Source organism: Nicotiana tabacum, chromosome 7 (genome assembly GCF_000715075.1).
Source record: "Nicotiana tabacum cultivar K326 chromosome 7, ASM71507v2, whole genome shotgun sequence".
Taxonomy (NCBI): Eukaryota; Viridiplantae; Streptophyta; class Magnoliopsida; order Solanales; family Solanaceae; genus Nicotiana; species Nicotiana tabacum.
The window spans coordinates 177,652,538-177,721,692 of NC_134086.1; the positions used below are offsets into that span (position 1 = coordinate 177,652,538).

The window sequence follows — 69,155 nt, forward strand, 5'->3', positions numbered from 1 at the left end:
CTTCACCTGGATTTTCTTCACAAAAGCCACAAACACCTCAAAGGTTTCATCTTTAGTTTTAAGAAACAGAGTCCATGTAAATCTGGAGTAGTCATCTACTATCACAAAAATGTATCTTTTTTCTCCCCTGCTTTACACTCTCATAGGGTCACATAAATCCATATACAGAAGATCGAGTAGCTTTGAGGTGCTTAAATCCTTTTTAGACTTAAAAGAGGACTTCACATGCTTTCCTCTAGCACAGACATCACAAACTTTCTGTACTTTGAACTTTGACATGGGCATACCATGAACCAGGTCCTTCTGAATTAGTTTGTTCAGAAGAGAGAAGCTTGCGTGACCCAATCTTCTATGCCAGAGTTCAGCATCATCATCAACAGCTTTCAGATAACTCAGATCACCACTTTGTAAGGACTCAAAATCAGCAACATAGATGTTTTTGTATCTCTTGGCCATAATCACCACTTCACCAATTACCAGATTAGTAACTGTACATATCTTGGACAAGAACTCCACCTTGTTTCGTTTATCACAGATCTGAGAGACACTCAAGAGACTGTACTTAAGACCATTGACATAGTACACATCCTCAATAGAGTGAGTGAGTGATTTCTCGACTTTTCCAACTCCAAGAATGTATCCCTTTTTCCCCATTGCCAAAGGAAACACTCTCTCCTTGCATGGCTTTTAGTGAAAGAAAGTCCATGGTGTTCCCCATCATGTGCTTTGAACATCCACTATCCATGAACTATTGTTGACTGCTTCCTTTCACTGTTCCCTGCACAAGGAGATCAAAAGTTAGTTTTAGGAACCCCAAGAAAGTTTGAGTCCCTTGTAGTAGGCAAGAGGATGAATAAAAGCTTTCTTAGTCCATGTAGGTAATATGCATTTTTTGTGGGTAGAACCTGGTCCCTTTTTAGGAGTTACATTTTCAGCAAACACTTTGTTTTTCTGAATGCACTGGACCTTGGCTTGGCAATTTCCTTGAAATGCCCATTGTTCCCACAGTGGGTACACAGCCAGTTATCTGGTACAGTAACATACTTGCTATGGGGGTTGTAAGGGGTTTTCTCCCTTTGGAACCCTATTCTCTGTCTGTTTCCACCATTATTAACGTACATGCCAGTGATAGCTTCTGATGACCAGGTCTACTTTAGGGACTTTTCAAGATCATTTTTTACTCTTTCCAGTTCAGTTTAGAGATGTTTGTTTTTTCAGTTTTAACACACGACCTAGTTCTCACAGCCTTTAACTCATTTTCAAGACTAATGTGTTCCTCACTGGCTATCTCTTTTCCTTTTCCACTATTTTGGCGTTTGGACTCAGTTCCTAGTCCCTCTATTGTTTCCCTCAGATCTGCAACTACTACCAAGAGATTATCTCTTTCTTCCTCAATCTCAGTCACTCTTTTTCCTTACTGAATTTCTCAATAGTTTTCTTATGGTCAACAACTACAACCACTAAGTCATCTCTTTCATGCTCTATGTTGGCAATTTTTTTGGTTAAAACATTTTTTTCTTTCTCCAACTCGGAAATGGTTTCCTTCAGATCAACTACACACACTACCAGATCATCTCTGGTTTGTTCATCTTCCCCTAGTTCTAAGGTCAAGGCATCCTTATCCTCCACAAGATTATGATAGGCATCAATCAATACATTAACTAAAGATATAAGTTTCTTAGGAAAGTAGGATTTCAGATTTCTCTTAACATCCCTGAAGTTTACCTCATTGTTGTCATCGTCTTTATCATCATCTGATTGGGCCATCAATGCGAATATTGAATCATATTCATTTTCCTCACTTTCAACTGCCACCATGGAGCTGTCACCTGCATCAGTTTCATCTTCAGACTCACTAGAGGAGTCTCCCCATGTTGCAAGAGCCTGTTTTACCACATTGTCAACAAATCTCTTCCTTTTGAACTTGTTAGGAACCGGGTTCCTCTTAGCTGCTTTCCAGGGGTTGTTCTTGGAGAACTCTTTCTTCAGGAGAGGACAGTCTTTGATGAAGTGCCCAGGCTTTCCACACTTATGGCAGAGATCATAGTTCTTTGGTTTGCTAGAGCTGCCCCTTTTTAGCATTCCTCTATTTCTTCTGACCATCTTCTGAAATCTTTTGGTTAAGTAAGCCATGTCACTATCCTCTTCACTTGAGTCATTGCTATCAGCTTTGAGTACCGGGTTCTTTTCTTTCTTTGGTTCTCTTCTTTCAGTGTCTATCTTCCTCTTCATCTCGCAGGTATTCAGATTTCCAACCAGCTCGTCTATGGTTAGCTCCTGCAGGTTCTTTGCTTCAGTAATAACATTCACCTTACTTTCCCAAGAACTAGGCAGGATATTGAGAATTTTCCTCACTAGCTTGTTCCTAGGAATGGTTTCACTAAGTGAGTGTAACTCATTTATGATGGAGGTGAATCTTGTGTGCATATCTTGAATTGATTCATTGTCCTTCATCCTAAAGAGTTCATACTTGGTAGTGAGCACATCAATCTTAAATTGTTTTACTTGAGTGGTTCCCTCATGAGCTGTTTGCAAAGCTTCCCATATCTCCGTAGCAGTTTCACAAGCAGAGATTCTATTGTATTCATCAGGTCCTATTTCACATACCAAAATCTTCTTGGCACGAAAATTCTTCTCCACTGCTTTCCTATCTACGTCGGTGTATTCTTTTCTGGTTTTTGGCATTGAGAATGGAAGTTCTTCAAGTACCTTTGTTGGGATGTAAGGACCATCACATATGACATCCCATAACTCAGAATCCTCAACCATGATAAAATCATGCATTCTTGTATTCCACCATCCATAGTATTGCCCATTGAACCTGGGTGGTTTGTATGTAGATTGACCTTCTTCAAAATTTGGTGGAGCAGCCATATGGATCCTTCCTAGGTGTTACCCTGGTAGGAGGAACCCGCTCTGATACCAATTGTTAGTTTATATGAGTCCACCAAACTATAGAGTACCTGGTCCTCTATGAGTTTTTACTGAGAATGCTAATGAAACAGTAAGTAAATGAGAAGCGGGATTTTTACGTGGAAAAATTCTAACTCAAGGGGACAAAAACCATGACTTACACTTGTAGGGATTCAACTTCACTAACTTGTAAATACGCTATTACAAGACACTTTGTAATGACTCCATTACAAAAACTTCAACTCAACTAACTTGTGATACTCTTACCACAAGTCACTTTGTCACTCACTAGTTACAAAGACTTTAACTTATGACTAACTCTAGTTACAACACAAACTCAGAAAGTTTATGGTTTTACAAAGGGGTTCCTAAGCAACGCTTTTAGCTAAGCAATTTAGGAATTACAATAAGAACAATCACAAAGTTACAACTCAACTAAAGACAACAAAATACTAGATTTAGGAACTGGTCCATAGTAGCGTTTAACTTTGTTCTTCAAGCTCTTGAGAATTAAGTTCACTGTTTTGCAGAAGGCTTGAATGCTTGAAGTAAAATTCTCAAGTGTTCAAGTGATGTTTTTGATATAATGCTCTTGTTAATACACCTTGATGACATCACTTGAATGATGTAAGCACTTGGTTGGTCAAAGGACAAGTGACCGCTGAAAATAATGCAGTGCAGGCAGAAATAGTGCAGGCAGTCGCATCGCTTTCTAGCTGTACCCAATTGACTTCGTATTGCTATGAGGGAACCACAAGGGTATCAGGTCCTTTTTTGGTTCTCTATCTCCTGAAGCTATAACAGTTCACATTTAGCTGGAGACCGTTGATTTGCAATGTAGACCAAGTGTGTCAGGTTCCTTATCTGGTTCTTGACAGTAAGTTTGTTAGATCATCAAAACATAAGACAAAGACATTGAAAACCCATCACTATGTATCTATAATTAGTAATAAAGACGTCTTTTTATGTTGAAGTGAAGCCAAAGAAGGTGCAATATATTTATAGAGGTCATGGACTAAGCAATATAAACAGAAGGCTAGCTTGTTCAGAATTAGCTGGATTGTGAAACTTCTGGGGGTAATAGTGTTCCTAATCTTTCTACATTTTTTCCTTGTCATTAATCTATAAGGGATAAATCTTAGTTGCAATACCAATATTATTATATGGGTGTAAATGTTGACATCTCCCCAAGATAGGTGATACAAAATTAAACTTGTCCATAAATGATCTTACCCGGTAAAAGGTGCAAGTAGCACAAAAAGAATAAAATAAGAGAAGATTGTTAGAGAAAGTCCAAATAAAATTATATTTATAATGAAATGTCATTTACGATCAAACTTGCTTATTAAGATTACATGTATTCATAATTGCTGGTATAATTAAAATTGAGACGAATTTTTTGATTGCAAAAATACATCCTTAGTTATATATATTTTCTTATGTGGCTAGGAAAAAATAAATTTAGAGATTCATCATTCATGCATTCCAAGTTAATACTTTGATATGTAATGAATTATATCAGAAGCCAAGTTTTTTTTTTCTCTTTTTATTTTATCACACGTGCGTCTGTTCCTTTCAATATAGTAGGAACAATATAAGTTCTGTTGTAAATAGTGTATGGATGTATTTTCACGATGTAAATAGCATGAAGATAGATTTTCCTACAACATATCTATCTTTACACTATGCAAGATAGATTTAAAAGTTACCTTTTCTTGCCTATAAAAGCATGACAATTTATATTGGTAAAGAACACACCAAGAAAGAGAAAAAAAGAGTTCTGCTACATCTGTTCTTAATCTTGCTTTTCTTATTGTTATTTTATTTTGTTAAATTGCTTTATTTCATAATACGTTATAAGCACGATTACCACCTTCATTTTCACAGTCACATTCTAGTTGTGTTCGATTCTCCTTAAGGTATATCACTGTATATTCTTTTGGTTTATGGTAATAGATATGCACCAGTATGCTATTTATTAAAAGATTCATATATTGTTAAGCATTTATTTTAGTTGATCATGTTACTGAAGTTCTCTTACCTTTCTTATTGTTAAAGAAAATATAAGATATACATCTTAAGCGCGTTAAACTAAAAAAAACAATTTAATAAATATGTGTGAACTTGCGTAGAGCAAAACTTATCTTCAAGACATTTTTACAAAAATAAAATAGTGATAACCAAGGTGACAAAGTAATAATTGTGCATACTAGTTTAAATTACTTTACAATTGGTGGAAAGTAATATTTGAATACATTCACTCTTATTACCGTATATGGTCATTCCTCAAATCCCCGTTTATAATAAGTTGCTTTTCTTTTACCATACTGAATATATCTCTTTGTATTTATTCATATACTCCATAATTCTTATTTATTTGAATATCTTTACATTACTACAATAATGTCTGGTAAGAAATATGTGCTTGAAATGTTACCTGCTCTTTCCTCCTGCTTATACTACACAAGTATTAGCAGGATTGAAACACATGACGTAGTAAACAAAAAGTTTACTAATTAAGATAATTTTATTATATGGCATGACCGGTTAGGCCATCCTGGTTCTAATATGATGCGTAAAATAATTGAGAATTCACATGGACATTCAATAAAAAATCAGAAGATTCTTCAATTTAAGGAATTCTCTTGTGCTGCATGTTCTCAAGGAAAATTAATTATTAAACCATCAACTATTAAAGCTAGGATAGAATCCCCTGCATTTCTGGAACGTATACAGGGTGATATATTGCTATCAACTCGCAATATGGCATTACGAGATTCTTGGCTCAAATAATAAAGCTAAAAGTACAATTTCCAGATTATGCAATTAAGACAATTCGTCTTGATAATGCTGGTGAGTTTACATCCCAAGCCTTTAATGATTATTATATTTCAACTGGGATAACAATTGAGCATCTGATTGCTCATGTTCATACACAAAATGGTCTAGGATGACTGGAGATTTATTTACGGCAAGATTTTCTGATTGCCATTTTGATGAATCAATATACCCAATATTAGGGGGAGAAAATAAGTAGCTGAAAAAGGAGATAGTGTGGAATGCATTATCACTGTCTCATTTAGATCCTCGAACAAATCAATGTGAACAAGAGGTTCAAAAGATTATTCATTTGCAAAATATTGCAAATCAATTGTCAGATGCATTCACTGACCTACCAAGGGTGACTAAGTCACATATTCTAGCTGCTAATGCTCCAATTCAAGTTGATATCCCGGTAGGACAATTAATTAAAGCAAATGAGTCTAAGCCACGCTTGAAATGTGGTAGACCAATCGATTCTAAAGATAAAAATCCTCGAAGTAGAAAAGGAGCAAATGATCAAAGTGATCATAATACGGAGGTAGTGGCTCAAGAAGAGCCCCAAGACGTAACAAATGATAAGACCTTAGGGGAGGTCCAGGTACCTGAAAATAATGAGAATGAAGAGATATCAATAAGTTACGTTGTTGATACCCAATTTTTCCCTATGTATTTCTTTTACATGCAAATACTTTCAAATATCATATACATACATATATAAGTATGCCCAAGTATTTTAGTACTTTTCCAATTTTTTAAAAGATTTTTAAATTGATTTATTGCTCAATAATTATTCCCAAAATTATCACTTTGGTGAATAACTTATTTTATTCTCATATTTATACCAAAATATAGGTAGGTTACTTTTCATATATTTTTACAAAATAATTTGGTATTTTAAAAGCTAAATTGCATATAATTGCAATTTTAGCCTGCTTTAAGATTTAATAGCATTTTATAATTATGAAACTGGTTCCAATATTTTTAAATTAATATTTATATACTATTAACGGATCCAGAGCTTTTAATTTGCTTTCAAAATCATTTTTTACTATTTTTATAAAGTAAAAAGGGAAAACTGGCTATTTAAATTTTGGCCTCAGTTCGTTTCAATTATAGCCCCATTACATTTCGATTTTAGCCTAAAATTGACCCAATTTCAAACTCAAATTCGGACCAGCCCAATTCCTTTTGACCCAACCCCTAACCCAACTCAAACGACCCAACCCGGTTCCCCACCTACCTTCTTAAATCTAGGTTGTTGATCATTCGGATCAACGACCACTATTCGCCCTACCATAATTAAACACAGGTGACTACCCTAATCCCTCATTCTCACCTGGCCTGCAACCTTTGAATCCCAAACCCTCTCAAATCCTCTCAAAAACTCTCCGAAACCCTAGCCTCCTCCTACCCCTTTTTCAACCACCGGTCACCGGAATTTATGGCTTCTCAGGCCATAGATAGTTGGAACTCACCTATCTTCACCAATAAGCCAGGGTTGTTCGAAGCTTCGAGGCCTGACCTCGACGATTCCCTCTCCGATCTTCTCAGACCTTTGATTTCATGGCTCCTCCGGCCATGCTCCGGCATATTCAAGAGTCAGGAGCCTGATTCTTGACCTCTCTGGCTCAAGATCAGACCTGTTTCCAAGCCTTTCTCATTTCTAGGGTTTCTCCGAAACTCTAAGCTATTCAAGGTCCTTTCACCGTTATTTGCTTAGATCTATACTATATCTATTCTTTTCTTGCCATCTAAAGTGTTTTCCCCAAAGGTTTCTTTTCAAAATCCTTTCTCTTCGATTTTAGGGTTTCTGAAAGGATTTTTGGGAAAAATCTTTCTAATTTTTCTTCTTCTTTACGTTATGTGAGTTTGTCCATACCCTGCCGGTGTGATTACTCTTTATTACGCATGTATTGTCTTCTACCTTTTATTTTCTGCTATGCATGTTAATCCCTGCTTAGTTTTCTTTACTCTTTTACTATGTGTGTTTACCGTTAAGTTATTTGATCTTGTTTACTAGACTATGTTCATGTTCTTACTTGCTTCATCTACTTGTGTTCACGTTTGTATTATCTCCTTCTTCTGAACTTGTTTAGCTTCCGAGTTTTCTCAAATATGTTCTTCATGATTTTTCTTCCTTTGTCATTCAAACATGCTATCATATCTGTTTTGTTAAGACTCTAATACAAATGACTTGCTTTCTCACTTCCATGTCTGATTCAATTTTGAAACCCTAGGATTTGGGGGGTTTCCTTTGACGATTTTGATTTTTGTGTTCGAGTTAAGGCTCCACTTTGGGACCTTGAACTCTCAGACTCACTATGAGTCTGCAAATTGAACCTGTATCTTTTTGCTTATGATTCTGAACTTCTCTTCGATTAAACTCTCTTCTAAATAATTTGACAGCCTCTTCTTGATTCACATATTTGTGTGCTTTATATATGAGAACTCTTCTTTCAAAAGGTTTTACCAACTACTAATTGCTTCCGAATTCCTTTAATGGTGTTTACTTGATTGTTACTGATTTTCCCTAATTGAACCTTTCTTTACCCTTTTTCTGACTTGGTTCATTCGAACAAAGCTTGCAGCTTTGATTTTACTGGTTGTTTGATTGATTCCTTTTCCTTATTTTTCACAAACCATGTACCATTGGACTTTTGCCTTAAATAAACCCTGTGTGTTTACCCTTATTATATTACTTTGGAACAGGTTTTAATCAAATTCTTTCCTTAATTGTCTTATGCCCGTTCGAAATCAGAATCCCTTAACCAAAGGGAAACTTTATGGGATTGATTGCAAACTATTTCCTTACCTTTTCTTACTTGTTTTCTGCATTATAAAAGGGGACGACCCTTCTGCACTTGAACACACTTTGAATTGCACACTCTTACATACACACTCTCAATTACAATACTCTTTCAATTCTCTACTCTCTTTTGAGATCTTTTGTACTACTTGCTTACAATTTGGCTTACAAGACTTCTGCTTTCACTTATTTGTTTTCCTGAAACTGGAATGTCCTAATTTTGATTCCAGCATCATCCCTATGTGATTACTTTACAGCTGCTACACTCTTGGCTACTTTCCTGTTCATGTTCTATATTGAATATGCTACTCTCTCTTTGCATCTGCTGTTTGTTGTGAATTCCCCATACCCCTACTCCCTTCTATGTGTTTGAGTTAAGGTTTATGGCCTGGTAGTATCCAAATTGCTGTTCAGGTCTGAACCTGATCCTCAATGGATCTTAACTCCCAAAATGTGGCCTAGTAGACTGGTTGGGGTGTGCCAGCACTCCTTATTGTTGGGTATGACCACCAGTTTACGCTGGACTTCCCCTAATTCCCCTCTATTGCACTTGCACTTACTCCTAGCCTCTAAGTTCTGCCATCCCCCTCCTATGAGCCTTGCTTGGGACTTTGAGTTCCCTCTGAGCTTGGACATTTGAGGGTTGGCCCTTCCACACTACACTATAATCTGATTCTGCAATGATATTTGGGGGTGTAAGCATTGCCTGGAGTTCTTGAAGCTCCTTGAAACTTTGACACATCCCAAATACGAGAAAGGATTTGGAAATCTAATCTTTGGAAGTTGGTTTATTTCATATTTCAGACCTGGGGTCTGAATTAGGCTCTCCTTGGTTAGAATCTTTAATTTCTGATATATTTCATATCTTTTTCTTATTCATTCTGGTCTGTAATAATCTTGTAATAAACTGCTGAGGTGTTAGTAAAAAGGGAGGGTCAGTCGTGCATGCAAAGGGGTAGATACCATGTTCATAGGAAATTACTGTACTTCTGAAATTCTGCATCTCATGTAGATACCATGTTCATAGGGAATTCCTATTCTTCTGAAATTCTGCATTTCATGTAGATACCATGCTCATAGGTTTTTCTACACTTCATATAGATACCATGTCTATAAGTCGTTTTTGAAATTTTGCATATCATGTAGGAAATATGCCTATAGGACTTCCTGCATTTTGCATATGCATCTGTCACTAGGCAAACTTGTTTATAAGATTTAAATAACTAATTGCATATAGATGACCTGCCTATAGGATTTCTGCATGACAATAACAGCGTTTAAAATCAGTAACACCTAGAAAGCATGCCTATAGGAGCTGACAACCAAACCTGAATCGTCAACTCGCTTATAAGCCTAAAATCAGTAGCAAAAATGTTTAACGCCTGCAGATCTTTTGTCCCTGTAATTGACAATTCTTTTTCTACAATCAGTTTACTTCTTTATTTCTGAAGCTAATAGATATCATGCCTATAGGTTCCGTTTAACACCTAGGCAAGCTTTAGGGTAAAAACTATAATTGCATTAGTCTTTGATAATTACAACCAGTAGGCAGGCCTAATTCGGACTTCTTATCTGAAAATATGTGATAAATCAGCCTACCTTAATGTTTAAGTTTAATTCAGACCTAATCAGTACGTGTAAGACATGCTAAACTATAAGATTTTCTCTGATTTAAGGAGGTTTATTTGAGCCATATCTGCTTACTTGCTTTCCCAATACTTGTTGTATATGTTTTGAATGTCGCCTTAGAATTTTATCCTTTTTAAAAAACTGCAAAAGCCCCAAATCCCTCCCCTTTAGGATTAGTAGTCCCATATGCCTCTGGGACTGAAACGATACTATTCCGCGCTTTAATACCTTAATGGGGTGGGAAGGGTAGATATAGAGATGATGACCGATGCGTTAATATCTCGTGTGACCCCTCTTTTTTGAGGAGTGATTGCTGGGTATTGCATTGAAGTGATCCATATTAATCGTAAACCTAGGACCCCCTCCCCTTATTTGCTTTCATCTCTTCTCGTGAAACCATTCAAATCTTTTTTTCATAAATTTCTGTCCTCTCTACTTACCTTCAAAAGTTTTCAACCTAATTGCAATGTTGTATGCAAGTCCTTATTTGAGCCTTGATTGTTTACTTGTAAAGTCACAATTGTAACATGGTCGGGACCACACTAGTGGATCTTGAGGGGTGCCTAACACCTTCCCCTCGAGATAATTTCTAGCCCTTACCCGAACTCTGGTTTTTCCAACTCAAACCTTTCTTAAAGTGTCCTAATGCACTATAATCATTAGGTGGAGACTCTTCAAAATTCCAAAACCCAATTCTCGAAAGGGAATAGAGTTGTCTTCCCAATGTCGTATACTCGATTTCGACCCATAGAAAAAGGGGGTGTCGACAACATGGCGACTCTGCTGGGGAACTTCTTTATGCTTTTACGATTGCATGTTGCTTGTGACTTTACCATCTCATTAATTGCTTTATTTACTGTCTTTTATTCTTTCACTATGAAACTGACTTGGCTCCTCATGTCTTTTCTTTCCTTTAACTGTTTTCCTTTACTGCTTTATTTCAATACTGTTGTGATTACTGCAATTATTGTAATCATTTATCTTATGAACGTGGAAATACATGTCAATTTGTTTCATTCTTGTAAACTGCATCTTCAACATCATATTCCACTCATGCCAAACAAATACCATAGCGACGCTTATAATGAGTGGTTGCGCTCTTCTAATATTATCATCCTTTAAAGTTGGCAAAGGCGTATTTGCGGTAAAACCAGTCGATCAGCGGTGCAGTCGACGGTTCCGTGCCTTTCCCTCTTGAGTTGTCCGCTCAAGGGTACCTATCTAATACCCCAATAGAAACCTTACTCAATTTAACTGTGCATGCACCATGGTCAAACCTAGCCGAGTCAGTTATATTGTCCACATAATGACTCATTAAGATAGCCTTGTCCGAAGTCCACTAGGTTTCCTTGAAACCCAAACGGACACCACCATATTCTGTACATTTATTTGGAGAACTAAATGCTTTTTATGCTGATTATTGGTATTAAATAGTCGAGTCCGATGGGGGTGAGGTCGTAACCCTTTTGTTTTGCAGAAAATGAATGACAAAGTACCTGACTTCGGTATGGTAAACATACATTCACTCTTGCAGACTTGGTGGAGAAACCTCCCATCGAGCAACCAAATCAACGAATGGAAGGAGAGAGTCATCAAGGCTAGTGAGAAGCTAGAATACCTGGAGTACAGCTTGCTGGAATTGGAAGGGAAAGTGAGGAAAAGAGTCATCGACTGTCAAAATGCTGAGGAAGGCAAAGGAGAATGTCTGGCGATAGCATTTTTTACTGGAAAATCTGCGCGAGCAGGAGGACTTGATCAACGAGAACATTAAACCTGAAGAAGGTCCTTCTGGGACCAAGTAGTTAGGAGGTCTTTCTTTTCGCTTTTAATGTAATAAGGTCAATGGTCATTAGTGACATTTTTACTTTCCGCTATTTTAGTGTCGTTTTGGGATTCGTCTTATTTTTGTCAATAAAATGAGGCATTTAACATTATAAGTTCTCCAAATTAACTTGTCGCTAGGACTACCTCAGGCACAACAAGGCACCCAAATTAGGACACGATTTATATTCTTGCACAATATGTTTAAATATTGCAACATTTTTTCCTCATAATCCGCACTAACTTGTTACCTTTTTTGTTTTTCTTTTCTTTTATTATTCCCCTCCCCAAAGGTTAGTTCGTGCATTCTGGCACCATCATCATACAGTACAAGATCCAAGGGCCCTCCACCTCCTCCTCCTCCTCCGAGTCCTATCCGAAACAAGAACAAAGGTAGAATGGGAGATTCAAGCGCCAGAAAGGAAATTGAAAGAATTGAGATTCCTCAGGGTACCCCGATTTCTCAGGAAACTGCTGCCCAACTTGAGCAGAAATTATTGAAGTTTCGAGAAGAACTGGACCAAGTTCGGAACTTGGCAAATTTATCATTCTCTCTCACCGCTCCTGATGTCAACTTTCTAAATGCTCAAAATCCCGCACCTCCATAGAACACCCCACAACCACAGATGCAACCCACTCATGCTCAATACTGAAACACATGCCACACTTCAAACAACACTCCACTACTCATTCCTGAACCACTGAACACCACAAACGACCACCTTCACAACACTCCCATCTACGTAGATACCGTACCCCACTACACTCAACCAATCTCAAGTGCACCTGAGTCTGATGACAAGGACTCTCTTATCAGAAACTTGGCAGCAGAACTCAATAAGTTGACCAGCCGAGTCCAGGGCATGGAAGGAAACAAAGGTATAGAGGGGCTGAATTATGAAGACCTCTGCATTCAGCCAGATGTTGAACTTCCGGAGGGGTACAAACCTCCCAAGTTCGAAATGTTCGATGGCACGGGAGATCCCAGAGTCCATTTGAGGACATATTGTGATAAGCTGGTCGAAGTCGGAAGGAATGAGAAAATCCGTATAAAACTCTTCATAAGAAGTCTGAAGGGGGATGCTTTATCCTGGTACATCAGTCAGGACCCCAAGAAACGGACAAGCTGGGTAGGTATGGCATCAGATTTCATGGATAGGTTCCGATTCAATACAGAAAATGCACCGGATGTATTCTACATCCAAAATTTGAAGAAGAAGCCTACCGAGACATTCCGCGAGTATGCTACTCATTGGAGATCAAAGGCTGCTAAGGTCAGGCCGGCCTTAGAAGAGCAACAGATGAACAGATTCTTTGTCCGGGCTCAGGATCCACAATATTATGAGAGGTTGATGCTGATCGAGGGCCAAAAATTCTCCGATATCATCAAGTTGGGAGAAAGAATTGAGGAAGGCATTAAGAATGGTATGGTTACTAATCTTGAAGCATTGCAGGCCACCAACAAGGCTTTACAGTCTGGTGGCACATCCAAAAAGAAGGATGTGAGTGTCGTGATGGTCACACAGGGAGCCAAATCACCACTAAAATACCACATTTACCCGTCACCTCCACTTACATATCAGCCTATCCCGAATTACCAAGCACCCGCACCCTCTTACCAAAATCCACAACCCGTTTACCAATCATCTCCACCTCTCACATATCAACCCACTTCACCCAGATACTCTCAACCTGCACATGTTTACCAAGCTCATAATGCCCAACCCTCTCACTACATATCACCTCCCACTTACCAAAATTTCCCTAGACCTAGACCAAATTTTGACCGCAGACCTCCCAGACAATATACAGTCATCGCTGAGGCAATTGACCAGCCGCATGAGAAATTTAAAGCTTCTGGTTACGACTCCCCTATCCCTGCCTTAACTTTAGAAAATCCTTCCCAGTGGGTCAACCCTAATAAGACCTGTGCATACCACTCCGGCATGAAGGGACATACCATTGATGAGTGCCACTCGTTGAAGGACAAGATTCAAACTCTGATCGACAATAAGGTTATCATAGCAAAGGAGCCTACTCCTAATGTCCGCAACAACCCTCTACCTGATCACAAAGGTGGAGACATTCACATGATCGAGATCGGAGATGACTGGGACACCAAGGGGTCGATAGGATTGATTGCTGAGGGCGATGAGCCAAAGAAACTGGCGGTCACGCTTAACCCAATTGTTGTGCAGAATCATCCCTCCAAGGGCGATGAAGTAAATATGTCTATACCTCTCGAATTTGAAGCACCTTCTTCTGCAAAGGTGCCCGGACCAATTAAGGTTGAGTTTGGAGTCCCGAAGGCACCTGCACCTTTCGAAGTTGCTGTGTTACCACCAAGGGTACCTATTCCTGTAGCAATGTCAGACATAATACCGTTCCACTCAAATGCCATACTATGGGATTACACAGCTGAAGCAAGGAGGAAAGGGAAGACCAAGACGGGAGAAGCAATTGATGCGCAGGGTATAACCAGAACAGGCAGGGTTTACACTCCAGAGCACCTAGCCTAGTCCAGTAAGCAAGCCTCTATATGGACTACTGAAACTGGGCCCGATGATCTTTGGAGGAAAATACAAGCTAAAGAGTATTCGGTCGTTGAGCAGTTGAACAAAACACCAGCGCAGATCTCCATCCTAGCTCTTCTGCAGAGCTCTAACGCACACAAAAATGCCTTGATGAAGATATTGAGCAAAGCTTATGTGCCCAGCAACATAACTGGAGGCGAAATGGCAAATATGGTAGGGCAAATACTGGAAAGTCGCAAAATCACCTTCCACGAAGATGAGTTGCCACCGGAAGGACTGAGTCACAACAAGGCCCTGCACATCACCGTGAAATACGAGGATTACTTCATCACTAGAGTCCTGATCGATGGAGGATCCAACCTCAACATCTGTCCGCTGATCACTCTCAAAACATTGGGAAAGAGCTTGCACGAGATCAAAGATGGATCCATCAATGTTAAAGCCTTCGATGGGTCCCAAAGGTCTACTATTTGAGAGATTATCCTATTCCTGCAAATGAGACCAACTTGGTTCGACGTTGACTTTCAAGTGATAGATGTCCCAGCATCCTACAACTTGCTGTTGGGACGACCATGGATCCACGTCGTTGGAGCTGTAGCATCGACCCTGCATCAGGCAGTGAAGTTCGAATGGAATCACCAAGAGGTGATTATTCATGGAAATAGTAGCAACCCCATATATAGTCGCCAGACCATCCCGATGATTGGAGGCAGAAGGAGAATAGGCGGAGAAACATACCACCACATTGAAAGGGCCAACGCTGTAGACAAGGATAAATGGTGGGATAACAAGATTGGAAGTATCTTGAATTGGTGTGGGTACGAACTTGGAAAGGGACTCGGTAAAAACCTCCAGAGAATCACCAAACCCATCAAGCTGAAGAAACATGGTACTACATTTGGTTTGGGGTATGAATACACTTGGAAGGAGTTCAATGACTGGTCGCCACCATGGCGCGGTCCCTACTATCCACTGGAGCATCCGATACCTCGCCTGGAGCAGACTTTCCAGCCGGCAGACATCATATATGGATTAGAGGAAGATGAAGCATTGGCAGCCATGAAGAATCTGTTTCTGGAAGACGATGATATGGACTACTGTGTTATTTTTGAGGAGGAAGGGGAGGAAGACCCTTCTATACAAGCTGTGAACCGAGGAGAACGCCTCAACAATTGGTCAATCAGAACCACCAGGGCCCGAAAAGCTTCGGGGTAGCAAGGCTAAACAAAAGCACAATGCATCACATTTTTACTTTTTACTAGCTGATTTTATTTCCGCATTGTCTTTAATTTTGAAAAGAGCTCTGATATTCAAAACAATTATGAATTCAATCGAAGCATTTTAGTTTATTATATATCTCGCTCTTATTATTTTTTCTATCATTCACTTTATTTTACATATCATTACTATTACTTGCCTTGACGATGAACCAACGATTTTGACTTGCAACAAGACAACGCAACAAACGGATATGGATTCAAAAGAGGATGATATACCAGAAGAGGTCGTCAGAGAGGTTAAGAATTTTGTGAATAGGCCTAAGTCTAACTTGGACGAAACTGAGGTCGTTAATCTGGGAGATACAGAGAATGTCAAAGAAACGCGCATCAGTGTTCACCTGTCACCATCAGAAAAGAAAGAGTACACGGAATTCCTAAAGGAATATGAAGACATATTCGCCTGGTCGTATGATGATATGACTGGTGTCAGTACATCCATTGTAGCTCACAAACTGCCAACAGATCCAACATGTCCGCCGGTAAAGCAAAAGCTCAGGAAATTCAAACCCGACATGAGTTTGAAAATCAAAGAAGAGGTTACCAAGCAAGTCAAAGCCAAGGTTCTCAGGGTAGTAGAGTATCTGACATGGTTAGCCAACATCGTGCCAGTGCCAAAAAAAGGATGGGAAAGTTAGAGTTTATGTTGACTACCGGGATCTTAACCGGGCCAGTCCTAAAGACGACTTCCCCTTGCCGAACATACACATTCTAATTGACAACTGCGCCAAGTATGAGTTACAGTCTTTCGTGTATTGTTTTGCTGGATATCATTAGATATGGATGGACGAGGAAGATGTAGAGAAAACAGCTTTCATCACGCCATGGGGAATGTATTGTTACAAAATGATGCCATTCGGTTTGAAGAATGCTGGTGCCACCTACATGAGAGCCATGACTACCATATTTCATGACATGATACACAAGGAGATCGAGGTATATGTGGATGACGTCATCATCAAATCCAAGAAAGCCAGGGATCACATGGCAGATCTAAGAAAGTTCTTCAACAGACTGAGGAGGTACAATTTGAAGTTGGATCCCGCCAAGTGTGCATTCGGGGTTCCTGCTGGTAAATTATTGGGTTTCATCTTGAGTCGTCGAGGAATAGAATTGGATCCGTCAAAGGTCAAAGATATCCAAGAATTGTCGCCGCCAAAGAACAAGAAGGACGTGATGGGTTTCCTGGGGAGACTCAACTATATCAGCCGGTTCATAGCTCAGTCCACAGTCATTTGTGAGCCTATCTTTAAAATGTTGAAAAAGGACACTGCCACCAAGTGGACTGATGATTGTCAGAAAGCTTTGACAGAATTAAGGAATACCTGTCAATGTCGCCGGTCTTGGTTCCGCCTGAGCCAAGAAGACCCCTATTGCTTTACCTTGTGATATTGGATGGAGCATTTGGTTGTGTTCTGGGACAACATGATGAAACAGTGAGAAAGGAGCAAGCCATCTACTATCTCAGTAAGAAGTTCACATTGTACGAGGCCCGATATTCTCTTTTAGAATGCACTTGTTGTGCTCTGACTTGGGTCGTGCAGAAGTTGAGGCATTACTTCTGTGCTTACACTACTTATCTCATATCTAGAATGAAACCTTTGAAGTATATCTTCCAGAAACCCATGCCCACTGGCAAGCTCGCCAAGTGGCAAATCCTTCTAAGTGAATTCAACATGGTTTATGTGATCCAGAAAGCAATCAAAGGGAAAGCCTTGGCGGATCATCTCGTCGAGAATCCCGTGGACGGAGAATACGAGCCCCTAAAAATGTATTTTCCAGATGAAGAGGTATCTTTCATAGGAGAAGATATTGCAGAATCCTATGATGGTTGGAGGTTGTTTTTCGACGGAGCTGCAAATTTTAAAGGAGTTGGCATAGGAGCAGTCCTAATATCAGAAACCGGCCAGCACTACCTGGTATCCGCCAAGCTCAGGTTCCCTTGCACCAATAATATGGCCGAATATGAAGCCTTCATCTTGGGGCTCAAAATGGCCATTGACATGAACGTTCAGGAGTTGCTAGTGATCGGGGATTCAGACTTGCTCATACATCAAGTTCGAGAAGAGTGGGCAACCAAGAACTCTAAGATACTTCCCTACTTGCATCACATACAGGAGTTGAGGAAAAGGTTCACAAAGACAGAATTCAGCACGTCCCCAGAGTCCAGAACGAGTTTGCTGATGCATTAGCTATTTATCGTCCATGATCCAGCATCTAGATACAAATTTCATTGATCCTATCCCAGTAAAGATTCATGATCAGCCAGCTTATTGCGCCCATGTTGAGGAAGAAGCGGATGTAAAACCATACTTCCATGACATCAAGGAGTACTTGACAACAAGGGAATATCCAGAACTTGCCAACGCTACTCAGAAGCGCACACTTCGTAGGTTATCCAGCAACTTCTTTCACAGTGGAGGAATCCTGTACAGGAGGACTCCCGATTTAGGTTTACTAAGGTATGTCGAAGCAAAAGAAGCATCCAGGCTATTGGACGAAGTGCTTGCAGGGACCTGCGGGCCGCAAATGAATGGTTTTATCTTAGCAAAGAAGATACTCCGAGCAGGGTATTTTTGGATGACTATGGAAACAGAGTGTATCCGGTATGTTCGCAAATGCCATCATTGTCAGATACATGCATATATGATAAAGGTACCTCCAAACGAGCTTACTACAACAAGCTCACCATGGCCATTCGCCTCTTGGAGAATAGATGTTATCGAACCTCCTGCCGCATCAAATGGGCACAAGTTTATCTTAGTGGCAATCGATTATTTTACCAAATGGGTCGAAGCAGCATCATACAAGATGGTCACTAAGAAGGTTGTGGCAGATTTCGTCCGCGACCACATTGTTTGTTGGTTCGAAATTCTGGAATCAATCATCACCGATAATGGTTCCAATCTCAACAGCGACTTGATGAAAGCAATGTGTGAAACATTTAAGATCAAACACAAGAACTCTACAGCCTACAGGCCTTAGATGAATGGAGCTATGGAGGCAGCTAACAAGAATATCAAGAAGATACTAAGAAAGATGGTCGAAAGGCACAAACAATGGCATGAGAAATTATCATTCGCCTTATTGGGATACCGCACCATAGTCCGCACATCGACCGGAGCAACTCCCTACATGCTGGTTTATGGTACAGAGGTGGTCATCCCCGCCGAGGTAGAAATTTCCTCCTTAAGGATCATACAAGAAGCAGAGTTGGATGATGCAGAATGGGTAAAAGGTCGCTACGAGCAGTTAACCCTTATAGATGGGAAAAGGATGAATGCAGTTTGCCACGGTCAGTTGTATCAGAACAGAATGTCCAGAGCCTTCAACAAAAGAATTAAGCCAAGGAAGTTTACACCGGGGCAGCTGGTGTTGAAGAAAATATTCCCACATCAAGATGAAGCCAAGGGAAAGTTCTCTCCCAATTGGCAGGGTCCGTACATGGTTCACCGGGTTCTAACTGGATGAGCCCTTATTCTTGCAGAAATGAACGGAGAAGTCTGGCCAAAGCCGATCAATTCAAATGCAGTAAAATGATATTATGTGTAACCACTTATGATTCCCTCTATGATGTAATTTGAACTACGCCTGACCTGATTCCCGTTTAAGAGGGGATACATAGGCAGCCCTATGGGTTCGGTCACAATTTAATAAAAATTCCATTTTTCCCCGCTATTGGAACTGGGGCAGAATTTTGAGGAGGACCCTCAAAATTTCGAAGTTGATTTTAGTTCATGCATAGCCAGAAGCGCCAGCCTAGTAAACTGGGTCAGAATTTTGAGGAGGACCATCAGAAATGTCCGCTCAGCAAACTAGGGCAGAATTTTGAGGAGGACCCTCAAAATTCTGGAGCGAAAGAGGTTGCAATGTCTTGAACCACGTCGCAGTCGTTGGTTCATCTAAAGAAAACTATTTTCAATTATATACTTACGTTATATTTACTAATCATGCATAACTATTATCCTAATTGCTGTTGTTTAGCGACGCTACCCCAATGACACACAACGTCAAGAGCCCGGGGAAGACGAACTAACCTTTTCCCCTTACAGAACTCACGATTTTTCTTTGGATGCAGGCATTCGACTTGCAGTATCGTTAAGTATATTTATGTACGCATACCTTCCCAAGAATGCAACTTCTCAGAATCATCACTTGCCCACAATTGCTATCCGTACACAATCTCCCCAGCAGTTATATTGTCATAATCAACTATCAGTTAAGAGATCTTATTAGTAATCGTCCTTTTACATTCTTGCACTACATAAGGCTACTTATCTGCCTTTCGAGACTAAGCTCTGTCTCCAACTACATTTTGCATAAGGCTATTTTTCTGCCTTCCGAGGTTAAGCTCTACCTCCCTCATCATCTGCATAAGGCTACTTATCTGCCTTTCGAGACTAAGCTCTGTCTCCATCTGCATTTTGCATAAGGCTACTTTTCTGCCTTCCGAGGTTAAGCTCTACCTCCATCATCATCTGCATAAGGCTACTTATTTGCCTTTCGAGACTAAGCTATGTCTCCATCTACATTTTGCATAAGGCTACTTTTCTGCCTTCCGAGGTTAAGCTCTACCTCCATCATCATTTGCATAAGGCTACTCTATCTGCCTTTCGAGACTAAGCGTTAATTCCATCCTGCATGGCTGAAATATCACCTTTTTACTTTTCTCGCACGGTTGCAACATCGCCACCTTCATTTAAATTCTGTACCGGCTGAAAGATCGCCACCTTTTGCATTTCATGGGCTGAAAGATCGCCAACCTATTCAAAGGCATTATAGTTCGAATGCACCATCTACATGGCCCGAGAACATCATTTCATGGCTTGCGAATTTTTATTTACGCTCTTCATAGCCCGGGACGTCATCCTAACCGTCCAAAGACAACATTCATGGTCCAATAGGAACTTGCATCACGTTTAAATTTATGTACAATCTACGCTGTATTGCCCACTTGCAGGTACACCGGCTAGCAAACGACTGTCTCAGTAGTAGCGATCCCGCTCCGGTTCTCGCAGCCTATCAGACTTCAACTATACTTCTCAACTTAGGCATCACATCCGTTCCTTTCAATAACTCTATCGGCATATTTCGCCGATGGATCCTGAACTATATATGGCCTGATTCCTGTAAGACCAGGGATATGTAGGAAGCTCAAGAGCCAAAGCTCGGTCAGAATTCTTTGCAAATCGTCTCTTTCGGTCAAAATTGGCCATCATATCTTTACCCGACAACTCTTTCATCCTTCCCGGGTAAAGAGGGGCAGCTGTTGATACCCAATTTTCCCTATGTATTTCTTTTACATGCAAATACTTTCAAATATCATATACATACATATATAAGTATGCCCAAGTGTTTTAGTATTTTTCCAATTTTTTAAAAGATTTTTAAATTGATTTATTGCTCAATAATTATTCTCAAAATTATCACTTTGGTGAATAACTTATTTTATTCTCATATTTATACCAAACTATAGGTAGGTTACTTTTCATATATTTTTACAAATTAATTTGGTATTTTAAAAGCTAAATTGCATATAATTGCAATTTTAGCCTGCTTTAAGATTTAATAGCATTTTATAATTATGAAACTGGTTTCAATATTTTTAAATTAATATTTATATACTATTAACGGATCCAGTGCTTTTAATTAGCTTTCAAAATCATTTTTTACTATTTTTATAAAATAAAAAGGGAAAACTGGCTATTTAAATTTTGGCCTCAGTTCGTTTCAATTGTAGCCCCATTACATTTCGATTTTAGCCTAAAATTGACCCAATTTCAAACTCAAATTCGGACCAGCCCAATTCCTTTTGACCCAACCCCTAACCCAACTCAAACGACCCAACCCGGTTCCCCACCTACCTTCTTAAATCTAGGCCGTTGATCATTCGGATCAACGACCACTATTCGCCCTACCATAATTAAACACAGGTGACTACCCTAATCCCTCATTCTCACGTGGCCCGCCGCCTTTGAATCCCAAACCCTCTCAAATACTCTCAAAAACTCTCCGAAACCCTAGCCTCCTCCTACCCCTTTTTCAACCACCGGTCACCGAAATCTATGGTTTCTCAGGCCATGGATAGTTGGTACTCACCTATCTTCACCAGTAAGTCAGGGTTGTTCGAAGCTTCGAGGCCTGACCTCGACGATTCCCTCTCCATCTTCTCAGACCTTTGATTTCATGGCTCCTGCGGCCATGCTTCGGCATATTCAAGACTTAGGAGCCTGATTCTTGACCTCTCCGACTCAAGATCAGACCTGTTTCCAAGCCTTTCTCATTTCTAGGGTTTCTCCGAAACTCTAAGCTATTCAAGGTCCTTTCACCGTTATTTGCTTAGATCTATACTATATCTATGCTTTTCTTGACATCTAAAGTGTTTTCCCCAAAAGTTTCTTTTCAAAATCCTTTCTCTTCGATTTTAGGGAATTTGAAAGGATTTTTGGGAAAAATCTTTCTGATTTTTCTTCTTCTTTACTTTATGTGTGTTTGTCCATACCCTGCTGGTGTGATTACTCTTTATTACGCATGTATTGTTTTCTACATTTTCTTTTCTGCTATGCATGTTAATTCCTGCTTAGTTTTCTTTACTCTTTTACTATGTGTGTTTACCGTTAAGTTATTTGATCTTGTTTACTAGACTCTGTTCATGTTCTTACATGCTTCATCTACTTGTGTTCACATTTGTATTATCTCCTTCTTCTGAACTTGTTTAGCTTCCGAGTTTTCTCAAATATGTTCTTCATGATTTTTCTTCCTTTGTCATTCAAACATGCTATCATATCTGCTTTGTTAAGACTCTAAAACAAATGACTTGCTTTCTTACTTCCATGTCTGATTCAATTTTGAAACCCTAGGATTTGGGGGGTTTCCTTTGACGATTTTGATTTTTGTGTTCGAGTTAAGACTCCACTTTGGGACCTTGAACTCCCAGACTCACTATGAGTCTGCAAATTGAACCTGTATCTTTTTGCTTATGATTCTGAACTTCTCTTCGATTAAACTCTCTTCTAAATAATTTGACAGCCTCTTCTTGATTCACATATTTGTGTGCTTTATATATGAGAACTCTTCTTTCAAAAGGTTTTGCCAACTACTAATTGATTCCGAATTCCTTTAATGGTATTTACTTGATTGTTACTGATTTTCCCTAATTGAACCTTTCTTTACCCTTTTTTTGACTTGGTTCATTCGAACAAAGCTTGCAGCTTTGATTTTACTGGTTGTTTGATTGATTCCTTTTCCTTATTTTTCACAAACCATGTACCATTGGACTTTTGCCTTAAATAAACGCTGTGTATTTACCCTTATTATATTACTTTGGAAAAGGTTTTAATCAAATTCTTTCCTTAATTGTCTTATGCCCGTTCGAAATCAGAATCCCTTAACCAAAGGGAGACTTTATGGGATTGATTGCAAACTATTTCCTTACCTTTTCTTACTTGTTTTCTGCACTATAAAAGGGGACTACCCTTCTGCACTTGAACACACTTTGAATTGCACACTCTTACACACACACTCTCAATTACAATACTCTTTCAATTCTCTACTCTCTTTTGAGATCTTTTGTATTGCTTGCTTGTAATTTGGCTTACAAGACTTCTGCTTTCATTTATTTGTTTCCCTGAAACTGGTATGTCCTAATTTTGATTCCAGCATCATCCCTATGTGTTTACTTTACAGTTGCTACACTCTTGGCTACTTTCCTGTTCATGTTCTGTATTGAATATGCTACTCTCTCTTTGCATATGCTGTTTGTTGTGAATTCCCCATACCCCTACTCCCTTCTATGTGTTTGAGTTAAGGTTTATGGCCTGGCAGTATCCAAATTGCTGTTCAGGTCTGAACCTGATCCTCAATGGATCTTAACTCCCAAAATGTGGCCTAGTAGACTGGTTGGGGTGTGCCAGCACTCCTTATTGTTGGGTATGACCACCAGTTTACGCTGGACTTCCCCTAATTCCCCTCTATTGCACTTTCACTTACTCCTAGCCTCTAAGTTCTGCCATCCCCCTCCTATGAGCCTTGCCTTGGGACTTTGAGTTCCCTCTGAGCTTGGACATTTGAGGGCTGGCCCTTCCACACTGCACTATAATTTGATTCTGCAATGATATTTGGGGGTGTAAGCATTGCCTAGAGTTCTTGAAGCTCCTTGGAACTTTGACACATCCCAAATACGAGAAAGGCTTTGGAAATCTGATCTTTGGAAGTTGGTTTATTTCGTATTTCAGACCTGGGGTCTGAATTAGGCTCTCCTTAGTTGGAATCTTTAATTTCTGATATATTTCTTATCTTTTTCTTATTCATTCTAGTCTGTAATAATCTTGTAATAAACTGCTGGGGTGTTAGTGAAAAAGGGAGGTCAGTCCTGCATGCAAAGGGGTAGATATCATGTTCATAAGGAATTACTATACTTCTGAAATTCTGCATCTCATGTAGATACCATGTTCATAGGGAATTCCTATACTTCTGAAATTCTGCATTTCATGTAGATACCATGTTCATAGGTTTTTCTGCACTTCATATAGATACCATGTCTATAAGTCGTTTTTGAAATTCTGCATATCATATAGGTAATATGCCTATAGGACTTCCTGCATTTTGCATATGCATCTGTCACTAGGCAAACCTGTTTATAAGATTTAAATAACTAACTGCATATAGATGACCTGCCTATAGGATTTCTGCATGACAATAACAACGCTTAAAATCAGTAACGCCTAGAAAGCATGCCTATAGGAGCTGTCAACCAAACCTGAATCGTCAACTCGCTTATAAGCCTAAAATCAGTAGCAATAATGTTTAACGCCTGCAGATCTTTTGTCCCTGTAATTGACAATTCTTTTTTCTACAATCAGTTTACTTATTTATTTCTGAAGCTAATAGATATCATGCCTATAGGTTCCGTTTAACACCTAGGCAAGCTTTAGGGTAAAAACTATAATTGCATCAGTCTTTGATAATTACAACCAACAGTCAGGCCTAATTCAGACTTCTTATCTGAAAATATGTGATAAATCAGCCTGCCTTAATGTTTAAGTTTAATTCAGACCTAATCAGTACGTGTAAGACATGCTAAACTATATGATTTTCTCTGATTTAAGGAGGTTTATTTGAGTCATATCTGCTTACTTGCTTTCCCAATACTTGTTGTATATGTTTTGAATGTCGCCTTAGAATTTTATCCTTTTTAAAAAACTACAAAAGCCCCAGCTCCCTCCCCTTTAGGATTAGTAGTCCCATATGCCTCCGGTACTGATAGGATTGGGACGGGCAATAGCATGAAATAAGTAACGATACTATTCCGCACTTTAATACCTTAACGAGGTGGGAATGGTAGATATGGAGATGATGACCGATGCGCTAATATCACGTGCGACCCCTCTTTTTGAGGAGTGATTGCTGGGTATTGCATTGAAGTGATCCATATTAATCATAAACCTAGGACCCCCCCTCCCCTTATTTGCTTTCATTTCTTCTCGTGAAACCATTCAAATCTTTTTTTTTCCATAAATTCCTGTCCTCTCTACTTACCTTCAAAAGTTTTCAACCTAATTGCAATGTTGTATGCAAGTCCTTATTTGAGCCTTGATTGTTTACTTGTAAAGTCACAATTGTAACATGGCCGGGACCACACTAGTGGATCTTGAGAGGTGCCTAACACCTTCCCCTCGAGATAATTTCTAGCCCTTACCCGAACTCTGGTTTTTCCAACTCAAAACTTTCTTAAAGTGTCCTAATGCACTATAATCATTAGGTGGCGACTCTTCAAAATTCCAAAACCCAATTCTCGAAAGGGAATAGAGTTGTCCTCCCAATGTCGTATACCCGATTTCGACCCATAGAAAAAGGGGGCGTCGACATACGTCTCAATGGGAAAAAGATGGAATTGAAAAAATATTGTTATCGATAACATTTTTGGTTATAATGTTACTGTTGAAATAATGCAACAAGATGAGGATCTTGAACCAAAATCTGTCGATGAATGTAGACAGATAAATGATTGGCCAAAATGGAAAGACGCTATACAGGAAGAGTTAACTTCACTTGGAAAACGTAAAGTCTTCGGTCCCATAGTCTGAACACCTGAAGGTATAAAGCCAGTAGGGTACAAATGGGTTTTTGTGCGAAAACGAAATGATAAAAATGAAGTCGTTAAATATAAAACACAACTTGTGGCACAAGGATTTTCGCAAAGATCCGGCATTGATTATATGGAGACATATTCTCCTGTGGTGGATGCTATTAGGTTCAGGTATCTTATAAATCTGGCAATGCATGAAAAACTTGATATGCATCTAATGGATGTTGTCACAGCCTATTTGTATGGCTCATTAGACAATGAAATCTTTATGAAAATTTCTGAAGGATTTAAAGTGCCTGAACCATATAAAAGTTTTTGAGATGTTCAATAAAGCTTCAGAAATCCTTATATGGATTGAAACAATTAGGGCGCATGTGGCATAATCGCCTAAGTGAGTACCTGTTGAAAGAAGGGTACAAAAATGATCCAATTTGTCCTTGTGTCTTTATAAAAAGGTCTGGATCTGAATTTGTTATAATCGTCGTGTATGTTGATGATTTAAATATCACTGGAACTCCTGGAGAGCTTCCAAAAGCAGTAGGCTGTTTGAAGAAAGAATTTGAAATAAAAGATCTTGGAAAGACAAGATTTTGTCTTGGTATACAAATTGAGTATATGAAAAATGGAATATTTGTCCATCAATTAACATACACCGAAAAGATTTTAAAGCGATTCTATATGAATAAAGCATATCCATTGAGTACCCCGATGGTTGTGAGATCACTTGATATAAAGAAAGATCCATTCCGACCTCATGAAAATGATGAAGAGCTTCTTGGTGCTGAAGTACCTTATCTTATTGCAATTGGAGCATTGATGTATCTTGCCAATAATTCCCGACCAGATATAACTTTCTCAGTAAGCTTATTGGCAAGATTTAATTCTTCGCCAACACAAAGACACTAGAACGGTATTAAGCATATATTCAGATACCTTTATTTTATTCAAATGAATCCAAGTCATCATTGATTGGTTATGCGGATGCACGATATTTCTCTGATCCACACAAAGGTCGATCTCAGACATGCTATTTATTTACAAGTGGAGGTACAACCATATCATGACGTTCGACAAAACAAACTATGGTTGCTACTTCTTCAAATCATGCACAGATAATAGCCATTCACGAGGCAAGTCGAGAATGTGTTTGGTTGAGATCGATAACTCAACGCATTCAACAAAAATGTGGTATTTCTTCGAAAGAGAATATTCCAACAATATTGTATGAAGACAATGATGCATGCATAGCTCAATTGAAAGGCGGATATATCAAAGGAGATAGAACAAAATACATTTCACCCAAATTCTTTTTCACTCATGATCTTTAGAAGAATGGTGAAATAGATGTCAACAAGTTCGTTCAAGTGATAATTTAACTGATGTGTTCACTAAGGCATGACCAATCTCAATATTTGAAAAGCTGATATATAAGATTGGAATGCGCCGTCTTCGAGACATTAAGTGATTTTTTCATCGGGGTGGTAAAATATGTGTTGCACTCTTTTTTCCTTAACCAAGGTTTTATCCCACTAGGTTTTCCTGGTAAGGTTTTTAATGAGACATAAAGTAATGCATATTGAAAATAATTATGTACTCTTTTCTTTTATTAGGATTTTTTCGCAATGGATTTTTTCCTAGTGAGGTCTATGAGTCATTTTTTTCGTTTTACATGAAAAATCCAAGGGGATTGTTGTAAATAGTGTATGGATATATTTCCATGATGTAAATAGTGTGAAGATAGATTTTCCTACAACATATCTATCTTTACACTATGCAAGATAGATTTTAAGTTACCTTTTCTTTCCTATAAAAGCATGACAATTTATATTGGTAAAGAACACACCAAGAAAAAGAAAAGAAAGAATTCTACTACATTTGTTCTTAACCTAACTTTTCTTATTGTTATTTTATTTTATTAAATTGCTTTATTTCATAACAAGTTCAAAAATAAGAGGTCACAACCTTTAGACATTTTTCTCTTATTTCTCTTAAAAAGCTTCTTCTTACTTCCTTTGGGTGGGGTAGGGGGTTGGGGGGGGGGGGGATTGAAGGATTACAATTGGCTAGCTTCACGAGAATAACTTGTACTAGTAATTAAATGAAATGAACAGTTTCTGTGATCAAAGGAGGACAACAACCATTGACGGCTATAACACCAAATAAGAATTGAATTTTTTTTTTTTGGAACTTGCTCCTTTTGGACATTGCCAGAAAGCTAGGGCAGCGGCGGTCGGAGGAAAAAATGAGAAAAACGACAGTCGAACAATAGGTAAGAACTATTTAATATCACAATTTGAATATTAAATATGATGGAGGTCTTTGTCCTAGTCGTTGAGGTTAACTACAATAGTACAATCCTTAATCTTATACTAACAATAGTAAAATGAATTTATCCAGAAAGTGACACTCCAAAACTAGCAAAAATGCAATAACATATTCACATCCACATATAAAGATATCAAACAAGACCTTGGTTTAGTATAATGAGATTAATCCACCTAATAACCCTCATTTTTAATGAAAAGATTACCTCAAATTTCAACTCCATCTATTAAACTTGTGCCGGAGAACACAAAAACCTTAGATCATGTCAAAGCTCTAGACCATACATATATATATATATATAGGGATACAAGATTTAAAGTTTATGGTTTCCTATAACGACTTTAAATAAATATACAATAAGTAACTGAGTTCACAATCAAATATTTATGAATAGTTAGTGAATCATATATTGGACTCGTGAATGCAGGTTTGGGGTGTGGCTTGTATACGAGTCCTTCAGAAGGAGACATCACAGGTATTAACCATTGGTGCCCCCAAGATTGATTGAAGAGTAATGGGGTATATGCAAAAGTTATTGGATTCACGGGAACCCATATTCAATAGGCTAGATCCGTCCTGCACACACTTTTTGGCTAAAAAATGCAATTAGTTTCAACAGACCGGTCAATTTTGTATTTTAGGCCTAAACCAAATGCTAGAGCTGTAAGAGAAAGACGTGGATCTATTGGGCCTATGAATCTGGGCCGTCCAAATCAAATCTACCCTCACGCCCAAACATAAAAAAAATTAAAAAATCTTTTGGTGTTTCAGGTATTTGTTTATAACTTTCAAGTATTAAAATCTGTTTGATTTTTTTTAAAAAAAATAAAAAACCATAATAAACAGTGAGAAATAAAGAAAGAAGATGTCCTGTAATGAGGCAGAAAAATCCTTGCTTTCATCTGAAACATCTGTGCAAATCCCAGAAGCCTTAAATCTTGCTCACAAGCTCTCTCCTTGAGGCAATTTTGTAAGTTTTTTCTTTTGAAAATGGAATCCAATTAATTCTTTTTTGCTATATTGTTAATTCCATAAGCGTCCTTATTGGACATTGTTTATGATAGTGGATGACACTTTATATGAATTAGTAAATCACAGTACTAAAAAGAAATTTATGCTGAAGAAATTGGCATATATTGTACTTGTGTTTCACTTTATCAGAGAGATTGATTTGGCCTCAAGTCTTACTTGACTTATTGTTTTTAAGAAAATATGAAAACTCAAATCATTAGGAGAATATTTAGGCTGTGTTGCTCTTCTAGTTGGATTGAAACCAAGGTGCAATAGTTTTCTGTTAATCTGTTCCTATAAAAAGAAGAATATTTTCCTTAATAATGACTGATAAGTGTAGAACACTGACAGTGTATGCTAGTTTTGCAGTTGCAAAAATTGAAATTCCAAAGTATCAGTTCATCTTAAACTAATGAATAAATAGCGGGTGCAATAGTGTTCCTAAATTGTATCTGTTATTTTGGGAATTTTGACAGATGTGGTTGCCACCTCGCCTTCATGTAGCTTTTTCGTTTATTCTTTTATATGTGCTAAATTGTTCATGAGTCTGAGCATTTTGGATCATTGTGAATGCTGAGTTTTCGAGCCAATCCTCAATTATAGGTCCCTTAAATAGTTTGCTTTTAGAAGTTGTCTCATAATTTAAATTATATCTCCCTATGCAACTCTAATACTTTATCCACTTCTTTATAGTCTTGGAGTCAGCAGCCAATTCTAGGAATCGGCGTACATTTGGGGAATAAACAGCTCTTGTAGTTAGAAACCAATTCTAGATGGACGAGCCTGGTCCATTGGAGCTTCTGAATCAATTAGAGGGCATATTGGGGTCCGATCCTCTGATGTAAGTCTCACCCTCTCTGTATATGGACGCAATTATAATGGTTATTTAAATGATAATATTCCATTATTTTGTTTTCCTTTTCTGTTTGTTTGAATCAATAATCAATAAGACCATTGTTGGAGTGTTTACTGTAGCGTCGTATGAACCTAGCTAGTGGAGTGACTCTTAACTTCTATTTCTGAACAATATGGCTAGTGGAGTGATGTAATTTTTGGAGAACTGTCTCATGAGCTACCAACGATGGTCCAACAATGGAAGCCCATGAGTCATCTGAGTGTGATAAACCATTTGTTGTTCAGAGCTGTAGATTTCTAGGCTATACAAACATTTTCAGACATTAGCGTACTTTTGTTGTACTATACATCTTTTTGAAACGTAGTGCGGTGTTTTCTTTATTTTTGAAGCACTTAAATCATTTCAACTTGTACATTTGGATAGGATGTCATTGCTTAAATGTAGTATTACGATAAGGAATTTTCCTCTTTTCTCAAAGAAAGCTCTATTGCTTAAAAATCATAACAAGAAAGAAGGAACTGCTGTTTTTGTAATGATGATGATATGAGTTGAGCTCACAGAAAGAAATGAGGATCTATATCGTCAACCCCAACTTGTTTGGGACTAAGGCATAATTGTTGTTGTTGTTGTAAGATATCTCTATTTAAGAATGTTCCCAAATAGTCACTCAATTATTCCTTTCAGATAAGGTGATAAACTTTTGTTCTTGTACTCTTCTCCCTAGCATTTTTTTAACTATACATATTACATCTGCATATTTCTTATTATTTATTTTTACTCTTATTGAGATGTTGAGTTCAAGAGTGATGCTGTCATTAGCAATCTGACATGCATCTCCTGTTTCCAGTGATGAAATAGGGTTCATTCACCCATCCCAATTTTCTGCATTAAATGAGGATATTGGGACTCCTTCAACATCTGTTGGTTCTGTGCCAAAGTCAAGTTTTGAGACAATTTTCTGGGCTAGGGATCATAAGCTGGGCATCTCAACTAGGGTTCTCTTTCCGCTTTATGTTGCGGCTAAAAATGCATTTGTGGATGCATATAAAAGTTATAAAGTGTACCATAGCATTTACAACGAGAGAGATGATAAAAGTGCTTCAACTTGTCCCTCATCTTCTCCACTTAGTCTCGAAAGTGAATTGATGAAGCACAGCAGGGCACTTTTGCTTCTAAGTAGTGATTTTGGCTCAGCGTGGAATTCCAGGTTTGTTTTGAACACATAAAAGTTTTGTTTTTTCAGTTCGTTGTAAATGGTGACAGCTGTCAATAGCTTTTTGACCAGATACATACCTTCTATGGATATCTGATCTTGAAAATGTAGCTCCGGAGCAGAATGTATTTTTTTTAGTCTGAAGGACAATACAAGACTCCACGATAATGGAAATAGCGAGCGTTAATGGTTTGAGTTTTTTTAACAAAAGCGAAATTTAATGGTTGACTCATAGAGCTATGGTGTCTGTTTAACATCCTTAAAGAAGTCTTTCTTTTGTGAGTTAAAGCGCATGATATATATCGGCAAAAGATCAGTAGAAACTTTTTAGTCCTGACCATATAAAGTTTTTTCCCCCAGGAAGCTAGTTTTGTCAAAGAAGCAGTCTTTGTCCATGTTCATGAATGAGCTTATCTTTTCAGCTGCGGTTCTCTCGCATTCACCTAAAAGTGAACAAACGTGGAGCCAAAGGTAACATACCTCTCTTCTCATATGTAAAAAGGGCAGCCCGGTGCACTAAGCGCCTGCTATGCGCAAATTCTTTTTAATTATTGGTTTGTGTGTCCATTCTGTTACATGGATGAACCTCTCAATTCACTCTCTTTTGCTATCTCTGGTCGCTCAAGATTGTTTTTATCGTATCGAACTTTGAAAACCTGTTTACAATAAGCTCATGCTTGGATGTTAATGATGAAGCATGGTAATGGCATATGATGAATTGGCATATCTGCGGTCTCAAATCCCCTTTTTGTGATTATGATTTTTGGGGAATGTTTAGAGTCACATGCTCCAGTTGTATGTAAATTTAGGTATGAAAGAAAAAAATTGAATTTTAAGAGCGAAGGGGCGTTTTTTTTTTGGGGGGGGGGGGGATTAAGGTTCAATTTGCCCAATGCTACTTGGATCGGAACATAAGCTAGTGAGGCATCATAGAAAAAGAAACAAGAAAATAATGACGCACATAATACAACTGTTTTTCGGTCGTTTCTTGGAAGTTGGTGACTTGATGTTTGTCTTTTCTGGGAGTTAGTTTGAAATGAATTTTTATCTTACCCTTTCAATGATCAGTCATCCGCGGAGAAAAATACGCTACTTGGATTTGAACATAAGCTAGTAAGGCATCACAGAAAAAGAAAAAAGAAAGTAGTGACACACATATTTCTCTAATTGAGGTTAATACAACTTTTTTTAATCGTTTCTTGGAAGTTGGTGTTTGTCTTTTCTGGGAGTTAATTTGAAATGAATTTTTATTTTACCCTTTCAATGATCAGTAGTTCGAGATGCTTATTACTGTTAATTACTGATAGGAGGTGGGTGATCAAGATGATTGCTGGAAATTGTTCAAATCTGCAAGAGATTATGGAAAGAGAATCCGAGTTAGTGAAAAAACTGGCTGAGGTCTTATTTTGGATCATACCGTGAAAACTGCATACATATAGACTATTGGTGGATCAATATTTGAGTGTTATATTACAAGGTGGCTATCATTGATACTAGGAATGTTTCCACGGATTCTCTCGAGAATTACTGGTTCATATTTATATCTGTTCTTGAAGTACTTTGGTTCTATCATAGAAAACGTATGATAATTTTCTGACAGATGGGTCTTTAAAAAAAAAAAAAAGCTTTATCATTCCCGGAAATCTACTTTTTTTGTGTGGAATATTTGTGCTGTCTGAACCAATGTGCACATGTTGACAACTTGTTCAGTTCACAAGCTTCACTGAGATAATTCTGCCCACTGAGGCCGGAATAGGTGGGCTCATACCAAGTGTTGTAGTTGAATGACTTGGATGTATTAATGTCCAAGTTGTTCCTACTAATGTCATAATTCAATTATTTTGGTAATTCTAATACCTGAAGTTCCTTCCAAATAACTTTAAGCTCTTTCTCTCTCTCTCTTTTTTTTTTTTTTGGGGGGGGGGGGGGGGTTATGTGGTAGTTTGGACTTTGGCTTTGTTAGGTGCGACCTCTGGTTAAACTTGAAGAACAATTACTGGCTCACTTGTATTCATCCACTCTGACTTGGATTAATCTATTTCCAATGTTTGTACTCATTACTGCAAGTTAGTCCCTGAGATCTAAGTTGGCTCTCATTGTTGTTACAGAGATCAAAAATGAACTATCGTGCATGGAATCACCGTTGCTGGTTAGTTTCCTACATGTCAGCGGAACAGGTGAGTGAAAGGTTCGTGGTATTTTTTCTTTTGCGACTTCCTGCCATTTCACTGGCTATGCAGAGAAGGCAAAGTTTTGTCAGTGGTCATAGTCTCTTATAGATTTGTGATAAAGTGTCTTACATATTCCTGATCTTCCATTGAAGATGGGCTCATTTTCTTAAGCCCCAACCAATCATCTCCGCGGCACTCATCTCTTTGAATTATTATATATACATTATGGTATATATAATTCTTAACAAATGGATTTCAATTCATGCATCCAGGTGCTGCAGGAGTTTGACAAGTCACGGCACTGGGCTGTGCTCCATGTTGCTGATAATTCTTGCTTTCATTACCGTGCGGTGAGTTTCCATCACGGAGCTATTATTTTCGTCTTAGCTTTTGGCAAATGCTGCTGGCTGGTTGTGAACTAATCGTGTAATTGCCCTTTGCTTATAGAGGGTGAAAAGCTTTACTGATGTCCATTTGTAATATATGTTAGAATTTTTTCCATCAGAATCTTGATTTGCTTGTCTCTTTTGCTTGGTAACACTGAAAGAACCTATCAAACCTAGTCCCATAAAATATATAACGGTTTCTGAAACTGCTTGTTCCATTCAAAGTTCAAATAGAGGAAGGCATGGAGGTATAATGTTGTTTATTTTGGTACATTGGTCTACACAGCGGTTGATGCTTCGTCTGTTTGAAGAATCACAGCATAACAAGGGTCGAGATGCTAGCTTTCATCCAGAACTTCATGAATTGTTGAAGGTATGCTTTTGCTCATGTGGTTGTTTCCTCAAAATTGAATGGCATTTGTCGGGGAATCTTAGTAGTTCAGTTGGTTGGTTACTTGAACTTTCACCTTGTTGGTGAGGGTTCGATTCTCCACCATGTAATCCCCTCCCCCATTTCCCCTTCTCCTACACCCTATATATAATTATAATAATTTAAAAAAGAATGGCATTTGTCATTTGTGTAAAGATTCTATTTTAACAATGAACTCAGAAGATGCTTATAGGAGAAGCCTTGAAAACTACATGCTTTTCACTAAAAAATTTCATAATAATCTCCTCAGAAAATCACAGAGGCTCAACCTTAATTAGCCAACTATGAGTTCCACTAAAATGCCTTTATCTAGTAAACTGCATTACGGTGTTGCAGGAATGATCAGTGTGAAAAAAAGGATCGAAAATTAAAGTTCCTGATGTGGAGGTGGGGAAGTTCTAGTAAAATGCTCAACTAGTTCTGAAGCTTTTAGTGTTAAATGCCAAAATCCTGAAGTAATATCTGGATTGAAAATGTGTTACTTTTCATTCTTGTTGGTTCTGAAAACAGTAAATCATCTAGTGACAAATACGAAGCCGCGTCTTGCAATTTGCTAATTTTTTTCTTTTTGGGTTCAATGTCTGCTGGTAGGATGAGTTCAACTGGGTGGAGAAGCTGATAAAACGTTATGTGGGGAGAGAGGTATGTATATCACACTGGTTTTCACAATAACAATTTTTTTGGTTATATGACTTAGTGATGTTTGAAAGTTTCCTGAAGTCTTGGCAGACAGTTCTTTGGTGCATGTAGAGTCGTGGCATTCCTGTCAATCATCTAATGTTGCACACTAAGTTATGTAGGTTTACAAAAGTAAGTGAAACGTCTAATTTGACAGTAAGGTGTTGGAGTGGATATACACACATCTCTTGGAAATTTATGGAGATTATCTTCATTTGAATCGTCTTCTGTTTCATCTATAATACTCCTTAATGAGATCAATAGAATGTTCATGTTGATGTTTTGTTATAGATTCCCAAATCTGATGCCTCAATGTAAAAAATATGATCAGTTCCATGCACAAAATTTGATTGCATCTGTCCTAAGTGCTTTATCTGTTATCTGTATCTCGATTTTCTTTAATTTGCTTCATGAAGATATTCTGAATTCTGACAAGCTTGAAAGCTTGAAAGAAACCCGTCTCATGTTATTGTTTTCCTGTCAGGCATTGTGGCTTCATCGCCGTTTCCTCTTGACATGCTGGATAAGATATTTTGCATGCGGTGATGATGATAGATCCTTGTCTTCTAACCAGAGAAACATTAGGACAGTTGACATTGACATACTTATAGATAATGAATTAGAACTATTCCGTTCCTGCACAAATGTATATGATAGTGACTTTGAGGACTATCAAGCTCAAGCAACCTTTGCTGCAACTTATATGATGTGGCTCAAAAAGGTATTATGCTTCTTCATATTAGTTTCAAGTTTCCAGTAATTTCTAAGCTTTTCACGCAGTTGATTTTATTTGTTTGTTATCAGCAACTATCGATGACTCTGGCAATTGATATTCAAAAGGTGGAAACGAGCAGATTGAAGTCAGTCCTAACTAATGTATACCCAGAAAAGAGCTTCCTTTGGAATTCTTTGCTTGAATAAGAGAAGATGAGGAAATTATAGCATCGTTGTTGTCTCTACTTCATGGATTTAGAATCCTGGTGTTGCTTCATATTTGTTTCAACTTGATGTTATTTGTACTTTTTCTCTCCAAACCACACCGTGCTCTAGCGAAATTCGATTAACAAACAATCAATCGATCAAATGCAATTTCATCCAATTACTATCATTCATTTAGTCTTTAGTGTTTTTAGACTTTTTACTCGTTTTCTTTATCGCACTTATTTATAGCTATCTTAAACTTTAAATTGGCCAATGGCGGTGTCCGTTTTCCACACAGAAGCTTAATCCAGAATTCATTTAACCATGATGCTTCATTGAGCAAGTCTCGGAACCTATAGAGGAGAAGTAGAGCCTCAATCTCCATGTTAATCGTCTGATTATAAATTGGAAATCATATCAAAGTGAAGAGTTGAACTACTTATAAGTCCAATTCAATTTTCAACTACAACTATGTGCAATGATAGATTAGTGAACCATTTAATATCACAAGATGAATATTAAATTTGACGGAAGTCTTTGTCCTCGTCGTAGAGATCAAATTACAATCCATAATCCTATTGTGTATTTATATTAGACGGTTAATATTGTAAGTAACATTAATTAATTCAAAAGTCAAAACAACCACACACACACCAAAATAAAAAGAGGTTCTTTGGGGTGGTCTTTGCAAATTTGAAAAGTATAGGGTACGTCCATATCATTTTCCTACTTCTTGTTCATATAGCACAACGGGGTTTTAGCCGGGGTTTTGTAGTTTCTTCAGCCTCAACCTCAAAAAATCCCAATGGAGTCTCCTCCACCCTCCTCCGCCGCCACCGCCGCCGCCACAGTGAGCCGCGCCACCATAGAGAAGGCAGTAGACGCCCTTCTCAAATGGAAAAATTCCAAATCAAAAATCCAAAAACCCCAATTACTCCCACAAGATGACTTCATCTACCTTAACCTCACTCTCAAGAAAATCCCACCAAAACCTCGTACGTTGCTTTCAAAATCCCTTTTCCTCACCCTATTCACGACCCTTTTTCCTCTGAGCTTTGCCTCATCATTGATGACAGACCCAATTCAAAACTCACTTCAGATGATGCAAAAAAGATCATTAAATCCCAAAACATACCTATTACTAAAGTCATCAAAATTTCAAAGCTTAAGTCTAACTACAAGCCCTTTGAAGCGTAAAGAAAACTTTGTGATTCATATGATCTTTTGTTGGTTGACAGAAGGATTGTTCATTTGCTTCCTAAGCTACTTGGTAAGCAATTTTTCAAGAAAAAGAAGCTGCCTTTACCTTTGGATTTGACGCACAAGAATTGGAAAGAGCAAGTGGAAAGAGCTTGTGGGTGTGGGTTGTTTTACTTAAAGACTGGAACTTTTTGTGTAATGAAGGTTGGTAAGGTTTCAATGGAAAGTGCATTAATTGTTGAGAATGTGGAGGAAGCAATAAAGGGTGTTGTTGAAGTGGTGCCTAAGAAATGGGGTGGTGTGAGAAGCTTGCATTTGAGACTTAGTGATTCTTTAGCATTGCCTTTGTATCAAGCGTTGCCCGAGATCAAACTCAAGATTCAGGGGTTTAAGGTGAAAGAAGTTGCTGAGGAGAGTGATGGAAAAGTGATTGGTGGTTTGGTTGAGGTTAAGGAGACTAGTAGCAGGAAAGTCGAGGGGACGGATAAAAAGAACGGGAAGACTAAAGGGAGGATTCATGAAGTTAGGTATATGGACTTTGACACTGGTGTAGTAGATGAATTGGGAAGTGATTGTGATGTCGTTGGTAGTAATGCAGAAGAGGAAAGCAGTGATGAAGACATTGAGGAGAGTGAGGATTATGGAGTTAAGAAAGTAAAAAAGGGGAAAACTGAGAAGGGTAGTATATTTTTTAGTGCGTCGAATGGTGAGAAGAAGGCGAAGAAGCTGAGAAAAGCTGAGCAACAAAACAAAAGTAAGTTGTCTTTGAAAGATGGAAAGAAGAACAAGAGTACTAAGCTTGGGAAAAAGCTGAAAGATGGGTCACTTAAGGCAAAGAGTAAGAGAAGCAAATAAGAGCATAAGAATAATTAGTGTTGTTGAGAGCTTTACTGATAACAGATTCTTTCAATTTTGAAGTATTCAGCAGGCTGTGCCTTAAAGACTTTGTTTTGAAGCAAATCTTGCATCACCTGTTTTTATTTGGATATTATTGATGTTTTTTGTTTTCCTATCTCTCAATTTTGATTTTTTAGGAATTCATAGTTCAGATTTTTGATGTGCTTGTTGTCCTTTTTTGTTTACCCTATTATTCTCTTTGGAAAGCATCACTCTTTGAACAGATTTGCTATCAAAGTTTAATCCTTTTTGCCTCTGAAAGCTGGTTACAACAGCTCCTCATGATCTGAAGTTGCATAAGTTTATTCATTCATGAGAATTGAGATGACCTGATTTGGATTCGACCAACGTGCTATAGATTTCCAGTGAGAATGCTGAATCCTGGATCTTTAATCAGTTTCTCAGTCTCCATGCTCAACCTCAAGGCTTCTGCATCCTGAAATCTCCCAACCGATGCATAAAGATTTGAGAGTAACACAAGCTGACCAGAATCTTTTTGAATCAGCTCATCAAACTTTTTCGCGGCAAATTCTGCTAATCTTAGATCACCATTATGCACGCATCCGTTTAATATAGCCCTCCAAATAGCCTTACCTTCTCCATCCTTGAACTTACTTACATCAGGTAAATACCCTGCCCGGGCAAGCAAATTAGCTACACAGCTATAATGTTCTGCACCAACTCTGATTCTATTTTCTTCTATTATTTGGCTGAAAATCAACAACCCTTCGCTAACCAATCCTGAATGACTACAAGCACTCAAAATGATCAAGTAAGTAGCAATATCAGGTATTCCTCCCGTCTTTTTGAACTCATAGAAAAGGGAGAGAGCAGTTTCTCCGTGGCCATTGATACCATATCCGTTTATAATAGCATTCCATGATACAATATCGCGAAAAGATGCCATTTGCACGAAAACATTGTTTGCAGGTTCAACATCCCCACACTTTGAGTAGGTTGATATGAGACAGTTCTGAATACTTGTATAATTTGTAAGCCCAGCTTTTATAGTATGGCAATGAAGCTGCATGCAGAGTTCCAAATCAACCATTTCACCACCAGCAGCTAGTGCACTCACCAGAACTACCGAATCAGTGATTATGTTTTCTTCAATTCTAACGCGAACGAACATATCTAGTGCCTCTCTCGGCCTTCCATTATGGAGAAGTCCTGAAATGATAGATGTCCATGATACCATACTCTTCATAGTTGATCGATAGAAAACAGTTTTTGAAGAATTCAAGTCCTCACATCTTGCATACATAGTAATCATTGTATTAAGTAGAGGAAGATCTGATCCAAAACCATGAGTTATTACTTGAGCATGGACAGATTTTCCCATCTTCAAGTTCCCTAAAGTTCCACAAGCTGAAATCAGATTCATTAGGACGAGCTTGTCATACTCATTCCCTGAATCTCTCATATGGAAGAAAAGCTTTATAGCGTCCGAAGCATATTCAAGGTGAACCAGTAAACTCATCACTGTTGACCAACTGATAACATCTTTCTCTTCCATTGGATTGAAAATTTCCCAAACAGCAGGTAACTCCATCAAACTTGAGTACAGAAAAAGAAGTGAGTTATTCACCTGTACATGAGATACAAGACCAAATTTTAAAACCATAGCATGAACCGATTCACAAAGACATTTAGATTCCATAGCCACACAGCTCTGTATCAATGCCAATGCTGTCATTGAATCAGGAAATAAACCAGACTTCCGAGACCTATTGCATAACAAGAAAGCCTCTTCATAGAGTTCATTATGTACAAATGCACTGATCATTGCATTCCATGGAACAAGACCTTGACCTTTTAAGTTCTCAAAGATCTTACTACAGTCAATGATATTTCCACATTTTGCATAAACCTCAAGAAGGGAAGTGCCAACAAATGAATAATCTTCCCACCCTAACTTCACTATCAGTCCATGAACTGATTGACCAAGTATTAAGTCCCTCAATTCTGAGACCCCCACAAGAATACCTACAATGGTGAATGAATTTGGCATTAAACCAATATTTCTCATTGAGATGAAGCATTCAACTGATTTTTTGTGTAGCCCATTTTTAGAATAACCATGGACCATGATTGACCAAATAACTACATTCTTCTCAGGCATTTTCTCAAACAGATTATCTGCATGTTTAACTCTTCCCATTTTCATATACTCACTTAGGATTCTTGACGATTCATATAAATCATACTTCCTAGCAGAACAGAAACACTCACTTCTGCATAATGGAATAATCCTTTTAATTACCCGGGAATATTTTTTAACTGAATCAAGAAACATCAGTAAATATTCTTTAGCAAAAAAGAAAAGAAAAGGGTGTTTTAGTCAAACCTCAGTTAACTTAACGTCCTCAAGTGACATTTGCTTTACAGTACAGAACACGGCGGAAAAAATTATTCCTTAATTCTTACCACAAAAAAAGGCTAAGAATCTCCACGGCTTCCACACTGGCTTTACATATAAAGCCACGTCGCATGCCACGTCAACTCGTCTTCAACCTTAGAACCGCCTTTTTTCCATTTTCTTATACCTTAAGTTAAATCTTGCATAAATCTTCGAAACCAATCTCAAATTTTTATAAAGTTCATTCCTTTTTAAGCTAATACTTAGAAATCTTCAAACCCCATCTCAGATTTTCCACAAATTTCATTCCTTTCTGTGTTTCCAAACTGGGAAATCAAGAATCCAAAAAAACTACTATGTCTTCTCAAAATTCAAATCCCCCAAAACTATACCCACAAGTCATTGATTCAAACCCAGAATCAACTTCTCCATTTCTTTCCCAAAAGAATCCCTCAACTTCTTCTAATTCTTCTTTGCACCCCACTATTGACATGAAAGATCTAGCAGAAAATCTATTTCCAGAAACTGAAACCAATCAGCCTGATAATAATTCCAACTTTGTTTCGTTAGAACAAGTGATTGTCAAAATCCCAGGTACAATAATCCATCTGATTGACAAAGAACGTAGTATTGAACTCGCTAGTGGTGAATTCGAAATTGTTCAACTTAAACAAGGTGACAACGTTGTTGCTGTTCTTGCACGTGTCGGTGATCAAATCCAATGGCCTTTAGCCAAAGATGAGGCTGCTGTAAAACTTGATGAATCTCACTATTTCTTCACTCTTAGAACACCTTCTGAAGCAAATGATGAAGATAATTTACTCAACTATGGGTTAACTATAGCATCAAAAGGACAAGAAAGGGTACTAAAGGAGTTGGATTTAGTATTGGAAAAGTACAGTGCTTTTAGAGTGGAGAAAGTGAAGAAGGATAATAAAGGAGTTGAAGAAAAATGGTGGATGTCAGCAAAGGATGTTTCACCAGAAGAAATGGAGAAGAAAAAAGAGGATATGGAGAGGAGTTCTGCTGCTTATTGGACTACTTTGGCTCCGAATGTTGAAGATTATAGTAGTAGTATTGCAAGATTGATTGCAGCCGGGTCGGGTCAATTGGTGAAGGGGATATTGTGGTGTGGTGATGTTACTGTAGATAGGCTGAATTGGGGAAATGATGTGTTGATGAAGAGGATGGGAAAGGGGAGTAACTCTGAGATTAGCCCTGAGGCTATGAGAAGGATGAAAAGGTAGTCTTTTTTGCATTTCTCTGTTGAATTTTACTCTTTAATGAGCATTGATTTGAACCGAACTTGGTTATATTTCATGTCTTCAACAAGTTTAGTAATGAGCATAATAACCTTATTGTTTCGATATAGAAATGAACCTATCATTGGCTTTGGGGGAAATTTATAAATGAACAATTTAAAAATCTTCCAATTTCGTGTTTATCATGTCAAATGGACCATATCGAGGAACAATTAAAAAAAATCACCTTTTATCACAAAAATGTTTCACTAGAAAGTTTTAAGGAGAGGTAATAAATAGGAGTTATGCTACCTTTCTGCCGAATGAATACCAAGAATTTGAACAAAAAGGGGATACTGTTGATAAAAGACCGAGATCAACTGAAATTGACAAGTTCTGTTCAAATGGAGTTGGATGAATAGTGAGGATTGACATAGCTTAGCTCATCTAATTTGGAACTCAGGCATAGTAGTTGTTATAGACTTGTAATGCATTTTACTCTCTTGATCAATTTTTCGTGTTGCTTTGCTAAGTTTGTTCTAGTGACACATTGCAAGAGCTTTCTTGCCTTATTTTTATGCATATTTTGATTTTGTTCCTTTTAGGGTGAAGAAGATGACAAAAATGTCGGAGCAAGTGGCAACTGGCTTACTCTCAGGAGTAGTGAAGGTTTCTGGATTCTTTACAAGTTCCATTGCAAACTCTAAAGCTGGTCAGAAATTCTTTAGCCTTCTTCCTGGAGAGATTGTTCTTGCCTCCTTGGATGGATTCAGTATGTATTTCTATTCGATCTCTCTCTCTTTTTTAATTAGTTAAGCATTTTCTTAAGAAGCACATAAACTGTATTATTTTCTTTCTAGACTCCTGATATTATTGGTTCTGCTACATTATAACAGATAAAGTTTGCGATGCTGTTGAAGTCGCTGGAAAGAATGTGATGTCAACAACCTCAACTGTGACAACTGGGCTTGTTCAACAGAGGTATATTTTGCTTTTGCACTCAACACCATTTCGTATGTTGGTACTTCCCTTATTAACCTAATTGTGAGGCGGAGTTACTCTTTGTTTTGTTGATTTGTATTCCTAAATGTGGAGGTTATGCGCAAACTTGTGTTACAAGAGTATCCTACTCTGTATTTACTTGAGTGATGTTCTAGATCTTCACCCAAGTGCTTTTTTTTTTTAGAAGAGTTTACCTAAATAGCCGTCCACCCATCTGTTTAAACTAAAAATAGTAGTCGGAAGAGTGAGTGAGTGTATGTGCGTATTTTAGAAGAATTTACCTAAATAGCCGTCCACCCAAAAATAGTTGGTGGAAGTGTATGTATATATATAATCAGTCGTATAATCCATGTATACCGCCTAGGAAAAGTAAAACAGTATATCCGACCGGATATTTGTGTAAAGATGCTTTCTTTTTATTATTAAACTACTTGAACTCGAGTCATTTGCTTCCTTAAGCCATGTTCACACTAAAAGAGTTAAATTGGATGATGATAAGATTCACTTTCTAGCAGGGTTCTTTTGTCTCACATAGCAATAAACCTCAAAAGGTATGGTTCTTTCTTGGATCAGTAGATGCTTAATGGTGGAACTTATCTTGTTACAGGCATGGTGACCAGGCTGCAGAGATGACACGTGACGGATTCGGTGCTGCAGGACATGCTATAGGAACTGCTTGGGCTGTGTTTAAGATAAGAAAAGCTCTCAATCCAAAGAGTGCAGTGAAACCTACAACAGTTGCAAAAGCTGCTGCTCAAGCTAATCTTGCTAAGATGAAGAGCAAGCAGAAGTGATATGTCGACATCAATGTTCCATCTCCCATTCTCTTAACTGCTGCTAACTTCCTCAATTTTCTTAAGAGAGTGATACTTGTATTATCTATTACTATATCAGTTTAGAATTTGTCTTTGCATGAGAGATACTTTAAGTGAATTAAGGATGTAATATATATCTGAAGTTTGAATTTGCATGAATGAAGTAGTATCAGTTTTCTGTTGTGTTTTACTCTGTAGGAGCTTTCTTGAAATAAATTTATTCCTCTCAAGAATATGATGTTTTGTCTCCTTGAGCCGAGAGTCTATCGAAAACAGTCTCTCTACCCCTTCGGGGTAGATAAGGTCTGCGTACACACTATCTTTCCGGAACCCACTTGTGAGATTTTACTCGGTCGTTATTCTTGTTGTTGTCAAGAATATGATGTTCTTTTTCAGAAATTCCTATCTTAAGAAGGATATTAGGTTGTGCCATTATTCTAGTCCATTATTATACTCCCATGTCTTTTTCCTTTAACAGCGTATCCTTGATATATTTAGATAGGTGGCATCTCTATGATTAAAAATACCTATACCTGCTACAAAACCATTGGTTTGTCCATCTCCCAATCTTCTTTTGCATGGATAATATATATTTTAAAATGTAAAAATACTGATATTCCTTTAGTTGGAAATAATTGTCTGAGTGAATGTTTTAGTTCTGCCCTATAGGTTAGTGCCGAAAATCCTAATGCTCCTATTAATCCCACAATGTCGTTGAAGATAAGGCATAGGCATGCTACTATAGCAAATATGGATCTTCAAACTATAGGGATATTATAACGCAAAATAACAATGTTTGATGACACCAGAGTCTGCCACAGAAAGGTTCAGTCTTCAAGAGTTTTATGGATTTGTCTTGCCAGGAATGGGAAATTGGAAATCTTGCGGTGACTTTTCTCTTGTATTCTCAAAAAAATTCTGTCACTTTATCCCCTAGGGGCCAGGAGCACAGAACTTGTTGCTGTCGCGGCTATGTTAGAAGTGCGTTTGATTGATTCAATATTCATGAATTTATAAAAGAGTGTCGAGGGTTGGGACAAATTTATGACAACCAACAACAACAATAATAAGTTCAGTCATTTCTCACAAGTGGGGTCTAGAGAGGGTAAAATGTACGTAATCTTACTCCTACCCTAAAAGAGCAAAGAAGTTGTTTCCGATAGATCCTTGGGACAAATTTATGACAAAAATTCTTTCTATGGGATTCTTTTGATGGCGATGAGCTAACTATAGCGCAAAGCCGTGCTTCCACTAAAATGAAAATGAAAATTTGCGCTGCTGAATCCTGATATATTACCATTTTGTTCTTTCTTTATACTTGCATCCGAAATCTATTTTTCCTCAATGTATAGTCAAATTCACGTCTTAGATGTCTAAATAGAAACACAGATGTATACGATATCAATAGCATCTTTAGTTTTACCAGTTGACTGTTGAGTATGTAGAAATTCTTTTTTAATAATGTATGGTAGAGAGAAGTAACCCCAAAAATTTATGTGTGCTTTGGTTTCATGTCAAATGTATGATCATATATATTTGAGAAAATATATTTTTATGTACTTAATTATGTTCCTAACCGTACTAGAATAAATCATAATATCCTGCCTCTTCTCAAATGATGGTGTTAGAAATCAGTTTGAATCAAATCTCTGATTAATGAAGACCTATTTGACTATGAATAATCAATTTATATATCCTTTTCTAAAGCAAGCTAATTTTTTTTTTCAATATAGGGCGGCTTCTTTACCCTTTTTTTTCATTTCCTCTTTTCTTAGTGGGAGTTTGGACATAAGAATTATAAAATTCCAACAAAAAGTAATTTTTTTTTTAAGTGAAAATGACATTTGAAAATTAGAGTTGTGTTTGGACATGAATATAATTTTGGGTTGTTTTTGAAGTTTTGTGAGCGATCTGAGAGAAAATTTTGAAAAAAAACCTTTTGGAGTATTTTTAAATTTTTGAAAAATTTCAAAATTCATTTTTAAGTGAAAACTGAAAATTTTATGAACAAATGCTGATTTCGAAAAAAAATAATTTTTTTTTGAAAAAAAAGAAAAAAAATTCTTATGTCAAATAATATCTGGTGTTTGCTATCCCTACTAATTTACGTTCGATTGGCATAAGATCTATTTTAAAAAAAATTATTTCTGCTTAAGATTTCTCTTATTCTCAAAGTTCGAACTCGATAATAACTTCTTTACCCAAAAGAACTAGAGGTAAAAAAGTAAAAATGATATTCTAATAATATTAAAGTGAACTAAACAAAAAAGAAAAAAACATGGTGGTTGCTACGACGTCGTGCCAAGTTTGACGTCTGATTCAATTAGCTTGTCGCCCAAGAAGTGTGTATTGCTTTTTATCAGTGAGGCAATACCAAATAATTTGAAGGAAAGAGCATTCAGTAGCAACACTCAGAGATCGGAAGAAACTTCAACACACAGAGCCCAAAGTTTCCGATAGCTTTTACTTATAGCCATGGCTAGATATGATAGAGCGATCACGGTGTTCTCGCCGGACGGCCACCTATTCCAAGTGGAATACGCCCTCGAAGCCGTACGCAAAGGTAACGCCGCCGTTGGTGTACGTGGCACTGACACTGTTGTCCTTGGCGTTGAGAAGAAGTCTACTCCCAAGCTTCAGGACTCTAGGTATATTTTTTTTATTTTTTTTTTGCAATTTATTTGGTTTGAAGATCTAAAAATGCAATCTTTAGGTTTACTTATCAAAAAATGTAATTTTAAGGTTTACTCTGTAATTCTGCGAGATTTAGGGTTTAATGATTATCTGGGTTTTGACCTCTTACTTTTATTACTTCTTTTATCATTTTTTATGGGTGTGCACATGTAGTCGTTAAGAGAGTGCCCGTTTGTTGTTAAACTTTTGGTTTCTGGGTAGTGCAACTGGAAGGAGAAAGATTATCATTTTTTAGTTTCTCAATGGAAGGTTCAGTATTTGGAGGTTGCAAGTGGTTTAGCTGACTGTTTTAATTACTGAACTTAATGGTGTGTAATGTAATGTACAGATTGCTGTTGGGAAATGATAGAGTTTATGAATTCAAAGGCGGAACTAGAGTACAAATATGGCCACCGGAACCAGTAACTTTTGCCGAAACCCTGAATATATACTATGAAACCCACAAAATATCTATATGACTGGGAACCTAGTTACTACTGTATATTAACTTGAGGTTTTTTTAGGAACCCATAAACTTCAACTCCTGAATCCACCTCTATTTATGAAGGGCTTGTTGGTTAAAATATACTTGCATTGTTATTGATATCAGCATCCCACAACGTTGGATTGGGGATAGGGAGAGTGGCGAAACAACCCATACAATAGTAGAGAATTAAGGCCCATCGAGGAGAGTAAAGACTTTATTTTGGTCAAATAAGGAGCTGTCACTAAGTGGATTGTCTCAAAGTGACATCTTCCATGAAGTTAATAAAAAGTAGCAGAAAAGGGTGTCTCCTCTCTTGTGGTTGAAAGAGAGGTGTTTGAGCACTTATTTCCATATCTGTTGTATGTATAATTTGCTGAATTATTTACTCTGTTTATTGCTTATTAGGTGATGTGTGCTGTTAAATACATAACACCTAGTTCTCTTTATTTCCTTGGTCTTGTGTTCTCATTGATAGATATTCCTCTTGCATTTAATTTAGTTTTCTGCCTGCTTTGAAATCCTAAGCTAATTAATCTCTTTTTTTCTCTCTCTCTTTTTGCAGGTCAGCAAGAAAGATAGTAAATCTGGATGATCACATTGCATTGGCCTGTGCTGGGCTGAAAGCAGATGCACGAGTTCTTGTAAACAGGGCACGCATTGAATGTCAGAGTCATAGGCTTACTGTTGAGGATCCTGTTACTGTTGAGTACATAACTCGTTACATTGCTGGTCTTCAGCAAAAGTACACTCAAAGTGGTGGTGTAAGGCCATTTGGCCTATCTACCTTGATCATTGGTTTCGACCCATACACCGGTGTGCCCGCGCTGTATCAAACAGATCCATCGGGTACATTCTCAGCTTGGAAAGCCAATGCGACTGGTAGAAACTCCAACTCTCTTCGGGAGTTTTTGGAGAAGAACTACAAAGAAACATCTGGCCAGGAAACTGTGAAACTAGCTATACGTGCTTTGCTTGAAGTAAGTAATCTCTGTCTTTGTTATTTTGAGTATCTCTGAACTTGCGTTTCTTTTCTATCGGCCCTTAATTTTAAATTTTCAGAACATAAGGGATCATTTTAAACTCCTCTCGTCATAGTTCAGTCAATCAACTATGCCTCGATTTCTAAGTCCTGCAAAATTAGTGCTCTAAATGTTGATCTGTTAAGAGGTAAGGAGATTGACTTAAGATTTTAGCCTTCTTTGCCTAGACCAGATATGAAGTCACATTGACTTCACTATGGATTCTTCAGTTCACCATATGATGACTAACTTTTGGCACTGCTACACAGTTCTTTCACTAATGAGCTAGGTTCAAAAACAAATAGATAAAATTTTGAAGGAAGGGTAGTAATGAACAAACATGTGAAATTCGATGGCTGAATGCAGCTTCAACTATAATTGCTAGAAGTTAAAACTTATATCTAGGGAATGAAATGTATTTATGTAGTGTATTTCTGTTTGCTTGTATAACTGGAGGTAGTGTGGAATTTTGCTCGATCTAAACGGTGGATAGGCCAAGGTTTATGTTAGTATGTTGGTAAATATATGCTTTCTGTATACGAATTATGTCCTCAAGACGCTTTTTATTATAGTTGTTCAATACTCTGTCCATTCCGTTTTATGGGACATATTTTGAAACAATCGTAGTTTTGTAAGGTAAATGCGAGTTCTGAATTATATTTGTAAGATTATAGAATTATTACAAGGGTTTACTTCCTGTTCTAAATTAATTTTTACTTCACATTATTTTTAAGCGGTCAAGGCATACTCTATATATACACTTTATCTTAGAAAGAAAAAAGATTATTTAATCTATATATACATATTATCTTAGAAAAAAAAGTTTATTTAAGCAGTTCCTAGTACCTTAACGAAAAGAATAATGCATGCAGTTCCTAGTATGTGCTAGGATTGTTATGGGACAGGAGTTTTGGAAATGTCGGATTTGGGGCCAGTGGCATAGAATATTCAGTTATGTGGGAATTTCTGGCTCGTTACCCGGTAGAAGTACAATTTCAGTTGATTCTTGACATTTACTGAAAGACTGCCTTAAAATAGGCACTTGGTACTATGTAACGCCATAATCCAAGGTGTTTGAATTCTTTTCAAGAGGAAGATTTCGATGACTGAAAACTATTGTAGGTATGGTTCAGATTTCTAGTGACTGCCAAGTTGACTAGCTACCTTATCATGGAGTGGGATCTGGATAGATCTTATGTAATGCATTTGTTTATTTCAGTAGAACCTTTTTCTGTTTCCAAGCGGGGCTCTCTTGTTTGCATCTTTGTTCCTATGGCTAGAGGAAAACCCTGCAAATGTATTCCTAATGACTTTTATGCTGACCAGGTTGGTTCGAAATCACATGGCTGTTATTTCTTTGGCCCTGTGGAAATTGTTTGTTTAAAAGTGATAAGCTCTCTTGCTTTTTTCTTTGATCCTGTCCTGGCATCCTCTAGAAAATGCGTACGTCGCTATTGCTGATAATGTGATGCCTAAGGACTTTGTATGCTGAAAAGGTTGGTCCGAATGTATGCGGAAGTCATTTTTAGATGTTGGAGGTGACTGCCAAGTCGTGTCCCACCTCAACCCAACATACAGCAAAAATAAGCATGAATACAATTTGGCAGTTTCTAAACCTATAAACAAACTCTCTTTTGGATGTAAGGATGCCCGAGGATGTGAAAAGTCATTTAATGCCTACGGACTTTGTATGCTGAAAAGGTTGGTCCGAATGTATGCGGAAGTCATTTTTAGATGTTGGAGGTGACTGCCAAGTCGTGTCCCACCTCAACCCAACATACAGCAAAAATAAGCATGAATACAATTTGGCAGTTTCTAAACCTATAAACAAACTCTCTTTTGGATGTAAGGATGCCCGAGGATGTGAAAAGTCATTTAATGCCTACGGACTTTGTATGCTGAAAAGGTTGGTCCGAATGTATGTGGAAGTCATTTTTAGATGTTGGAGGTGACTGCCAAGTAGTAACCCGCCTCAACCCAACATACAGCAAAAATAAGCATGAATGCAATTTAGTAGTTTCTAAACCTATAGACAAACTCTCTTTTGGATGTAAGGATGCCCGAGGATGTGAAAAGTCATTTAAGATGAAGCATGATGTGTAGTTAGGCCTCAAATAGCTATCTCAAAAACATTAACTTTTCATATATTTGCTGTAAAGTACTTACCTTTAGAAACTTATGAGGAAATAATCTTCATCACCTTAGAGATTGGTGAAAGTTCCATACTTTAGATTTATAATGTGTCTAGAAATTCTGACACATTAATTGTTACCATCCTAGTATTATGTTGTGTTGTGGTCCACCAGAGAATCAACTAGTGGATAGGACCTAGGACTAACAACCAGAAGATCTAAGGTTCAAAACCAGCTATTACACTTAGGGGTCGTTTAGTAGGGTGCATAAGAATAATGCTGAATATGGTGTATTAGTAATGCTGGTATTAGTTATGCTTGCATTAGTTATGCTGGTATAAGTTATGCTGACATATTTCTTATCCATTGTTTGGTTTGATGTATTAAAGTATTGCACAATTTCTAAAAGAATTATTTGCTTACAAAAATGCTCTCAAATCTAGTCCACACTCTAACTTTTTAAAAGAAACATATGTTGAGAAATGTTTTTATATGAAAAAGTTTTAAAAAAATTATTTTATTTGTCTACATATATTGTAAAATAAAATTAAATATTTATTATAAAAAAGGAAATATGCTAAGTATTTTTTTATTTACTAGGGATATAATTTTATTTCTCACTATTTGAATTATTTTGAACTTGCATTAATATACTAACTAGCATGTTTTAATAAAACATAAATTTTGAAGGATAATTTTGTCTTTAACTAAGCTAATGCATGCATTAAAATCCATTGCATTGCTAATACCATTGTTTTGTTTTCTATGCATTAGTTATGCATAGGATAATACCAAATAGGATGTATAACTAATGCCTGCATAACTAATGCATAGGTTCAAAATGTCTACCAAACAATGTATTATTAATACACAAAGCTAATGCATGCATTAATTTATCTAATGCATCCTACCAAACGATCCCTTAGTGTTTATGAGCTTATTTGCTCAACCTTAGTGGGTGGGGTGTCCGGCACTTGTGCTTGTGGGCTGTAGTGTAGCAGGTAGTCAAACGCGAGGTGTGTGCAAACAGGCGCATGTACCACCGTTTTTTTTTAAAGTTATGTTGTGGGTGTGCTGAAGCACTGAAGCAGCTAACGAAATTGGTGAGGACTGGCCAGTTGAATACTACAGACAGGCATACATTTGAAGAATGTCTTCGTATGAATGTCCATAGATGTCAAAAGTTGTGTCTATTGCAATATTTGGGCTTTCTTAAACTGCCTCAAGAGTACCTCATTAAATGCTCATTTGCTGGGAGTAATTACCTCTTCAACTAAGCGGTAACAAGACCTACATTATAGATATATTTATGGTGTTCATATGACTGACATATGCCAAGCTATTTACTTTGCCTTGGACGTGACTCTTTGTGATTCAAGTTGTAGACAAATTACATTTTAGTTTAAGCGAATTAATACATGATAGTTTCCCGTCAACATAAGCCTTGGCAGTTAGAGATATCTGGTACCTGTGCTAGTGGGAGGTAGCAGGTATCTGGTCAAATAGTCAAGGTGTGCGCAAGGTGGCCTGAAATCGCTGTCGTAAAAAAATAAACCATGATTGTTTCCTGTTGACATTTCGGTATTGTACTTTGCTGAGGGACTAGTTGGCTGTATGCATTTGTTTGGACTGTGATGAATCTTAAACTTGTGTTCCCTATGAATCAGGTTGTTGAAAGTGGTGGAAAGAACATAGAAGTTGCTGTAATGACAAAAGAGCATGGGCTTAAGCAACTTGAGGAAGCTGAGATTGATGCCATTGTTGCTGAGATCGAGGCAGAGAAAGCAGCTGCAGAAGCTGCCAAAAAGGCCCCCCAAGAAACCTAGTTCTGCTGAAATTCATATCTGAATGTGTTCCCTGAACTTTTTCAATTTGATCAAAAAGTGTTAAGTGTTCGCTAAATTTTAACTTGTTGCTCTGACTAATATTTTGTGCTTCTAAGACTGATCTTGTAGTCGGGCAAGACATTTGTTAATATTGTTTAATGGGGCAAAAGAAGTCATCGTCTGCTATCTTCATTTATTCTTTTCATGCAAAGAAATAATCTGTTTCTGCCCTTTTTGGGCATTGCTTGATATACTTTAAAGGTTCACCGTGTTAGTTATGTACCCTTTCTGAGCAGAGGGTCTATTGGAAATAGTCTCTCTACCTTCACTAGGTAGGAGTAACGTCTGCGTATACGATACCCTTCCCAGACTTCACTTGTGAGATTATACTGGGTCCGTTGTTGTTGATGTTGTACCGTGTTATTCGGTACTGGCTAGACGTAAGTGAAATATCAGCCAAAAAAATAATTTGTTTGTGCTCTTTCCCAAGGTTTATTGTGGATTAATAGCTGCAACATAGGAGCGGAAAAGGCTTGTTTTCCCGTGCTTTCTGAAGATTTTGATCCACTTCCAGCTTCTCTCTCATTGGGCTTTTTTGGGCCTTGAAAGTCATAAACATTTTGGTCTTATCAATGGAATGATCACTAGAGTTTATGCTGTTATTATGTGGGCTTGCAGAATAGAGGCCCCCTCCTAGTGAGATTTTTACATACTTGCTCCCTTTTTAAAAACTATTCTCATAAATTATAGTAGACTTCGTTTATTTCAAAAACAACACATTTTTTTTTTACCTTTTTAGCACTTTTACGCTGATAACTCCATTAACTAAGGGATCCCGCTATATTAATACATTTTTACTACATTTCATTTTCCCTCATTCTTCCATAATTTCTTTTTTCTCTTCCATAAATAACGCTTACCCAAATATATCAAAGATTCTGAAAGAAGAATATCTCAAAAATAATTCCCTCTGCACAACGAGAATTTTAGTATTTTTTTTTCTTTTTTGAGTTTTAAACTTTTCTCTATACATTTTATTTTATATCAAAATATACCTTTAATATATTTCAAGTATATTATGTTGTGATAATTTACAATGTAAATATTTCATCAATATGTCATATATATTTTTTATATGTATTTATATCACATATATAACTTATATATATACATCATAATACATTATTATATTGATATTATTCAAAGTATATCGCTAGCATATACCTTACATAAAATTTTATCTAAAATATTAACATGCTCCTAATATGTATATACAAGGAAAAAATATGTCACATATACTGTTTTTATACAAATAATTTATACAAATATGCATGTTATATTATTGCAAAATGTAAATGGCATATTAATAATATCTATTTAAATATAAATAAGTGTATAAATAAGTAATAACATATGCATATATACATGATTTTTCCTAAAAAAATACATAATTTATAATATACCACAAATATACATTATATTTTCTTTTCACGAAATATATGTATTTTATTTCATTACAGATATATAATTTTGCTAGGATTCAGTTGAATAAAAAGATCCATGTATAAAAGGAAAAAAATTATTATGGAATGAATCGATGATATATATTTAAATATAAAGACGTATATAAACAATATATGCATATATACATGAATTTTCCTAAAAAATACATGATTTATAATGTATATATACCACAGACATACATTATATTTTTTTTTCATAAAATATATATATATTATTTCATCAGAATATAAAGAGTATAGTTTTGCCACATTACATTATATAAAAAGGTTCATGTATGGAAAGAAAAAAATATATTATGGAATGGATTGGTTTCTAACGAAAACATAAAACATGTTATGGTATGGAGGATGTTAAATACTTGAACTGCCTTTTTAAGCAGCTTGATTCTTGCTGATTTGAATTGAATTAAATATGCTATATGTATAAATATTTTACTGCCATATTTGTTAATCATTAATTAATGCTAATCTTTTGTATTATGTTTTTAATAGTGTGCTATTAATGAAAGTAGCCCATACATAGGCAAAGTATGGATCTGCCAACGGGAGGGAAATAATTTGCCCACTGTATAAACTAATCATAGTTATTACATGCTGCTACCTCAATTTTATTAGTAAATCGTCAAGTAAATAGTTTGACGTAAACACAACTGTCACCGTTTGTATTGGCATTTGAAAAGCTAAAACATGTGTGTGGCATAGGCTATTGACATAATCTTTATTCTTTTTTTTTTTATATCATTTTAATTTTAATTGTCAAGTAAATAGTTTTGACATCATGATCATTTTCTAAATAATTTTCCATTCTTCTTTACTTGACGTGCAATATCCGATGCTATTTCATCCACCTTATCACTGGATTACTAACATAATTCTTTCCTCAACGCCCACGTTATTGGTAAAGAAAAATCCTGTTGAGTTGAGAAGCTACAATTCCAAGTTGAAAGGCTGTTGGAAAAAGAAGTGAAGCAATCGTGAATTTTTCAAAATCTGTAAATTTTATCCCCTTTTAATTGTGGTTAAAGATAAAAATGATAATTGTAGGCATATAAATTTTATTAAAATTAAATCCGTAAAAAAATCGGGACTATATTTTAAAATTCAAGATATATTAATTCATATAAATTTATTGGGCTAATATAATTGGATTAATTATAAGTCCAATATGTATGGATTAAATAAATAAATCTTAATCCATTGGGCTAGCCCATTTAATTGGGCTAAATTGATGAGCCTACTCCATTAAGTCCAAGATGTCATCTTCCTAGAGGCCCAGTTTGGTGTCACGTGTCAAATGACGTGGCGCGCCAAGTCAAACAGAAGAGTCAATAGGATCATGCCACGTGTCAAAATGACAAGGAATGCCAAGTCACACTAAAAAGCCAATGAAATCGCACCACGTGTGCAAGTGACATGTTCTGGCCAATCAAATGCGGCCATGTCACACTGCAATTTGATTGGTCGGAAAGAGTTTGTACTTATCACAATTCTTCCCTTCCACAACTATAAATAGGAATCTTCATAACTCAGAAAAGGGACCAGAAGTTACAACAAGAAGCAAGAAAGAGCTCATGGATCAAACGCTGCAAATTCCTCCACAAGTTTCAAGCTTCAAGTTCAAGTTCAAGAAATCAAGTGCAAGTTCAAGAACGAAGAACAAATCAAGGTCAAGTTCAAGCAATCAAGCTCAAGAACAAGAACAAGATCATCGTTCGTGGCAGCACACATAGATTCAAGATCAAGCTCAAAGGCCCTTGATTTATTTACTATTGAAAAGAAGAATCAGAGGATTCATAGAGATTGTACACTCAAATATTCGAAATAAAATACTACGATTGTTGCGATATTTTCGGTCTTGATTTTATTTTCTCGAACCAAATTTATTGTCTACAAATTCTGGCACGCCCAGTGGGACAATCTCTACCTCTCATCTCAACTTTTCAATCACCAAAGTTCAAGAACATTGAAATGGCTTCGAAGAAAATCAACTCCAAATCAACATCCACCAAGGCTGCTAACTCCAGGTTCTATGCTGATGTGGAAAGCATCCTCGATGTCACCTTTGGAAGCTTCGGACCAGTTACGAGGAGCAAAGCAAGCTCTTTCGGACAACAAGCACCCCAAGTGCCGTCCGCATCAACCCCTGTTTCGGATCTTCATCCTCAAAAGGAGCAAGATCTTCTACAAATGCATCTGAAGGAGGAAGCGATGTTGCTGAAAAGATCAAGAAAACTCTTGCTCTGCTTGACCTCTCTGGCTCCAAGCACTCTGCTGTGAAGGAAGATGATGATGCTTCAAGCAATGGATCCTCCCCACTTACACCACATAGCGTGAGCCAGTCAAGGATCAATTTGTGTGAAAATCCATGCTACTCTCCGTCATCGATGACAATCATGCAAGCCATGGTGACAAACACTTCATCTATGGAGGAACAGTTGGCAAACTTGATGGAAGCAATCGTTGGCTTGACCAAATGCATGCAAAATCAAAAGGCTAGAATTGATAAGCTAACAGATAGGGTGGGAATCTTGATGGAAGAAGAATCTACCCATACACCCGGCAAGCTCCCAGAAGTTCTAGAGAGTGACTCTCCCCCAAGACAAGTAGCATCCACTAAGGCTATCCCTGTCTCATCTGAAGGGATGATTCCAATCGATCAACTAAAGGATTTCATCGAAGGAACCATTAAGAACAAATATGAAGTTGCTGTCAAATCCTTCCTTACATATGCAAAGTCATACACTGCAAGGGTCGATATGTTGAAGATGCCTACTGGCTATCAACCTCCGAAGTTTCAACAATTTGATGGTAAAGGTAACCCAAAGCAACATATTGCGCACTTCATTGAGACGTGCAACAATGCTGGGACTTATGGAGATTACCTCATCAAGCAGTTTGTTCGCTCGCTAAAAGGAAATGCTTTTGACTGGTACACAGACCTCGAGGCTAGATCTATCGACAGTTGGGATCAATTAGAGCAAGAGTTCCTCAATCGCTTTTATAGCACAAGACGCACGGTGAGTATGACAGAGCTTACAAATACTCGTCAACGAAAGGGGGAACCAGTTATCGACTTTATCAATCGTTGGAGGAATGCAAGCCTCAACTGCAAAGACAGGCTTAGTGAAGCTTCAGGCATAGAGATGTTCATCCAAGGCATGCATTGGGGATTGCGCTACATCTTGCAAGGTATCAAGCCTAGCACATTTGAAGAACTTGCAACTCGTTCCCATGACATGGAATTGAGCATGGCTTCCACTAGAAATGAAAGGCTACCCATCTATGAACCTCGCAAAGTGAATGACAAGCAAGAAGTCAGGAAGTGGGGCAAGTTCGTACCCAAGTCTGAAAGCAAAGAAGCTATGAATGTAAATACGTCACTTGTGAAGTTCACGACGAAGGAGAGCAAGAAGCAGAGTATGAAATCCACTTCGTTTCAAGATAAGCCAGGTGGGAAGTTGACTCTAAAAGAAATGCAGGAAAAAGAGTACCCATTCCTGGATTCTGATGTGCCAGCCATTTTCGAAGAACTCCTCGAGTTAAATCTCATTGAGCTTCCGGAGATGAAGCGACCAAATGAAGCTGGAAAAACAAATGACCCGAACTACTGCAAATATCACCGACTTGTAAGCCACCCTCTGGAGAAGTGCTTTGTCTTCAAGGATAAAGTCATGGACTTGGCTCGCGAAAAGAAGATCGTGCTTGAAGATGAGAAAGCAAGCGCAAACCAAGTCTCTATCACTTTTGGATCACTCAGTCCGGATGACTTATGTGGTTTTAAAGAAAGTAAAGATGAAGAATTACTGGAGAGCGACAAAGCTAAAGTCAATCAACCTGATGACGATGAAGGTTGGACATTGGTGACTCATCGTAGGCACCACAAAAGGAGCCCACAAAAAGAATCAATAGAACAACCAACAAGGAAGATGATGGTAAAAAGACCAACGAAAAAGAATCCAGTTAGGCATTTGAAGAAAGCAAAAGTGGAGATGCACCATCCTCAAAAGCCACGGAATCCAGTGACCTTGGAGGAGTTTTTACCAAGTTGGTTCCGCACGAAGATTTCCCATGAGGGCATTGATGCCTCTTGTTTCCATGCTGACAAAGGGGAAGAAAATATTGATGACCTACCGTTGGCACCACCTTCGGAAAAGCCCATTGAGTCCACTCCTCAAGAAGTTAATGCCTGTGAGGAAAAGGTCATGTTCACAAATGACGATCTTTTGCTAGGTGACACTCCTCATAACCGCCCATTGTACCTGGTTGGCTATATGGGTGATGAAAGGGTAAATCGAATTTTGGTTGATAGAGGATCCTCAGTGAACATTTTGCCAATCCATACTGTGAAAGAACTTGGTATTCCCATGAACGAACTCTCAGAAAGTCATGTGATGATCCAAGGATTCAACCAAGAGGGGCAAAGAGCCATAGGCGCGATCAGGCTGGGAATCACTATTGAAGATATGCGATCAAGTGCATGGTTGTATGTGATCGACGTGAAGACTTCATACAATGTTTTGCTTGGGAGGCCTTGGATACATGAGAATAAAGTTGTTCCATCTACCTACCATCAATGTTTGAAATACTACGAGGGCGAAGTCGAGAAGACGGTAGTTGCTGATGATGAGCCATTCACCGAGGCTGAGTCACACTTCGCCGATGCAAAGTTCTACTTGAAGAACCGCATTGTGAAGGAGTTGAAAGTTGATGATGGTATGAAAAGCAAGAATGACGAACCCATAACTAAAAGAGCTGAGGTGACTATTGGTAAAGCCAAAGTTGTTACTGAGGAGGTACCCGCCAACGTGAATAAATCTCATAAAGGGGGTATTTCGTCTTATGGAAAGAAAGTAAGTCCCGCGCTCCAATATGTCCCTAAAAGGAAGAAAGACGAGGGTGAATCATATAATCTCCAAACCAAGACGCTAAGGGAGTTAACTCTTCCGTAAAACGAATTGAGGCAGTAAAGTTTCCCTCAAAGTCGCTTGCGGGGTTTGTAGCCCATAATCGTTTGCAGAATGTGGTACTCCATACAAAGCGAACAGATGAAGGTTTTGATCCTAACGCTTACAAGCTATTTGCAAAAGCTGGATACAATCCCAATGAGCCGTCAAGTTAGGGACGCTCCCATCTGAAGCTGCAACGAGGCAACGACGTGAAGGTTTGGGATACAAGCAACCGTCACCAGTGCGCATCTCAATAAGAAGGGCGAGTATCAACTATATCAGTGTAGAAGATGAATTTGCCGCTTCTAACAGGCCTTCTGTCTTTGATAGGCTTGGAAAATCAACTGTGAGAACTTCTGTATTTGAGAGATTGGGTCCATTAAAGAATGGGAATAAGTTCCAGAGAAATCATCAAAATATAAGAACACTCGCTTCACCCAAAATTCAGGAGATCTCTAAGGATTTCCAAAGTTTGGTTCCTTCCAGAATGAGGCGACAAACAAAACTGGTGGTTTCATGTGAAGAAGTACTGAAGGTAAATCCATATACTGTGGTCTACACTAAGGAACGTGACGAAGATGAAGAAAGTGTAGGTTCTTCGTATCATGTCACTATACAAGGCGAGAATGGTGTTTCGTCTTCAATGGAAGATAATGCGGAATTGGAGGATGTTTCGCCGTGTTATCACATATCCTTCAATGATGGGGACCCTCAAGAAGATGAAGATGAGAAAGATGCTCCACCTGAACTTGAAGAAGGAGTGAAGACGACAATTGATGCCTTAAAAGAAGTTAACATTGGCACCGATGAGGAACCAAGACCCACCTACCTAAGTGCTTTACTAGAAGCTGACGAAGAGAGCACTTATATTGAGTTACTCAAAGAATTCAGAGATGTCTTTGCTTGGAGTTACAAAGAGATGTCTGGCTTGGACTCGAAAGTAGTAGTCCATCACCTTGCAGTCAAAAATGGTGCTCGCCCTGTTAAACAAGCTTAAAGATGTTTTAGGCCGGACTTGGTTCCCCTGATTGAAACTGAAGTTAACAAGCTCATTGAAGCTGGATTTATTCGGGAAGTTAAATGCCCAACATGGGTTTCAAGTATTGTCCCTGTAAGGAAGAAGAATGGCTAGATTCGAGTATGCGTCGACTTCAGGGACCTCAATAATGCATGTCCCAAAGATGAATTCCCACTTCTTATTCCAGAGCTGATAATCGATGCTACTACTGGTTACGAGGCAATGTCTTTCATAGATGGTTCGTCGAGCTATAACCAAATTCGCATGGCACCAAAAGATGAAGAGCTTACTGCGTTTCGCACCCCCAAGGGTATTTATTGCTACAAGGTAATGCCTTTTGGCTTGAAGAATGCTGGTGCTACTTACCAAAGGGCTATGTAGAATATTTTCGACGATCTTCTCCACAAGAATGTCGAATGCTATGTTGATGACTTGGTGGTGAAATCAAGAGAGAAGGGCGACCGCATGAAAGACTTGAGGATGGTATTTGAATTGCTCCGAAGGTACCAACTTAGGATGAATCCGTTGAAATATGCCTTTGGAGTTACTTCTGGAAAGTTCCTTGGTTTCATTGTCCGACATCGAGGGATCGAAATTGATCAAGCCAAAGTGGATGCCATTTTGAAAATGGCTGAGCCTCGAGATATCCATGAATTGAAAAGTCTGCAAGGAAAGCTAACATACCTTAGAAGATTCATATCAAACCTGGCTGGGAGGTGCCAACCGTTTAGTCGCCTCATGAAGAAAGGTGTTCCTTTCAAGTGGGACCCAGCTTGTAGCAATGCCTTCGAAAGTATCAAAACCTACTTGATGAAGCCTCCGATTTTAGCAGCTCCTATACCTGGAAAGTCGTTGATACTATACATTGCGGCGCAGGAAAGGTCTATTAGAGTACTGTTGGCCCAAGAAAATAGTGAGGGGAAAGAAAACTCTCTTTGCTACTTGAGCAGGATGATGACACCTAACGAGTTGAACTACTCGCCAATTGAAAAGTTGTGTTTGGCGCTAGTCTTCTCAATTCAAAAGTTGAAGCACTACTTTCAAGCTCATGTTGTCCGTCTTGTTTCTAAAGCAAATCCCATCAAGTTCGTGATGTCAAAACCTGTTCTTAGTGATCGACTAGCGAGATGGTACCTCCAATTTCAACAATTCGAGATTTTGTACATCCCTCAAAAGGCTGTAAAAGGACAAGCATTGGCAGACTTCTTGGCAGATCATTCGATACCTGATGACTGGGAGCTAACTGATGAACTACCTGATGAGGACGCAACGGTCGTTGAAGTTCAACCTCCATGGAAGATGTACTTGTAAGCACGTGATTTTTGCCCTATATGAGAATTACTCCCAAAAATTTAAAATAAAATGATTTTCCTTGGGGTGCAATTTTGAGAATTTTTGTGACATTTTTGATAATTATTTGTATTTCTGTCTGTGCGTGTTTATTGATTAAATTAATAAAAAATTACAAAAATATGTCGCATTTGCATTTAGTATTTATTTAAGTTTGTTTTACAAAATCATAAAAATAATGTATGTTGCATTTTTAGCATTTAACGTCTAAATTGTGTGATTTTTATAGTTAATTGCTATTTAAATGTGCGATAATTGTTATTTGGACAGATTTTTGAAGTTATAACAGGTTTTGAATCAGGGCAGTAACAGTAGTTTTAAGAGTAATACAGGAATTAACCAATTGCAGATTATTTAATTATGGTGGGGGACAAGACGTAATGATAAAAGCAAAAAGGAAAAGGTGGATAATGATGTCTTCTTTTCAAAAAGAGGGAACAAGGGGGCCCACTTTGACTACTTTTCAAAAAGAGCGAACATGGGGGACCACTTTGACTACTTTTCAAAAAGAGGGAACACGGGGGGCCCATGTTGACTACTTTTACTAAAGTAAAAGTGTGGGTAATAATAAAAGTTAAAGGGGAAAGAGGTAAAAGGGGGTCTTGCTTTGTATATAAGGGGGGATGAGAGGAGGATGATGAGGAAGATTTTTTTTTAGAGAGATTTTTGGGGAGAATATTTTTTGAGAGTAATACATTCTGAAAATATGAAGAAGTGTGGTAGAGTTTTGAAAATAGAAAGACAATTTGAACTTTCACTTGAATAATTTCCGTTTGCCTTTCCTCGAGTGTTATTCAAAATCAGTAAACTACTGCATCTTGTATCCGTCTCTCTTCTGCTTTGACTGCGATTGCACTTTGGTATTGCTGAGTTTTCAATCTGTTACTGGGTTATTCTACTGGTCGTTACTGGTTTTGCGGTGTTGCTGAATCTGCTGTTGCTGTGTTATTACTGCTGCTGACTCCTCCTTCTTTTCTTCTTGTACTGCTATTTCCAGGTACACATTTGTACACTCTCGGCTTGAAGTGAAATGAAATATTAATCCGGCTCTGTTCCGGTTGAATTCCTCCTGTTTAGATTTGTGTTTGAATAGAATTTTCCCTTCTTTGTATAAAGATATAGTTGACTGATTAATGAGTAATGGGGTTGCATATGTATAACTTCTTCATCTAATAATGTTAGTTTAAATTAATCAAAAACTAGTTAATTTGTTTTGATATTATGGTGTGTCAATCTCATGTTCTAGTATTATTAAATAATAAAATATAGAATGAAAGCAGTCTTTCTTTGTACAAACTCGATCGCAATTTTCCATTCGTATTAGCCGTAAACTAATAACTAATAAGTTACGTTTTTCAGCATGTAATTAATTGGGAGATTTTATTTTATTTTAGAGACAAACTTAATAGAACAAATGTAGTCACTGTAGGTTTATCCTTTAAAATAAAAAATGAGACGAGCCTCGCCAAATAAATCGCACATCGCTGGGGCCCTCAATAAATACATAACCATTACTAGACTTTGGATTTGGCCGTTTAGTGAATTTTTCACGGCCTTTTTCTAAAACAACAATACGTAGTTTCTTTAGGACGCGTCTTAATTAGTCTTACCTTCTTAAATACGGGTGTGTATTTATGTGACCCAAATCCAAATCTCAACGGAGTCGAAATGTGTCTCTAATCACGGGTACATTGATTGTGACGTGGTTCGAGATGCGTGTCCATGACGTTGCAAATTCCTTTTAAAAAAATAAGAATGAGATGAGCCTCGCCGAATAAAAATACAAAATTGCGGGGCCCTTAGTAAATATGTGCTTTAAAATTGCTTAGACTTCGGGATGGACCGTTTAGTAAAATCCCACGCCCTACCCAAAGTAAATGATACGCTAGTCACTTTAGGCGCGTATTTAATAATGTTATCTTCCTAAACTCGGGTGCACATTTATGTGACCCAAATCCCAATCTCAACAGAGTTGAAATGTGGCTCTAACCACAGGTACATTGATTGTGACGTGGTTCGAGATGTGTTTTCACGATGTTGCAATTCTTGATAAAAATAACAGTAAATGATAAAAGCGGTTAAAAGTTAAATTTTGCACATAGGTTCAACATGTATTAAATCAAATAATCAAGCCAAATATGACAGTTGAGCGACCGTGCTAGAACCACGGAACTCGGGAATGCCTAACACCTTCTCCCGGGCTAACAGGATTCCTTATCCAGATTTCTGGTGCGCAGACTGTAATATGGAGTCATTCTTTTCCTCGATTCGAGATTAAATTGGTGACTTGGGACACCCTAAATCTCCCAAGTGGCGACTCTGAAATAAATAAATAAATCCCGTTTCGATTGTCCTTTAATTGGAAAAAACTCCTACGCCCCTCGCGGGGCCGGAAAAAGGAGGTGTGACAGTACTTTGATGGTGTTGTGCATCGTGGGGGAGCTGGGGTTGGCGTAGTATTTGTCACTCCTCAAGGCGAAGTTTTGCCCTACTCCTTCACCTTGACACAACTCTGTTCCAACAATGTTGCTGAATATCAAGCATTAATACTTGGGCTTGAAATGGCCATTGATATGAAGCAATTGCAATTGCAAGTCTTTGGTGACTCCCAGTTAGTGGTCAATCAGATTTTGGGTAGTTACGAGGTCAAGAAGCCTGAACTACGCCCATATCATGATTACGCGAAAAAGTTGATGGGGTGGCTCAGCGATGTGACTATTCTGTATGTACCAAGGAAAGAAAATAAGAAGGCTGATGCTTTAGCTGCTCTAGCTTCATCATTAGCCCTGCCTGACCAAGCGCAAGTTACTGTCTGCCAAAAATGGGTAGTACCGCCGCCAAATGAGGTCGAAGGTGAAGAAAACGAACTCAAGCAGCTTGTTGCTGTTTCTGAAGTTGAGAAAGAAGAATGGCGACAACCCATTATCGACTACTTATTCTATGGGATACTTCCAGAAAATCCGAGGAGAAGGACTGAAATTCGTCGTCGTGCACCTCGCTTCCTTTACTATAAGAATACTCTATACAGAAGGTCGTTCGAGGGAGTACTCTTGCGATGCCTAGGAGAAGAAGAAGCTCTCCAAGCTTTGCAAGAGGCACATTCTGGGGTATGTGGGTCATACCAGTCCGGACCAAAGCTCCACTTCCATATAAAAAGGATGGGATATTATTGGCCAACGATGGTAAAAGATTGCTTGGACTACGCTCGAAGATGCAAGGCTTGTCAATTCCATGCGAATTTTATTCATCAACCTCCTGAAATATTGCACCCGACTGTTGCATCCTGGCCATTTAACAGTCGGGGATTGGATGTTGTTGGACCACTGCCAAAGTCCTCTGGTGGGCCCCTATACATCTTGGCTGCAACTGACTACTTCTCAAAATGGGCTGAAGCTGTTGCTCTTAAGGAAGTAAAAAAGGAAAATGTTGCAAGTTTCATCTGAGTAAACATTATTTATTGCTTTGGCATTCCTCGTTATCTAATAACGGATAATAGAAAGCCATTCGATAATAGGTTGATGAACAGGATTTGTGATCTCTTTGGCTTCAAGCAACGTAACTCTTCGATGTACAATGCTGCCGACAATGGTCTAGCTGAGGTATTCAACAAGACTCTATGCAACTTGTTAAAGAAAGTTGTCTCCAAATCCAAACGAGATTGGAATGACCGTATGGAAGAAGCTCTATGGGCATATAGAACGAATCATCGCATGCCAACACAGGCGACTCCTTATTCACTCGTTTATGGAGTCGAAGTCGTCTTGCCACTTGAGCGTCAAATACCTTCGTTACGACTGGCTATTCAAGAAGGGATCACTTATGAAGAAAATGCTCGACTTCGATTAGCAGAGTTGGAAGCTCTTGATGAAAAGAGATTGGAAGCTCAACAGAGTCTTGAATGTTATCAAGTTCGATTGTCTCGCGCCTTCAATAAAAGAGTTCGTCCGAGATCCTTTCAAGTAGGAGATCAAGTCCTTGCCGTACGAAGACCCATAATTACTTCCCATAAACCTGTAGGGAAGTTCACTTCAAAATGGGATGGGTCATATGTTGTACAAGAAGCTTATTCAAATGGGGCTTACAAGCTGGTTGATGCAGATGGTATGGGGATCGGCCCTATCAATGGCAAGTTTTTGAAGAAGTATTATCCTTGAAGTCGCCACGCTCTTTGACGCACGAGCCTAAACTGCATGTTGCTATACTCCTGGCCCGCAAGAGTATAAACTGTGTACGGCCCAAAAAAAAAGTCCGCTAGGTTGAAAATCTCGAAAGAGGCGGCCTAGGCAAAAGTTAGGACGTGAAAAAAAAATCTACCCAGTCTGAACTTCGGTATGACTTGATCCTCTTCACCGAGGTACGTAGGAAGCTTAGAGTTTCATTCTAAGTCCAGTCGCACAAGTTCAAAAGATACATATTGCCCCAATTGTTGTTCGAGTGAAGTATGGAGGAATGCAAAATCAAGCTGAAATGTCATCCTCTTGTGGAACTTTGATCTCATTTGATTTAAAAAGGGCAACCCTCCATGGTAAATTGATATCTTCAAGTCCGTCGGTACTCAAGTTGAAGTCCCCAATTTGAAATCTTCAACTCCGTCGGTCTTCAAGTTGAAGTCTTCAAATCCGCCAATCTTCAAGTTGAAATGTTTAGGCCCTCCAAGTCTCAGAGTTGAAGTCTTCAAGTCCTTCGGTCTTCAAGTTGAAGTTTTCAAATTCGCCGGTCTTAAAGTTGAAATATCCCCCCCCCCCCGAGTTGAAATCTTCAACTCCGTCGGTACTCAAGTTGAAGTGCCCAAGTTGAAATCTTCAACTCCATCGGTCTTCAAGTTGAAGTCTTCAAATCCGCCGATCTTCAAGTTGAAATATTTAGGCCCTCCAAGTCTCAGAGTTGAAGTATTTAAGTCTGTCGGTTTTCAAGTTGAAGTCTTCAAGTTCGTCGGTCTTCAAGTTTTAGTCTTCAAATTCGCCGATCTTAAAGTTGAATTGTTTAAGCGCTCTGAATCTTCGAGTTGAAGTCTGCAAAGTCCGCCAAATCTTCAAAGTTTTCCAAGTGTTCAAGTCGATGTCGTCTTCAAGTTAAAACTTTATAACTTTCCAATCTTAAGGTGGACATATAAGTCCCTTTGCACCTTAAGTTGGCCTCTTCGTGGGTTTGTCCTTAAAAGGAACTATAACTTTCCAATCTTAAGGTGGACAATAAGTCCCTTTGCACCTTAAGTTGGCCTCTTCGTGGGTTTGTCCTTAAAATGAACTATAACTTTCCAATCTTAAGGTGGATATATAAGTCCCTTTGCACCTTAAGTTGGCCTCTTCGTGGGTTTGTCCTTAAAAGGGACTATAACTTTCCAATCTTAAGGTGGACATATGAGTCCCTTTGCACCTTACGTTGGCCTCTCCAAGAATTGAACCATTTTGAGAGTAATCTCTCCAAGAACCGGGCCACATTAAGAGTAATCTCTCCAAGAATCAGGCCATTTTGAGAGTAATCTCTCCATGAATTGGGCCACATTGAGAGTAATCTCTCCAAGAATCGGACCATTTTGAGAGTAATCTCTCCAAGAACCAGGCCACATTGAGAGTAATCTCTCCAAGAATCGGGCCATTTTGAGAGTAATCTCTCCAAGAATTGGGCCACATTGAGAGTAATCTCTCCAAGAATCGGACCATTTTGAGAGTAATCTCTCCAAGGATCGGGCCATTTTGAGAGTAATCTCTCCAAGAATCGGGCCACATTGAGAGTAATCTCTCCAAGAATCGGGCAAGGATGAATACTCATCCCCTCACACCCCAAGATTATCTTCTTCATGCGTGGATCATCTTGTTGAACAAGAACATATCTTTCTCGCTTGACCTACCAAAAAAAAGGAAAAAAAGACAACAAAAAAGAGAGCACGAAAAAAAAAGAAATTACCTTCACTTTAATGCTTCCAAGTCCACAAAAATAAACTCAAGTGGCTCACAAATACTGCGAATTAATGCTCAACAAGTACGAGCACACGGGTTTATATAGATGGCAAAAGAGAACATTGGGAAGTCTGTTTCTCGATGTGGGAACGAGTACTAGGCAGACTTCGAAACGGATTCAAATAGGAATGATAAGCTTCAAATCTGTACAAAAAATATGGAATCCGTTTTTTTTGTTTGAAAAGTGTCCAATTCCAGGGAATCTGCACGAGTTCAAGGGAAAGTGTCCAAGTCCTACGTGTACTGTGATAAAGGAATTGAGTACTTTGATTTTTTGAAAAATACTAGGAAGTGCTATGAAGTCCAATTCCTACGTATACTGCGATGAAGTGTCCAATAACAACTCTAAGACTATTTTGAATTCCAAGTGAAATGCGTTTTACTGAATAGCCTTCTTCAACCTCTACAAATTATGCCTTCCTTGAAAGTGGCATATTGATTGGCATTGAAGTAATTTCTTACCATCACTTCAAGTCTAGTCTTCAAAAGTTTAAATGCTGACAAGTCTTGAAGTAGGGGCATTTGTAGGCATATAAATTTTATTAAAATTAAATCCGTAAAATAATCGGGACTATATTTTAAAATTCAAGATATATTAATTCAAATAAATTTATTGGGCTAATATAATTGGATTAATTATAAGTCCAATATATATGGATTAAATAAATAAATCTTAATCCATTGGGCTAGCCCATTTAATTGGGCTAAAGTGATGAGCCTACTCCATTAAGCCCAAGATGTCATCTTTCTAGAGGCCCAGTTTGGTGCCACGTGTCAAATGACGTGGCGCGCCAAGTCAAACAGAAGAGCCAATAGGATCATGCCACGTGTCAAAATGACAAGGAATGCCAAGTCACACTAAAAGGCCAATGAAATCGCGCCACGTGTGCAAGTGACATGTTCTGGCCAATCAAATGCGGCCATGTCACACTGCAATTTGATTGGTCGGAAAGAGTTTATTCTTATCGCAACTCTTCCCTTCCACAACTATAAATAGGGGTCTTCATAACTCATAAAAGGGACCAAAAGTTACAACAAGAAGCAAGAAAGAGCTCGTGGATCAAACGCTGCAAATTCCTCCACAAGTTTCAAGCTTCAAGTTCAAGTTCAAGAAATCAAGTGCAAGTTCAAGAACGAAGAACAAATCAAGGTCAAGTTCAAGCAATCAAGCTCAAGCTCAAGAACAAGATCATCGTTCGTGGCAACAAACATAGATTCAAGATCAAGCTCAAAAGCCCTTGATTTATTTACTATTGAAAAGAAGAATCAGAGGATTCATAGAGATTGTACACTCAAATATTCGAAATAAAATACTACGATTGTTGCGATATTTTCGGTCTTGATTTTATTTTCTCGAACCAAATTTATTGTCTACAATAACCAAGACAATTCTCGAGAAAATTGATACAAGATTGGCCTTTATGATTTTGAGTAGGGGTGTACATAGATTGGGTTGGTTCGAATTTTACCATTACCAAACCAAATCAATTGTGTTGGGTTATTAAATCTAAAGACCAAACCAAACCAATAAAATTCTGGGTTTTCACTCTCGGCTTTCTCGGGTTTTTGGGTTATTCGGGTTTTTTTCACGTAAAATCTTCGTAGAACAAAATATATAAATTGTGCTTAAAATATTTCTTTAATTCTAGTAAGATAAAACTATATAAAGTATTTTCCAAGAAAATAATACAAAATATGAGATATGTCATGGCATTATCTTAAAATATTCAACAATAAAGACAATAAAATTATGTAATATAAATATTGCTAATTAAAAAGCGATAATAAAGATAAACATAATCTAAAAGTACTAAGTCATTCTAAAATAAGTAGACTAATAAGGGATTATTAATTATAGGACTAGACGCTAAAGAAAAAATAAAAATAGGTTATGCATTTTTATCTAAAATATTGCAAAACAAAAAATAGATATTCAATACATTCTCATTCGTAGTATTGAATTGAATGTCTTTTGTTAGCAACTTAGCATTAGTATTGATTTGATTTTGGTTTGGGCTTTTGTTAGCATTATTTAATTTACAAATATTAATGGCTATAAAACTTATTGGAACATTCAAAAGTTATAAGTCCAACCTTGAAATAATACCTTGAAAGATAAAATTATGAAATTTTTTAAGAAATATTTATAAATTACATCACAATAGTATATTTATATATTAAATATATCTAAAAATTTTATATATATAATATCGGGTTGGTTTGGTTTCAGGTTGACTTTCTTTAGTTAAAACAAAATCAAACCAATTATGGTCGGGTTCTTTTTTCCAATACCAAACCAAATCAAACCAAACCATAGTCAAGTTTTTTTTTTTCCGATTTAACTCGGATTATCGGATTGGTGCGATTTGTCGGTTTCTTTTATACACCCCTAATTTTGAGATATTTGTTCCTTCACATTGTGGTTTCCCAATGTATTATGCATTAAATTAAGACCAACCTTACTATTGTTTGGTAGAGTTGACTTAAGGAATTAGTTACAGAAGTTATGATAACTTCAATTCCAAATTAATTTTCATCAGTCAAGTGGGAGAGGAAGATTTTTTTTTTTTTTTTTGATTAAAAAAAGTGGAAGAATGGCCAAAAAATAAACGAAAGAAGTCAAGATATAGTATCACTTGATTTTTATCTATATAAACTTGACTTTGAAAAAGCTACATTAAAAAGGGCAACCCTGGATGTTACAACTTGCAACCATCACTAGCATCTCATTAATTGTGCACTTCAATTTCCACACTCATATCTGCATGGATTTCTAACTATGAAATCATGAGAGACAATTATATACAAAATTATTGTCTAGTTTTC

General features: G+C 37.7%; 4 protein-coding genes and 1 pseudogene across 4 annotated transcripts; 4 read left to right on the forward strand and 1 right to left on the reverse strand.

Moving 5' to 3' along the window:
* The first annotated feature begins 27,978 nt into the window (after positions 1–27,978).
* Positions 27,979–36,097, forward strand: LOC107800740 (uncharacterized). Its single transcript, XM_016623962.2, has 12 exons — positions 27,979–28,159; positions 28,643–29,185; positions 29,920–30,067; positions 30,930–31,289; positions 31,656–31,766; positions 32,603–32,693; positions 33,404–33,472; positions 33,739–33,816; positions 34,139–34,225; positions 34,874–34,924; positions 35,445–35,681; positions 35,765–36,097. The coding sequence occupies exons 3-12, from the start codon at positions 30,000–30,002 to the stop codon at positions 35,879–35,881; spliced, it is 1,269 nt and encodes a 422-aa protein (XP_016479448.2). The 5' UTR covers positions 27,979–28,159; positions 28,643–29,185; positions 29,920–29,999; the 3' UTR covers positions 35,882–36,097.
* Positions 36,098–36,542: 445 nt separating this feature from the next.
* LOC107800738 (uncharacterized) lies at positions 36,543–38,093 on the forward strand (annotated as a pseudogene).
* Positions 38,094–38,330: 237 nt separating this feature from the next.
* Positions 38,331–40,139, reverse strand: LOC107800736 (pentatricopeptide repeat-containing protein At4g13650-like). The gene has a single exon (XM_016623958.1). It carries the CDS (start codon positions 40,137–40,139, stop codon positions 38,331–38,333), a length of 1,809 nt encoding a protein of 602 aa, XP_016479444.1.
* A 226-nt stretch (positions 40,140–40,365) lies between these two features.
* Positions 40,366–43,585, forward strand: LOC107800737 (protein EARLY-RESPONSIVE TO DEHYDRATION 7, chloroplastic). The gene is made up of 4 exons (XM_016623959.2): positions 40,366–41,580; positions 42,184–42,350; positions 42,475–42,559; positions 43,188–43,585. The coding sequence occupies exons 1-4, from the start codon at positions 40,694–40,696 to the stop codon at positions 43,372–43,374; spliced, it is 1,326 nt and encodes a 441-aa protein (XP_016479445.2). The 5' UTR covers positions 40,366–40,693; the 3' UTR covers positions 43,375–43,585.
* Positions 43,586–45,742: 2,157 nt separating this feature from the next.
* On the forward strand, positions 45,743–51,716 carry LOC107800739 (proteasome subunit alpha type-7). Its single transcript, XM_016623961.2, has 3 exons — positions 45,743–46,043; positions 47,118–47,532; positions 51,374–51,716. Exons 1-3 carry the CDS (start codon positions 45,871–45,873, stop codon positions 51,530–51,532), a joined length of 747 nt encoding a protein of 248 aa, XP_016479447.1. The 5' UTR covers positions 45,743–45,870; the 3' UTR covers positions 51,533–51,716.
* Positions 51,717–69,155: the final 17,439 nt, after the last annotated feature.

Coding starts and splice junctions, on each gene's coding strand:
- LOC107800740 (XM_016623962.2), top strand. CDS start 30,000: ATGGACGAGCCTGGTCCATTGGAGCTTCTGAATCAATTAGAGGGCATA. Junction 31,290..31,655: donor GGCTCAGCGTGGAATTCCAG/GTTTGTTTTGAA, acceptor TTTTTCCCCCAG/GAAGCTAGTTTTGTCAAAGA. Junction 33,473..33,738: donor CCTACATGTCAGCGGAACAG/GTGAGTGAAAGG, acceptor TCATGCATCCAG/GTGCTGCAGGAGTTTGACAA.
- LOC107800736 (XM_016623958.1), bottom strand. CDS start 40,139: ATGGGAAGAGTTAAACATGCAGATAATCTGTTTGAGAAAATGCCTGAG.
- LOC107800737 (XM_016623959.2), top strand. CDS start 40,694: ATGTCTTCTCAAAATTCAAATCCCCCAAAACTATACCCACAAGTCATT. Junction 41,581..42,183: donor GCTATGAGAAGGATGAAAAG/GTAGTCTTTTTT, acceptor TGTTCCTTTTAG/GGTGAAGAAGATGACAAAAA. Junction 42,351..42,474: donor TGCCTCCTTGGATGGATTCA/GTATGTATTTCT, acceptor ACATTATAACAG/ATAAAGTTTGCGATGCTGTT.
- LOC107800739 (XM_016623961.2), top strand. CDS start 45,871: ATGGCTAGATATGATAGAGCGATCACGGTGTTCTCGCCGGACGGCCAC. Junction 46,044..47,117: donor CCCAAGCTTCAGGACTCTAG/GTATATTTTTTT, acceptor CTCTTTTTGCAG/GTCAGCAAGAAAGATAGTAA. Junction 47,533..51,373: donor CTATACGTGCTTTGCTTGAA/GTAAGTAATCTC, acceptor CCTATGAATCAG/GTTGTTGAAAGTGGTGGAAA.